We start from the raw sequence: 72089 nt of genomic DNA, 5'->3' as shown, positions 1-72089 counted from the left end.
TTTACTTTATGTACATGTGATTGCTAATCGGTGGAATATAATAAGAAAAAGAAGTAAACTGTTATAAGCATATAACATACCATAACTTAACATAAGGCAACTAAATATTGAAACCGAATTTACTTTCACCAAGTTACAAAGTTTCTTAACAACTTATAAGGAGTGGAATAAACACTAGAGATAAAGAACAAAATCAAACATATTGACATGCTTATTTACTAAGGAAACGTAAAAGGGAAAACCTGTTATCTTTTTTATGGTATTTTATTGTTTTTTCTTGGGCAATTGGATCTATTATAAAGAAATTTGTCTCTAAGAAATCATTCTGATTCTTCTCACTAATCTCAATGGATACAATTGATCTCGATCTACCTTCATCATTGCTTGATCTTGACCCTCTAGCACACAACTATTCATCTTTTGTATACCTTTACCTGCCTTGCAAATCCCTTGATCCTACTCCTTGGTCTTTGTGCACTAGCAACCTCCTAAATCCTTGCACAAATAGTGCAAACCTGGCTCCTATTTTGTAGTGCAAATCCTCCTATTCGCTTGCGCACTTGTGTTCTATGCACAATCTCCTAAATCATAGCACACTTGGGGTTTGTGCACAATCTCCTAAATTATAGTGCACTTGAAATCTCCTATTTATTAGGGAATAAGCTCTCAAAGCTGCACACTCCATAATCAAAGATTTATCTCACAAACTTGTGAACTCTCTTATCTCACAAATTTTGTGTAGAAGACTTATGATTTATTGTGCCTTTGTCCTCCTCTTTATAGACCCAATTCAAGCATGCAAGGGGCCTAGCTTAATTTAGAAACTCAAGTTCTAATTTATGAGTTAACTGAGAGTCCATTTGATTCTCTCTCCAATCAACACTTGGAGTATTAATTTGTTCTCCCTTCAATTAAGAATGAAGACTAGCTCACTCTATAACTGAACTTCTAACTACCACCTTCTTCTCTAGTCAAATTGATGAAGACTCCACTTAACGGAAGCTACAACTCTATGCATGCCATCTTGATAATTATTCCGGCAAAATGGAATGAAACTCATAAAATCACACTCATATTGAGATAAATAAAAATAGAGGTATTCATTGGCTAAGAGGCATGCTTGAAGACCTTTACCCACTACATTTTCAACATGTTGCCACGTTCCCCAGTCTCTTGGCGAGGTGGGATGGTAGAAACACACCCCCCCTTTTGCTCGGAAATCACCCCATACGAGCATGGTGTCTTTCTATATAAGCTTCGATCACATTTCCTCGAGAGAAGAGTCCTAAATCCTTGCACAAATCCTCTTACTTCCTAACACAACCTTGGCTCCTATTTTGTAGTGCAAAGCCTCCTATTCTCTTGTGCAGTTGTGGTCTCCTATTCATTAGGACACAAGATTTGTGCACAATATCCTAAATCCTAGTGCACTTGTGATCTCCTATTTCTTAAGACACAAGCTCTCAAATACGCACACTCCACAATCAAAGATTGATCTCACAATCTCATGATCTATCTTATCTCACCAATTTGAGCATGAAAGGGACCTAACTCAATTTAGAAACTATGGTTCTATTTGACGAGTTAATTGAGAGTCCAATTGATTCTCTCTCCAATCAACACTTGGAGTATTAATTTTTTCTCCCTTCAACCAAGACTGAAGACTAGCTCGCTCTAATTGAACTTGTAGTTGTCACCTCGTTCTGTAGTCAAATTGATAAAGCTCCAACTCTGTGCATGCCATCTTGATGATTATTCCAGTAAACTAGAAATAAACTCATCCTAACTGAATTCTAACTCATGAGCTCACACTCGTACTAAGAGAAAGACAAATTGAGGCCTTTACTAGCTAAGGCACAATCCAAGAGACCTTTACTCATTTCATTTTCAACGTGTTTCCACATCCCCTAGTCTCTTGGCTAGGTGGGATAGAATAAAATGCACCCCCTCTCGCGTTTTGCTCGGAAAGCACCCCATATGAGAGTGGTGTATCTTTTTGTATAAGCTTCCATCACATTTTCTCGGGAGGAGAGTCTAACAAGAGGTTCTACAATAGATGAAATGTTGGGCGAGGAGTCCATACTTCCATAATAAGCCAACATATCAATAACCTTGTTTCCTGTTCTACAAACATGGGAGGGAATATTGATTGGGATGTTAATGATTAGGGAGGAGACCCTATATAATAATTCTTCCAACTACCAAATTTTGGAAATTTCCTGCATTGTTGTTGCATTTTAAAGTTTGCAAAGCATGTTTATGATAAGTTAGGAGTTCCCTTTCATGAAGAGCTTGGAGAAGCCTTGATTTTGCACTATTTATAATCCAATGATGAGTATAGTAAGTTATACAACATTGCTTCTATTAAGGCTAAGTGTGCAAGAATAGGAAGAGTGGAAGACCATGGTGGTTTCCAAAAATGTTGCCATATCTAATTGGACCTAGATTTTGTTTTGAGGCATCATTGAAATTCAATTTTAGGAAGGAGGGTGGGGGAGAAAAAGTGTTAGGGATTGCAAGATGAGGTAAATGAGTGGCTATAGGGGTAAGGGAAGGGGAGAAGGAACAAGGTGCCAACTATTGAGGAGTCAGGCTTCTTAGCCATGACCCTACCAATATTGGGGAGACTAGGGGAGGGTGATAATGGTTTCTTTTATATTTTTTAGAATGGAATTCCAGAAAGAGTCAAGGAGAATGGAAGATCCCTTGAAGGTTTGCCGATTTTTCTCCTTCCAGATTTCCCAAAGTAGAAAGTCAGGCGAGAGTTTCCAAATACGATTGAGGATTGAGTTGGAGAATACATGATTTCTCCAACTTGTGATTGGTGTTAATAATACTAATATGACCCCTATCAGAGTTAGTGAGGCATTCTTTCAATCGAATCCAGAGGAAATTAGAGAAGGTGTAGTTGTTGAATAAATGTTCATGACTTTCCAAGTTGAGAAGACAAAGAGGGCATATGCAAGGTCCTTGGTAGTTGTGTTTTTAGATGTTGACCCACATTAGGGTCTTGTTTTGAACTAGGAGCCATAAAAAAAAATGTTTTAGCCATGTGTTTTAATGCCAAATTTTAATCCATAACTCATCATTTGGTATTTCTTGATGCCCCACTTCTAGATGATAGGCTTCACATATGGAAAATGAACCTTTTGAAAAATAGCCCCATCGAAGTTTGTTTGGCTGGGAGGAATAGGGAATTAATCTTTGTTGGAGATTACTCTATAATTGTTGCAACAATTTTCCCTCTGGCTTGGGCTACCAATATTTTGATGGTATACATTGTCTCCATTGTTGACTAATGTCTGAGTAGATCCAATAATAAATAAGTTTTGTTAATCCTTGGGTAGTCATCTTCATACACATCTTGTCCAGTTATTGTTGATCTCAGATTTTAGGGAGATGTTGCCATGAGTCATCGCAGAACAAAGTAGTACAACCATCCTTGACTTCCCATAAGCAACGTTGTTAAATTTAGGTGCATTCCCTTTTTAGCTAGAGTCCATACAAATGAAACAAAAAGTGGAGAATGCATTCATATAACGTGTTATGGAGGCATGTGAGGAGCATATTTTTTATGCCATGGGAATTTCTAGATATCTAAGCCTCCTTATATCTACATCCACCATGCTTTTTCTCCCAATACTATTGCCATGATAGTGGGATTTTGTAGACACAATCCTCCTTTTAGTTTTGGTCGACAAGGTTTTCCCCAAGCAAATAGGGAACTCTCCAATTTAGCACCTCTCCAAATGGAGCATTGTATTCGATGAAATTCCTATAAGATCAAGGTTGGTGCCATGAGATTAGAACATAAGTAAATTAAGAGGGTGTGGAGCATCGCTTTTAGAAGACCCAACCTCCCAACAACATTAAGGGAATGGAAAGTTGTTGGGTCCCTATAATACTAGTGATTACCCCATTACTATTGTAGTTATACCCCTTATTAATATTGTTGTGCCCCTATTGCCCCCATATTGTTATTACTGTCCCCCATAGAATCCCTCTATTGTTATTTTTGTGGCTTTATATTATTATTGTTAGGTCGGTTGGATTATATTGTGACTCCTTAGACTCCTATATATAGAAAGGAGGTTTTGTCATTTGTATCATCCAAGAATTGTTCATTTATGTAATGTAAAGGAGGTTTCCCCCTCGAAGAGGCTGAATTCTAAGGCGTTGATCTATCTTTCCTGTCTTTCCTTGAGCTGGTTTCATAACATTTGGTATCAGAGCTTTGGATTCTAGGGTTTCGCTGCTAAAAAACAGGTCATCGTGGCATTTTCGCTATAACTTTTTTACTGTGACGTTTCAGAAGTTGCAGAAAAAACCCATTTGAGAAGAAATCGCTTGAACCTTGGATCCAAATTTCAGAGCTTTTCGCGCAATATTTGCGGAGATATGATCTGAGGAAGTTGGTATTTTTGCAGACCCCTGAATTACATTCAAAACAGGTGACCTGGGGAAAATCATCATAACTTTCTCTCTGGGGATCGGATTGAAATTTCGTAAGAAGGTTCAGAAAGAGGACGGATTGTAGTTTCTTGTATGCATGTTTCAGATCCAAAGGTCGAAACAGTGACTCGTGGCACGTCGTACAAGTTCGCTCTACTGAACTAGTCTATAAGCAAGTCACTGTGGGAGATTTCACATAACTCTTCCTTGGAGAATCCAATTTGGGTCAGACTTGTGGCATTGGAAAGAGGACACAGAGGGCTACTGCAGCTCACAAATTCAGAACTAAATGATTGGAAAGTACAGAGATACATCAGAGGCAATATCGAGCTCCTACAAAGTGAAAAAAGGTGTATAGATTTTCTTAAATTTTTGCTTAAGCTTGGTTTGAAAATTTATTTTAAAGGAATTCAAAGGGCATAGTAGAGCATTATTATCAGTAACTGATGCCCCGAGGAACTAAAATGCAAACACCTAGTAAGGAACCTGAAATCTCTAGCATGACTCATGAAGAAGAGGAAGAAATGCAACATGATATATCAAAATTACAAGACCAAGTGCAACAATTGTCCCTTGCACAAAAAGGAACAAAATCTAAGATGGATGGTTTAAAGAAAGATGTAGAAGCTAAGATGTATGATTTAAAGAAAGATATAGAAGCTAAGATGGACTGTTTAAAGAAAGGCGTAGAAGCTAAGATGATTGACGTGGAAGCTAAGATGGATGATTTGAAGATAGATTTGAAGACAGACATGGACGAATTGAAGATAAATATGAATAAGTTTCTACAAGAAATGGTCACTAAGGGTGAAAGGGTACTAAAGGAAACTCATGATGAGAACAAAAGAAATGTTAATCATGATTCCATAGACGCTAATTTTGGATCGAAGACTCACCATATTCCAAAAATCGATATGAGGAAGTTTGATGGCAAGGATCCTGCCACATGGATATTACAGATGGAGCAATTCTTCGATCTCAATAATGTGCAAAACACACAAAAGGTACGTATGGAAACTTTATATTTGGAACCAAATCAGTTTGTATGGTATCAATGGCTTTTCTCTCGTAAACCATTTATCACTTGGGCAATTTTTACGGAAGAATTGATAGCACATTATGAGGATACAAAAAGCAACACTTTTTTTAGCCAATTGATAAGTCTCAAACAAAAGGGTTCAATAATGGAGCACATTGAGGAGTTCCAAAAATTGAACATAAGGGTAAAAGATATTCCAGAGGAGCATAGGATTGATGTGTTCATAGGGTCTTTAAAGGATAATATCCAACATGATGTTCGCCTTTGGGAACCTGATTCATTAGAGAAGGCATTCAGGTTAGCAAGAAAAATGGAAAGCAAAATTATGGCAACCAGGAAGCATACCACTCACAACTATAAAGACGGAAGTGTTGTTGCCCTAGTCTTCCACAACCTATAAGGTTGACACCACAACAATTGGAAGAAAAAAGAGCAAAAGGGCTTTGTTACAGTTGTGATAGCAAATACACTAAAGGTCATAAGTGTGCTGAGAAGAAATTATTCTACATAGATTGTGAAGAGGAAGAAGAAAAGGAGCAAGAAAGGTCAAAAGAAGAGGATATACTCCAGGAACAAAGCCTAGATGAAGAACAAATAAATCCGACCATATCTTGTAATGCATTGGCAGGAATTACCACTCCTCAAACCATCAAGATAGAAGGACAAATCAAGAAGAAAAAGGTAATAGTGTTGATTGATTCAGGAAGCACCCACAATTTTATTCATTGTAAGGTAGCAAAAGAATTGAATTGCTTCCTATATCCAGCACCAGAGTGTCAAGTGATGATTGCAAATGGAGGAACAATAAATTGCTCTGGAAAGTGCCATAATATCAAGCTATCCATGGGAGAATATGTATTGACTAGCCCAATGCTTTCCATTCCAATGGGAGGTGCTGATGTTGTACTAGGAGTCCAATGGCTACAATCCTTGGGTACAATAGCTTTTAATTTTCAAGAACTTTTCATCAAATTTTCTACGGAAGGAAAGGAAGTTGAATTAAGGGGTATTGCAGGGAAACCAGGAAAGATAATCAGCTCTAATGGTATGACAAAGCTTCTAAAAAAGGAGCAAAGAGGTGTAATTGCACAATTATGTTCGCTAGATGTTTCCACATCGGAATCATCTATTTCTCCAGATCTCCAAAAAGTTCTAGACAATCATTCCAAGGTATTTGAGACTCCCAAAGGTCTCCCACCTATGCATGATCATGATCATGCTATTCATCTGATTCCAGGAAGTGTTCCTCCAAACATCAGGTCGTACAAATATCCCTATGTCCAAAAGAGTGAAATTGAACGTATGGTTGCAGAAATGCTAGAGGCTGGTATAATTCAACCGAGTCAAAGTTCTTTCTTTGCTCCAATAGTATTGGTGCACAAGAAGGATGGATCATGGCGCATGTGTCCAGATTATAGGGAGCTCAACAAGCTCACTATTAAAGATAAGTTCCCCATTCCTGTCATTGATGAATTACTGGATGAATTGCATGGATCAATTTACTTCACCAAGTTGGATCTTCGTTCAGGATATCATCAAATCAGAATGAAGACTGAAGACATTCCGAAAAAAACATTTAGAACTCATGAGGGTCATTATGAATTTTTGGTCATGCCTTTTGGCCTTACCAATGCACCTTCAACATTTCAAGGTTTGATGAATTCAATTTTCAAACCATTCCTTAGAAAATTTGTGTTAGTATTTTTTGATGATATACTAATCTACAGCAAGTCTTGGAAGGATCATGTTGAACATGTTGACAAGGTGCTACAACTATTGAAGGAGAAACAATTATATGCAAAAAGATCCAAATGTTTCTTTGGAGTCCAAGAGGTGGAATATTTGGGTCATATTGTATCTCATGAAGGAGTTAAGGTAGACCCTAGAAAAATTAAAGCCATTAAGGAATGGAAAATCCCCACATCCATAAAGCATCTGCGAGGATTTCTCGGGTTGACAGGGTATTATCGCAAGTTTGTTAAGAATTATGGGAGAATAGCAGCACCTCTAACAACATTATTGAAGAAAGATGCATTTTCATGGACTCCGGAAGCAACAAAGGCCTTTGAACATCTTAAAGAGGCAATGTGCCAAGCACTGGTCTTAGCTACACCGGACTTCACAAAAAACTTTATTGTGGAATGTGATGCTTCAGGAAATGGAATTGGTGTTGTTCTAATGCAAGATGAAAGACCCATTGCTTTTGAAAGTCGTCCAATCAAGGGAAAGTTTTTAAGAAAGCTATTTATGAGAAGGAAATGTTGGCAATACTCCATGCACTTAAGAAATGGCGACCCTACCTAATGGGAGACACTTCAAGGTAAAAACGGATCATGATAGCCTTAAATACTTTTTAGAACAAAGATTATCCTCTGAAGAGCAACAAAAGTGGGTCACAAAGATGTTGGGTTATGACTTTGAAATCATCTACAAAAAAGGGAAGCAAAATGTGGTGGCAGATGCACTCTCAAGAAAGGATGAGGATGTGGAAGCATTGTTGTGCGCCATTTCTATTATCCAACCAGATTGGATAAACGAAGCAAGGGAGGAATGGAAGAATGACGAAGAAGTGTGGGCACTTATTCGAAAGTTACAACAAGATTCCAGTACAACTAGTACATTTAGCTGGAAAAATGATTCTTTATGGTACAAAGATCGCTTATACCTCTGTAAGAATTCCCAGCTAAAACAAAAGATTCTTATGGAATTGCACACTTCTCCCTTAGGAGGGCACTCAGGATTTTAAAAAACTTACCACAGGGTTAAGAAGGAAGTTTTTTGGGATGGCCTTAAATCAGATATTCAAAATTTTGTGGCTGAATGTTTGGTTTGCCAACAAAATAAAGTTGAAACAATTAAGACACCGGGTCTATTACAACCTTTATCCATTCCAAGCCAACGTTGGGAGGAGGTTTCAATGGATTTTATCACAGGTTTACCCAAGTCTGAGGGAAAGAGTGTCATCATGTTGGTAGTTGACAGACTTACCAAGTATGCACACTTTTGTGCATTATCACATCCATTTAAAGCCAGTACAGTTTCTACTGCATTTATGGAAACAATTCAAAAGCTACATGGAAACCCAAAGATTATTGTAAGTGACAGAGATCCCATTTTCACTGGAAATTTTTGGACAGAATTATTTTCTTGTCTTGGTACTCAGTTAGCTCATAGCTCATCTTATCATCCTCAATCTGATGGGCAAACTGAGATAGTAAACAAATGTTTGGAAGGATATCTTCGTTGCTTTGTATCTGATAAACAGACACAATGGGTCAAATGGTTGCCTCTGGCTGAATGGTGGTATAACACTTCCTTCCATACAGCAACAAAAATGACCCCATTTATGGCACTTTATGGGTATCAACCACCATCCATCACATCATATTTAAGAGAAAATTCTAAGGTTCAGGCAGTGGAACATCACATCGAACATCAACAACAAGTCCTCCAACTCTTAAAGGATAACCTCGTGTTGGCACAGAATAGAATGAAACAACAGGCAGATCAACATCGCAGTGAAAAAAGTTTTGATGTAGGTGATTGGGTATTCCTACGGCTACAACCATATAAGCAAATGTCCCTCAAGCAAGCTAAGAAGGATAATAAATTATCACCAAAGTATTATGGTCCGTACAAGGTGTTGCAAAAGATTGGTACTATGGCATACAAATTGGAGCTTCCTGCAGCTTCTCGATTGCACCCAGTTTTCCATGTTTCATGTTTAAAGAAGGTTATAGGCGACAAGCTCCAAGTTTAAACAATATTGCCAGAACTTGACGAGGAAGGAAAAATTATATTGGAACCGGAAGCAGTCACAGAAACAAGAACTCGACAGCTACGAAATCGTTCAATTTCAGAGTATCTTATCAAGTGGAAGAACTTATCCGCTGAAGATTCCACATGGGAGGATGAGAATTTTATGCAGAAGTATCCAGAACTACTCAAGCGTTGAGGACAACACTTTTTTGAAGGAGAGGGGCATGTTGGGTCCCTATAATACTAGTGATTACCCCATTACTATTGTAGTTATACCCCTTATTAATATTGTTGTGCCCCTATTTCCCCCATATTGTTATTACTGTGCCCCATAGAATCCCTCTATTGTTATTTTTGTGGCTTTATATTATTATTGTTAGGTCGGCTGGATTATATTGTGACTCCTTAGACTCCTATATATAGAAACGAGGTTTTGTCATTTGTATCATCCAAGAATTGTTCATTTATGTAATGTAAAGGAGGTTGACCCCTCGAAGACGTTGAATTCTAAGGCGTTGATCTATCTTTTCTATCTTCTCTTGAGCTGGTTTCATAACAAAAGCCTAACCTACCAGTTTGTTATTGAGTTTGGACAACAGTCCCTTCCATAAGCACCATTTGAGGGAGCTATCAACTAATGGAACACCGAGGTACTTTGAGGGGAGTTTGCTTATCTAGAACCCTAGGATTCTTATGATATGCCTCTAAACAAAGAGAGGAGTGTTAAAAAAAATACTTGAGACTTGGTCTTATTGATTTCCATACCTGAAGGTTGACAAAACTCCTCCAGAATTTGAATGAACTTTCTTTCCTCATGAATGGTGGGAGTTCCCATGTCCATGATATCAATATGCAAACTCCTCTCTACTACTTACCACCCTCGCACTTCATTATGGACCATTCTCACTCTTCTCACCACTTTCGCACTTCATTATAGACCATTCTCGCTCTTCTGTCAATTCAAACACCTCCTATGTTGACAGTCGTTGTAATTCACCTCTTGTCACTTGCTCACTTCTCTACAATTGCATCTCTCAGTTCTTTTAATTTATATATGCTTCCTTCATTCCAATTTGGCACGTTTTCAAATGGATCCTAGATCTATGCCACTTCCCGTGCTTAGAAAATAATTTTAGAAATCCCTTTGGTCCAACCTCATTCAAATATTTAACCTGGAAGCACTTACGTAAGTGGTCTTCCTTATTAGTTAAGCTCCCTTCCATCCAACTTTGAAACCTTGGGATTTTGGAATTGGATTAACCATCAAATTTTAAATTTTCTAGGAGTTGAGGAAATATCTAGGAAACCTTTAAGTATAAACATCCTTGCAAAACCAAGTTTTATTTGGACTTGTGACAAGAACCTTCTTTTGTTAAGAGTCAATCATCTTTCTATTCCCCGAGACCATTAAACGATGGATATTATGCTATCAAACATTCAGGAGGAAACACCCCTGGATATGCCATTCAACACCCAGGTGCTAAGCCAACAAGCACCTAGAACCATGCAATGTGACCAAGGGATTTCCATATTGTGTCCCCAGGCTATCGCGAAATCTTAAACACCCATTTATAAACCATCACTCTAGGGTTCCAAGTGCCAGTGGCACTAAGCCTTCATGTGCTACACGCTAGCCCCTTTTGACCAAGCCCTGTGATTATGAGCCAACATTATCTGGTGATTGAGTGTTCTTTTGTAAAACACCACCACAGGATTGTAAGGTGTTGTGGGCCAGATGGCGCCAAAATTTCCATCGTCTATCAATAACTTATTTTGTCTCTCAGGCTTTTCAAATGACATATCCCAAAATATTAGGTGATCTAATAGAAAAATACTCCTCCAAGATTCTAGGGCTTTGGGGCCCAATTATCCTACCACCTCATTCTTTCAATAACTAATCATAGTTCAACAAGTGACAAGCGCTAACAAGATCTCTACCACATGACATGCTTCCCTTGCATCGCGTGTCACTCACCTTTACATTGTTGGTAGGTCCAAAAATGCCAAATTTGGGTGAGACATGTCCACCTCTACCACATCACTTGCTCCACCTAACACACCCACATCACTATTACTTTGTTGTCCAATTGGCATAACCCAGATGTTGGGCTATCAAGAAAAATTTTAAACTTTTGCATGCCTTATGTTCCAAGGACCTGATGGGGACTTTATCCCTTAGGCACTGTGTGCCAAAGGCTTGACCAAGAGCCAACCATCATAGATATTAGAGAAATGTATTGAATTTTGCACATCCAATGTTCTAGGGGCACTTAGCTCTTGAGCACTAGTTATTAAGTGTCTTGTGATTGGGAACCTGACCTTCTTTTGTTAAGATTCAGTAATATTTCTATCCCCCGAGACCATTAGCCGATGGATATTGGGCTATCAAACATTCGGGAGGAAACACCTATGGATATGCCATTCAACACCCAAGTGCTAAGCCAACAAGCGCCTAGAACCATGCAATGTGACCAAGGGATTTCCATATTTTGTCTCCAGGCTATCGAGAAATCTTAAACACCCATTTCTAAACCATCACTCTAAGATTCCAGGGGCCAGTGGCACTAAGCCCTCATGTGCTACATGCTAGCCCCTTGTGACCAAGTCATGTGATTATGAGCCAACGTTATCTAGTGATTGAGTGTTCTCTTGTAAAACAACAACTCAGGATTGTAAGGCGTTGTGGGCCCGATGATGCCAAAATTTCTATTGACTATCAGTAATCTATTTTGTCTCTCACGCTTGTCAAATGACAGATCCCAGATTATCAGGTGATCTAATAGAAAAACACTCCTCCAAGATTCTAGGGCTCCGGGGCCCAATTATCCTACCACCTCATTCTTTCAATAGCCGATCATAGTTCGACAAGTGACAAGTGTTGACAAGATCTCTACCACATGACATGCTTCCCTTGCACCATGTGTCATTCACCTTTACACTGTTGGTAGGTCCAAAAATGCCAAATTCGGGTGAGACATATCCATCTCTACCACATCACTTGCTCCACCTGACACACCCACATCACTACTACATTATTGTCGAATTGGCATATCCCCCGATGTTGGACTTTTGCACGCCTGATGTTCTAAGGGCCTAATGGGCACTTTATCCCTTAGGCATTGTGTGACCAGAGGTTTGACCAAGAGCCCATGATCTTAGATATTAGAGAAATGTATTGAATTTTGCACATCCAATGTTCTAGGGGCACTAGTTATTAAGTGTCTGGTGACCGGGAGCTTGACCAGGGGAATTGCCATATTAGATATCGATAAAATCCATGAGTGTTGGAATTGAAAACCATCTAATGGTCAAGCATCCAATAGATGAACTGACACTTGATGATAAAATTTCCTTTCATTAATAGATGGAGAGTCTATCACATTTGGCTCCACTAGTGCCATACCACCCTATTATGGTTTTGTATTGTGTTAAGCAGTTTTCGGGGGCAAGCAACATATCCTTTCATTGAATGTCATGTACCTTCAATAGCTTTATTTTCTGGCGTCATTTATTTGGTTAAGCATCTAGTAGGTTGGGACCCCACGAAATAAATAAGGGCTATCGATCTCATCCAAGTTGTGTTAAAGCATTAATCCACTGATCCAAATTGTTTTGCTAACTATTGATCTAAGGATTTGCATTGTGCATCCAAATGTGTTCCTCCTAGTATTGACATCAATGGCAACTCATTCTAATCACTACCCATGGCATTGACTAATCCAAGTTGTTTTGCACTAATCTAACTGTGCTCCCCCTGGCATTGACATCAATGACAACAAATTTTCTAACATTCCAACTATTTGAGGGGAAGATGCTAGTAAGATGAATCTATGTTATTTAATTCAAGAATCTACATGAGAATGTCTGTAGAAATCTTGGAGCTTCATCGCTCCCTTTTGTACCAAGTCTCGGATGTAGTGGTACTTGATCTTAATGTGCTTCAATTTGTCATGGGAAACTAGATTCTGAAAGCTTCACACAACTTTGATTTTCACAATGTTTCACGGTCATCTCCAATACCCGATCAAACAATCCTACCAACATCTTCTAAAAACACATTGCTTCACAACTCGCCAAACTAGTTGCAATATACTCAACCTTTGTAGTGTTGAGTGCAACAAATGTATGCTTCTTGCTCATTCAAGATATCATAGAAGAACCCAAACTCAAGAAACATCCTAATGTGCTTTTCCCCGTCTTTGACACTTCCTGCCCAATTAAAATATGAGTATACCTATAGTTGTACTTCATCATTTGAGACAAATCACAATCCATAACTAATTGTATCACACATATATCTCAACACATGCTTTGTCGCAATCCAATGTGCATGCCTAGGTTACATGGTGAATTGGCTTAGTGATCACTGCAAAGCAAATATAAGTATGGTATTAACCAAATACATTAAGGATTTGATCAAATGTTGATAAGTAGAGGGATCCAGCAAATCTGAGTCAGAGCCTCTCACCTTCTTTAGATTGGTTGCCATGGGAGTGGCCATGGACTTGCAATCCATCATCCCAAATCACCGAAGGATCTTGACAATAATATACTTCCATTGACCAAGAAAAATCTCATCCAACTTCTCCCATACTTCCAATCCCAATAAGTAATGCATCAAACCTAGATTCTTCATCTCAAACTCAGAGGTCAAATCCCTCTAACACTAAAGAAGAGCTTCCCATGATATTTTTGAATGCTTCCTTTATTACGTAAGCAAATTCTCTTGCCACTTGTTGTTCCCTCTGTCATGTGGGCAAGTCCTTCTACTCCCATCAGAAATAAATCATTGACATATAATAGCAAGATCACAAGCTCACTTTTAACAACCTCATAGTAAAGATTGGGATTAACATCACTCTTGGTGAAACCAAAACTCATTAGGTATCCATCAATCCGAGAATACCAAGCCCAAGGTGCCTGCTTGAATCCATACAAATCCTTCTTCAGACTGCAGACATGAGGCTCCTTCTCATGTATCTCAAAGCTTGGTGTTGCTCTATGTACACTTCTTCCTCAATCACTCCCTTAAAGAAAGTGATTTTTACATCCATTTGATGCAATTTCTAGCCCATAATAAAAGCAACAAAAATAACAATTCTAATAGAAGTGTACCAAGCAATTGGAGCAAATGTCTCTTCATAGTCCGCTCCCTCTTTCTGGGATAACCCTCTTATCACGAATCTCACTTTGTACTTCTCTATGATGTCATCTACCACATGCTTGATCTTGTAGATCCACTTGGAAGTCACCATTAACTTCCCCTCAAGTCTCAATATTCTTCCATCATGGCGTCCTTCCAAAGTTGAATGGCTAGGAATCAATGATGTGACTCATCAGTGGTACATCTCTTGAGTACTTCTTATGTCGTTTTCTTTTCATGAAAGTGCCTCGAGGAGCAACATGCCCCTTTACGTCCTGCAATGTACTTTGAAGCCATGTTGATCCCTTCTTGGATTCTGGAACACAACCCTAAGTGGGTCCACTAGTTCAATGGGTCCTTGATGATATAAAGGATTTTCCACACATATAAAAAGACCCGAACCCACATCCTTATGAGCCTTCTACTCCTCATCATCACGAGAGACCTTTTAGATCATTAGTAGGTTGCATCCTTCCACTCTACCTCGCTATCTGCTCACTTTGAACTAGAAGCTCTTCCAATCATCTGGCATGGTTCTAGATGTTTGTACAATTTGTCCCTTTTGAACACAAATCACTCTTGCTGAGTTTATGCTCGATCTTCGGAGAATCCTAAGAGATGTCCTTTAAATCTCCTACACTAATTTCTTATGAACTGTTGATATTCAACCCACACATATTCTCCAACCATTTACTCATTGGTGCTATGAGGTTACATCTCTCACATTAAAATTTGTATTTTACTCCATTGGAATTAGCAATATAATCCACCCACATAGTGTTTGACTTTATTCTTTTTCTCTCCATAATTTATGTGATTCTTGCATAAATTTAAGTAGAAGTAAAAAGAAAATATGCAATACATTCTTTAAATTTTGGTACTTAAACATATTTACCAAAGATTACTCCCCACCATAATTTATGCAATTCTTTGCATAAATTTAGGTAGGAGTAAAAGTAAATATGGTGTACATAAAAATTGTAACAAGCTTTAATATCATGTTCATTTTCTAGTGTTTAAGTACACAATTTTCTGCAATTGATAATTACTTTCAATGATATATAATATTACCTTAACACATTCCACAACATCATTAAGTAGACTTAGAAAATTCAACAAATCAAAACATAGACTGTCTCACAAAGACTCCTCGCAAACTTCAACCTCTTCCTCACATTACTTACTTCTCAAGTCGGAGAAAGTGAATAAATATGTGTAATGAGTGAGTAAATGAGCTGTTAAAGTATCCTTTCGTGCCCAACGAAACATGTCTTTTTGCCAATTATTTTTTTTCCTTTTAATTTTTTTTATTTTAACTTGTATAACAACTTCCCAAAAAATAAATCAACACATATTATATATAAAACTAAAACATATTTCAAATATTTTTAATAAAATTAATTGAAATAATATTATTTAAAATTTCAAATGGTTTTATAGTTTAAGAATTGAGATAGTTCATTCATTCAAAAAAACACATGCACCTTTCAAAATTTAAAAGTACGCTATGAGATTTGGATTTTAGATATTTGATAATCCAAAAAGGGTTAATACTTCAATGATTATCAACTTATTATTCTATACACTCAACTATTGACATGTTATTTGGGGATATATTTTTATTGAATATCACATTATGCTATTATTGCCTGAAACAATATTTTGGTTTTGGGCTTTTGCTAGCGATGGTTCCTGGTTCATGCCTGCCTAACGATTTGAACGCAATTGTTCGTCCATATGAAAATAATGTTAAAAAGGTGTGTATTAAAATTGTTGAAGTACTGTTACTTGACCTTGTGTTTAGTAGTTTTGACCTATGACTTACAATTTGCTATTTTTATAATAACTTAGAGAAATTGACAAAGAACATGAACCAGTCAAAACAAAGAACTACTTATCACTGATCAAAATTGTTCGACTGGTAAAGCGAGAACCGCATAGTAAATAGTGGTCGTTAGAGAGGGAGAACGAACCAGATCTTCTGTGGTGCAATGATCTGAGAAAAATCTTACGCAACTCTACATAGCACAAACAAAATGTATCATGTAGTTGATAGTTAGCCATACCTTTTCAGACTTTTCAAGGAAAGAATACCGGTAATGGAACATTTCCATTATGTAAATTTTGGCTTTGACAGCCCTGGGATACAGAGGATAAATTCTGTCATTGTCACCTAGGCTTCATCTCTTGCCTCTAGTGCTCCATTATTATTATTTTTTTAACAATCAATGGAATTTAAGCATGCAATCATGCGAAACAATGCTCAAAACTAATAAGCTATTCTACAATATAGGATTATATCAAACAATAATTAAATCATATTGAAACATCGATTTCCACCACTCAATCAAGCACCAGCAATTTCCATCACTCAATCAAGCACCACCATTGCAGAGAATTTAGAAGTACACACTAATCAGGAGCAGCAACAACAATGGCCCTTACATCATCCATTGCCCCTGCATGTCTCTCGTTTTAGTTGAATGAGAGATGCTCTCAAGCTGGATTCCTCAACCTGTTGCCAAAGTTAGTTAATTATGTCATATTCATTGCTACCCAAAATGATACCGCAAGAAATTATGAAACATTGTCCCATTACCTCCAGTGCCCCAGTTGTAGCTAATAAATCCTTGCATTCATCCAGTAATGCTCTCTCTTGTGCAACTGCTGCTGCAAGCTCTGAGACCAAAATGCTCATATCCTCTATCTGAAACAACATATCATACCTATCTGGTTATGGAATCAATTTGATAAGATACTTACCATACACAGTGAGAATTGTTATCATGGCCATGGATAATTCCATAGCTTTTGCAGGATATATACACATGGAAATAGAGATACTATTTCAAAATTGTTATAATGGCCCTAATTGATTCCACAAGCTTTGGCACATGCATAATAATGGCTATAATTTATTCCAAAGCTTTTGCGAGATATATACATATGTATATATTTACGTATATGCATAAGCACATGCATAATTATGTTTCCCCTTGCTTGCATCACTACGTCTGTGTTTTATTATGTGTCAGTTTGCAAGCATGCTTGTAAATGCACAAGTCCAATATATTTAATTTTCAAGCCCTTCACTCTGTTTGTATCCATATACACGGTAAAATAGCATGCAATAATATAACATGGCACTGCAATAATATGAAGATGGATCAAAATGGTAAATGGAAATGAATGAAAAACATATATCAGTTTGGATGATTGTAACATGTCTAACATGTCTGTACAAAAGTCTATATATATGTATCTATAGACATACACTCATTCATTATGTGTATACATAGAATGTGTTCATTGCTGATTACAAGCTTTACACTGGGAAATTCCTGCTTGTTATGGGCATCCTTAGGTTGTAGATTTGATTTATTAGATAGTGTAGTTACAAAGCCAATGAAAAAACTTATGCTTGTTATGGAGATTCTTAGCTACTAAATTGTAGATTTAAGTTGTTAAAGGACTCAGCTACAAAGTCAAAATTGAATTTGTGACTAGGCTCCAGGATGATCTGAATTTACAATTGAGTTAAGCCTAAGGCGATCAGCACAAAATCACTAAGCAAGTTCACAGTTGACAGTTCACATATTCATTGTGTTCTCACATAGGATTTGTTCAATCGCATGGTACAAATTTATAATGGAAACACTCTTTCCTGTTACAAGATCACTTAGTAAGTTGACATAATCATTGTGCAGACACATAGGTTCTGTTCATCGCACAGTACAAATTTATAACGGAAACAATTCTGCTTGTTACAAGATCACTGAGTGACCTTACCTCAGAGCAGAGCCCTGTAATACATTTCAGGAACTTTATGATTAGAAAAAAATCAACTTGGTCCCTTAGCTGACATACATACTCATGTGTATGTGTTTGTATACTTGTACGATCTCCACTATTAGTAATGTGCAGGAAAGCTATTCGTTTTTAGCCAAAAATATACTTTTGGAGAATGGAGATACGTAACATTTTATTGATTATCATTTACTTGTGAAACCGTTATTTTTTAAGTGTGTGCCATTCATATTGCATGTTGATGAGAAGCACCGAATTTTTAGATTTTCTTGGATTATAAATATAAAAAAGGCGCCATTTTATGAAGTTGAGGATGTCTGAAGGTGCATTGCGTATAAATTTGAATTTCATAAACTATAAATTTTGCAAGTTTAACACGTGCGTACGGGAAAATATGAGTTCCAAACCATAATCTCATCCTGAAAAGTTGACTCCTCGATGTTCTCTAAACTACAGTCAAATGCTACTGTAAAAATCATAGGCGGGCAATTAAGGGTAGATTTCATTTCTTGACTATGTTTTAACTATGCTTTCTATTGGTCAACCAAGGACCAAACACTATGGAGAAATAACTCACACAAATTAAAGAGAGAGACAACAAACTTTATATAGTAAAACAACAAACTTTATGGTGTAAAACCTTTAAGGAGGGAAACATCTACAAAACAAGTTGTAAAATTGTCTAGGCAAAATGATATATCTGGTAGATCATTCTATTCTCCATTATATGACATCACAGTGATGTTTGGTCATTATCGGCAAATGGCCCTTCCTAATCTCTTAAGAGAGATTGTGGACAAATGAGGTGAAAAGTCATAGATCAAATTTCATGAATACCTACCTAGAATAGGACCTTGGAGATAATCTATGGACAATATGGAATTAGATAAGTACAATAGTACATTAAAGACATACATGACTAGTATATTAACCTAAGTTCTACACAACCTCCTAGTATGTTGACATCCCCCTTAAGAACAACTTGGGATAGGAAGAAGGATTTACAAAGTGATAGAAGGGGGAGGAGGCATGCCCATCCTTCTCTTATTGACAACTTCCTTCACATCTAACATAGATAAAAAATGTAGAAGAATGTCCTATCAAGGGATGCTTGTACATTAATGTTGAATTGGATACTGAACAAGCTAGAAGAAAAGTTGTGTAGAAGATGGTAATGTTGAGATGAAATTGATTTGACAAAAAAACTGCAAATGTCAAAGATTAAGAGTGCTCCAACCAACCAAAAATCAATACTCCAAACAACACATGCTAAGATGGTGTCCCATTACAAAAGATACACAACTGAAGGCAGAGAAAAGAGGTTTACATCAACACTACAAAAAAAAAACTAAAGATATTGAGGCTTGAAAGATTAAGGCAGATGCTCTAAAAGTAAAAAAGATTACAATGATCCACAAGAATGCTTCAGCAACTAAAGAATACTAGAGAATAACAAGATGATCTAAAGAGTGTATCAAAACAAAAGAGCGTGTCGAAACTCCTCCAAAATGACATGGTCACAAGTGTAGAACTAGCAAAGCCATCAAGATGATGTCGGGAAAACCAAGAACAATGGTGTAAATAATTTTAACAAAAAACTTTACAAAACCAAAGTTATATATCCCTTTAACAATGGGCAACAATGATAAACTATGAGTATGATATTCATATCTAAGGTAAACAAAAAGGCATATTTTGATGAAACAAAAGATAAATTTGACCAAAAACACAACCTTAGATATTATGGAATAATGATAAACTATGAGTATGATATTCATATCTAAGGTAAACAAAAAGGCATATTTTGATGAAACAAAAGATAAATTTGACCAAAAACACAACCTTAGATATTATGGAATGATCAAAATTCCTCTATGATACATGATTTTTTCCAAAAATGAACATGAGCGATAGGGTCTGATTTTAGAATTGAAAGAAGGTTCCTAAAGCTCTTTAATACTCAAGATGTCTATTACCAAGCCTACTCATGCTAGTGAACATATAAATTCAACATACACTCAGAAAAGCCTCTATAACTATTACGAGCTACCCCAATCTTTGAACAAAAAAGGAGTTCAACTCATTGGAAATCATGGATGACCAACTAAGGAGTGAACACCATAAAGAAATAACTCACACACATCCAAATAAAGATCTTGGACCATTATTAAGGTGAAAAGTCATAGAACAAGTGTTACGAATACCAAGAATAAGGGACTATCAAATAATTTAAGTACAAACCACATCATTAGGCACACATGGCGAGTAAATTAGACCTACATGGTCTTAACCAAGCCGTTAATGTCTAATATCTTAATAACTACCTATTAGGAGAAAGTGACATCTTTATTAACCTCTACTAGATCAATTGAAGTACGGCCTTACGATATAACCATATCAAATTTGGGAATACTATTTAAAAATAGCACCTAAAGCTCTTCACATGTGTTAACAACTACATCATTCTTACATTATGCACACCCTTAAAAAGTAAGGGGTGTAAGGAGTTGGTCTTTATTCATTCACAAATGTTATGACTGCTAAGAAAATAAGGGACCATCAAATAACTTACAAATGCATCACACTAAACCCAGGTTGATCTTAACCAACCTCTAATGTATAATATCATAATGACTACCAAATTAGCATCCTTATTAACCACTAACCACTACTAGATCAAGTGAAATACAAAGATATAAAAACACTCAATGAGACAACCATATTGAATTTAGGAATATATTTAAAAATAACACCTAAAGCTCTTTGCATGTCGCAAACTACATCATTCTTACATTGTGCATGCCCTTGGAAAGAAAAAAGTGGGGCATGGTCAAGCACATAGCACATTCCACTCCTATTTTATAAAATGATGGGGAGACAACTAGGGGAATAGTTTTCCCTGAGTTTTGGGAGAAACTCATGGAAACATTTCCCCAAATTGGAAAATGTTTTTAGGGTTTCCCAATAACCCATGAAGATAAAACAAAGATGAGCTATAAAGCTTTGAGTAGTCTATGACCTTGGTAATTAATAATCATATTAAATTTTTAAAATAGAAAAAAAAATAAAAATAAAAAAATAAGGAAGAATGATAAAAAAACTAAGATAAAAAATTAATAATAAAATAAATAATAATATCACTTTTATTTAAATTTTTAGTATTACTATTTATTGTTTCACAATTTTTGAGAATATTCCCATCTAAAATTCATAAACCATTTAAAATTCAAAATTAACAAAATTATAATATTTTTATCACAACAATAAATTTACATAAAATAAATTATTATTATTAAAAATTTTCCATTCTTATTTTTATATTTTTACCATTAACTTGCGTTCATTGTAACACACTACAATTGCACGTGCTAAAACGTATCATACTCTACAATAATTACACATAGATTCATGTATAGGTCTGAGAATAGGTGTGTGTGATTTTTATCAGCTGTGTGTGTCTAAATCTATGTGAATCTGCGCGGAAATGCTTGCTCTGTGGTGTAATTTATATCAAAGAATGAGTACGATTGTATGTTTGATTTTTAAGTTTTAAAATATCAAACAATTACGCTGTAAGGCGTTTATATGTTGGCCCATTCATTGTTCGTAGGTTCCTTCGCCACATTTGTTAATTGTATGATATCTACAATCAGCGATTTTGTATGTGGTAGCAGCGATTACTGCGTCTGGTCGACTTGCTGGCATTTAACCTCCAAGATTGTGTGGTTGAGGTTCGCCCATTCATTGTTCGTAGGTTCCTTCGCCACGTTTGTTGATTGTATCATATCTACAATCAGCGATTTTGTATGTGGTAGCAGCCCTTACTGCGTCTGGTCGACTTGGTGGCATTCAACCTTCAAGATTGTGTGGTTGAGGTTCGCCATTCATTGTTAATAGGTTCCTTCGCCACATTTGTTAATTGTTAATCAGCGATTCTGTATGTGGTAGCAGTGATTACTGCGTCTGGTCGACTTGGTGGCATTTAACTTTCAAGATGGTGTGGTTGTGCTAATATTCATGGGCACAAAACATTATTTTGCAGTATGATTTCTCCAATTTTATGGGCGACGGTCCACTCTTGGTTTTTGTTGAGGGTTACCCAAATCAAGTATCAGGTTTGAGAATCCTAACCAGGTTCTTAAGCTTATTTGTTTGGAAATAATAATTCCGACCACCACTTTAAACACATTCACAATTATCATATTTGCCCAGTCAAGCATTACACGGTTGTGATACACATCAGAGGTTAAAGCATTCTATGAAGTTTATTAATTAGATATGGGAAACATTCATTTCGCGAAGGTTGCCCACATTCCACAACTTCTGCAAGTTTAGAAAATCATTTACTATATAAAATCTTTCTTTGTCGTAATTAATGTCAAATTCGTATATTAGGATAAATATGCAAGTAAAAGTCATTTGTAATTTTGGGCATGTTGAGCAAGTTAGGGAGTCAGAGAGTGTGTGAAATAGTGAAGAGAAAATCGTGGAGGAAATATTGGTGGGCGCGTAAACACATAATTTATTTATGTTTTGACATATAATGTAAAATGTGGTCAGTTGTCTTATGGTTTTAATTTTACATGAGTAAATTTCCCCAATCTCTTTTATTTTATTATGTTTTGCCGTTAATGAACTCTGTGTTTTTAATTAAGTCCCTGTGTGATATGCTCGCAGCAATCTAAGATTTACCTTTCCGCAACTAAAGTTGACCTTGCCTACTTTGCCGCAACGGATTTCTCAGTTCCTTTGCCCTCGTAAAAATTTTCCAACATGGTATCGTAGTGGGTTAAACTTTGTTAGTGTAAAAGCAAGCGTTTTTACTAGCAGCCGAAATTTGTTTTTGAGGGTAGAATTTTTGAAGCGTATATACCAGCGGGTAGAAAGTTTTTTTTTACACTCAGAAATTGAAACATCAAGCACAAGCTTGACTAATCATCAAATACCTCAATTTAATGGCAAAAATCATGATTATTGGGCTATTACAATGAAGGCCCTATTTTCGTCTCAAGACATTTGGGATTTGGTGGAGAATGGTTTTTAAGAACCAGCGGATAGAGCAACATACAATGCCTTGTCTCAAGTATGTTGAAATTTGGTACCGGAGGACAGGTGGTTCCCTAAGGCTTTGATCTTTGGCCTAGGGAAAAGTGTCCAAAAGAATTTAATTTTTCTCCTAAAGTAACTTTATAATTTTTATAAAGTTAAATCTAATTTGAAAAGTGACTTTAAGTGATAAAGTTACTAAGTCTAATTTTAAAGTGACTTTATAAAGTCAATGAAAAATTAGAAAGGAAAAGTGACTTTGGAAATAAATGACTAAGTGGGTCTTTATTAAAGTGGGGTGAATTAAAAAATAGAAAGTGAGATTTAAATGAGCATTTAATCTCAGCCATTGATCTAAATCTATTTCAGCCATTGGATTTAGGGATCACCCAAAAGTCATTTAGGGTTGGGTTAAGGGAGGAAAAGGTGGAAAAAGATCATTCATTCTTTCATGAGCAGATTGGGAGAAGGAGAGCAAGAGAGCAAGGGAGATTTCTGGACAAGGAGGAGAAAGAGGCAGCAGTTTGGCACACACACCAAGGCAGCACTTCAGCAAATCCGAACAGCATAAAGAACAAGCAGAAAAAGGCAGTTTTGTGAGCAAAATAGTGAAAAAAAATATTTTTCAGCACGAATATCGAGGAGGCGATTTTCTGCACTTTTTCCGAGGGCTGTCCGTACAAGTCCGTACGGCCGTCCGTACAGTCCGTACATCCGTACGTCCGTACAGTCCGTACATCCGTACGGTCCGTACAGCTCTTCCAGCATTTTTCAGATTGTCGTTTGGGCTGAAAACAGATAAGTTTTGCTTGCTGGAAAATTTCTGTTTTGCTGATTTTTTGCTGAAAAATTTTCTCTGTAAAAGGCATTTTCCAGAAATAAAGAAGAGCTCTCAAACCGGTTTTCCCCAAGAGTTGTAGGGGGTTTTTCCAGGGTCAAGTTGACCAAAAATCACTGAGTTTAAATGTGTTTTAATGGCTGTTTTAATTGCTGATTTTTTATTTCTGCAATTTCCAGCACTCTGAAAAAATTTCCAGAATTTGTGTTTTCAGCAATATTTATTTTTTCAGTCTGTTAAATGTATGGCTATGGGAATGGGCATTTAACTATATGGGAGAAATAAGGTGAAACTGAAAACCGGGGTGGGAAACAGAAAATTTTTACATGGTATCAGAGCTTGAGTGCTGAAGGGCAGTTTGGGACAGCAAAAGAGAAAAAATACAGCTGCTGATTTTTTCACTCAGAAAATTCCAGCAAGCTGATTTTTCATAAACAGCAGTTTTATCTTTACCACAGCAGTGCTATTTTTCAGTTTTAGGACAGCAAGATGTCATTGGGATTGAGGGTGGAGGATAGGTTGGATGGACATACAAATTACAGCGTTTGGAAGGAGAGAATGCAGAGTATCTTTGAGGAGGCAGAAGTCTGGGATATCATGGTGCATACAGCACAGCACCCTGTTGTTGTGCCTACTGATGCTACTCAGTTGGCAGCTTATAATAGAAAGAACAACAAGGGTAAGAGGTTGATTCTAGACGGAATCAAAGACCATTGCATTCCTCATGTGAGAGGAAAGAGCAATGCCCATGAGATGTGGACAGCATTGTCCAATCTCTACCAGAGTACCAATGAGAACCGGAAGATGGTCCTGAAGGAGAAGCTGAAGAACATTAAGATGGGGAATGATAGTGCAGCTGGATATCTCACAAAGATTACCAATGTGAGAGATGAGTTGGCAGCGATTGGAGAGGCCATTCCATCCACTGAGTTGGTGCGTATTGCAGTGAATGGCCTCCCCCGTTCATGGTTGAACTTTGCTGATGGGGTTTGTGCACGTGAGACCCTTCCCACATGGGAGAGGTTTTGGGATGATTGTATACAGACAGAGATCAGGAAAGGACAGCTTGGGGCAGCCAAGCCAGTTGAGCAGGATGAGGACGTAGCACTGGTGGCAGGAGGCAAGAAAGGCAAAGGGAAGAAGCAGGCTTCCACAAGCGGTGGTGGAGGCAAAGGCAAAGGTAAAGGTAAACAGGGTAACTCACAAAAGGACTATTCCAAAGTGAAGTGTTGGAATTGTCAGAAGATGGGACACTATGCAGTTGTGTGTCCGGAGAAGAAGAAGAAGAAGGGGAAGACCCAGGATGTGGCAACGTCAGCTGAGATTGAGGACTTTGCAGGTCGTTTTGACCGGGAGTTTGCGTTCACTACATGTGAGTCCTCTAGTGCAGGATCACCTGCCACACAGGTTCAGAGGGAGCATGCTTTTCCCTCGATTAGCGGAGCATCTACAGGTATCTGGTATGTGGACAGTGGGGCTTCACGTCACATGACAGGAGTCCGGGAGTACTTCTCAGAGCTTTCAGAGAGTGGCACTGATATTGAGGTAGTACTCGGTGATGACAGAGTTGTTAGAGCAGTCGGGGTGGGGACAGTGACATTTCAGAGGGAGTCCAAACCTCCCTTGAAGGTGTCAGAGGTTCTTTATGTGCCAGGGATGAGGAAGAACCTCATATCTGTCTCAGCGTTGGAGGACAGAGGATATGAGGTACTGTTCAGGGAAGGACAGGTGTTGATGTATCCCAGGGGCTCTCCAGCTGATTCAGCTAGAGTGATAGGTGTACGCCATGCAAAGGTGTACAAGTTTGCATTCCAGCCCCCTTTGGCATTGAGCTGTAGTACCGACAGCAGAGCTAGCAGTTCTGAGCTATGTGAGATTTGGCACCGCAGGATGGGGCACATGTCTCATGGAGCCTTGAGGACATTGCGGGAGATCACTACAGGTGTGCCAGATTTCAGTACTGATCACCATGATACTTGCAGAGGTTGTGCGATGGGCAAGTTTGCCAAATCCCCTTTTCCCAGCAGTGACAGCAGAGCGACGGGGATACTTGATTTGATTCATTCCGATGTGAGCGGTCGGATGTCTCATGTTTCCTTGAGTGGATATGAGTACTATGTCTTATTCATTGATGATCACTCCAGGAGGACCTGGATTTATTTCTTGAAGACCAAGAGTGAGGTCTTCAAGTGGTTTCAGGAGTTCAGAGCTCTTGTGGAGACTCAGACAGGTCGAAAGATCAAGTCCCTGAGGTCGGACAATGGAGGAGAGTACACCCTTGGAGAGTTTGTTGACTATTGTGCAGAGGCAGGCATTAGGAGGGAGTTCACTGTTCCTTACAACCCCCAGCAGAACGGGGTTGCGGAGAGGAAGAACAGATCCATCATAGGGGCTGCCAAAGCCATGTTATATGATCAGGGGTTGCCATTGTTCTTGTGGGCAGAGGCCTGCAACACAGCTGTTTACTTGCAGAACAGGAGTCCGCATCGTGCCTTGGGGCACATGACTCCGAAGGAGGCTTTCTTTGGGAAGAAGCCTGATCTTGGTCATCTTCATATCCTTGGATGCATTACATACTCCTATATACCCAAGGAGGAGAGGACCAAACTAGAGCCCACCGCAGAGAAGGGTATCTTTGTGGGCTACAGTGAGACCTCAAAGGCCTTTCGGATTTACATTCCTGCACAGAGGAAAGTTGTTGTCAGACGGGATGTGAAGTTCGAGGAGGACAGGGCCTTTAGGAGGTCACGGGAGTTAGAGTATCTGGATCAGCCAGACCCTCAGCAGCAGTTGAGTCAGTCGCAGGGATCCAGTGGGCAGGGATCAGGAGGATCCGGAGGTACATCTATGAGGATGTCAGGTCCATCAGTGAGCAGTGGCTCGCCGAGCCAGAGGGGTGGTGCTCCGGGCAGCATACAGAGCAGTTCACAGAGCAGTTCACTAGGGAGTCCACTGATGGACAGTTCACACGGTACCTCAGCTTCTACAGGTTCAGGTGCAGGCAGGAGGACAGCAGACAGACAGTCAGGAGTTCAGGCTACTGATGGGGATGAGGAGGAGGAGTTTCATTCTCCTATGGGAGAAGCATGCTCAGGGAAGAGGAAGCCCAAGTGGCTTCAGGACACCTTGAGAGATGCCACATCTGTTGCTGAGCCGAAGAGGCCGGTCAGAGAGAGTAGACCACCTGAGAGATTTTGTAGCTATATGGCGATGGTTACCAGCATCCTTGACTCTGAGCCTTCTAGCTATGAGGAGGCAGCTAGCCAGCAGGTCTGGAGAGAGGCCATGCAGGAGGAGTATTCTTCTATCATGAAGAATGATGTTTGGGAGGTGGTGCCGAGGCCTGAGGGCAAATCCGTGGTTACTTCCAGATGGCTTTACAAGGTAAAGCATGCTGCAGATGGCAGCATTGAGAAATTCAAAGCAAGGTTTGTGGCTAGAGGGTTCTCCCAGGTAGAGGGAGTTGATTATGAGGAGACCTTCGCTCCCGTGGCTCGATATACTTCGATCCGCTCCATTATATCGATAGCAGCAGAGATGGGTTGGAAGATCCACCAGATGGATGTGAAGACCGCATTTCTCAATGGCTTCATACAGGAGGAGGTGTACATTGAGCAGCCACAGGGCTTTGAGGTGCATGGGAAGGAGTCCCATGTGTGCAGATTGAAGAAGGCCCTTTATGGCCTGAAGCAAGCTCCCAGAGCTTGGTACTCCAGGATAGATGCATACTTGCAGGGGATGGGTTTCACAAAGAGTGAGGCAGATCCGAACCTTTACTTTATTGTGATTGGTGAGGAGCCTCTCATTCTGGTGCTGTATGTGGATGACTTGATCATTACAGGTGCAGAGAGACTCATAGAGCACTGTAAGAGAGATCTTGCAGCGGAGTTTGAGATGAAGGACATCGGCTTGATGCATTACTTTTTGGGTTTGGAGGTGTGGCAGGAGGAGGGGCATTTCTTCCTGGGGCAGGGGAAGTATATTGTGGACATCCTTAGCAGATTCCACATGGAGGATTGTAGACCCATGTCGACACCGATGATCACCAACTGGAAGAAGCTTCATGCTTCGGTTTCCGAGTTGGTGGATCCCACATTGTACAGGCAGCTGATTGGTTCCTTGATGTATTTGGTCAACACCAGACCAGATATCTGTTTTGCAGTCAACACGATGAGTCAGTTTATGTGTGAGCCTAGGAAGGTTCACTGGGTGGCTGCAAAACACATTTTGCGGTACTTGCAGGGGACAGTGGATTATGGTCTGGACTACAGGCAGGGAGATGGAGTGAGATTGGCAGGATACACTGATTCTGATTGGGCAGGTTGTGCTTCTGATAGGAAGAGCACTTCAGGGTGTTGTTTTGGGTTGGGTTCAGCAGTAGTGTCATGGTTCAGCCGGAAGCAGCAGTCAGTAGCACTGAGTTCAGCGGAAGCAGAGTATATGGCAGCCAGTCTAGCTAGTTGTGAGGCCATCTGGCTTCGCAAGATGTTGTTTGGCTTATTTGGTCAGCCGTTGAGACCTTCAGTGATTTACTGTGATAATCAGAGTTGCATTAAACTCACGGAGAATCCAGTATTTCATGACAGGTCAAAGCATATCGGGATCAGATATCATTTCATCAGAGACCATGTTCAGAAGGGAGCTGTAAAGCTTGAGTATATTTCCACTGATGAGCAGGTTGCAGATATTCTTACCAAAGCCTTACCACGGGGCAAGCATGTCTACTTCAGAGACAAGATGGGTGTGGTGAGGAACACCTTCCTCGGTAAGAGGGAGTGTTGAAATTTGGTACCGGAGGACAGGTGGTTCCCTAAGGCTTTGATCTTTGGCCTAGGGAAAAGTGTCCAAAAGAATTTAATTTTTCTCCTAAAGTAACTTTATAATTTTTATAAAGTTAAATCTAATTTGAAAAGTGACTTTAAGTGATAAAGTTACTAAGTCTAATTTTAAAGTGACTTTATAAAGTCAATGAAAAATTAGAAAGGAAAAGTGACTTTGGAAATAAATGACTAAGTGGGTCTTTATTAAAGTGGGGTGAATTAAAAAATAGAAAGTGAGATTTAAATGAGCATTTAATCTCAGCCATTGATCTAAATCTATTTCAGCCATTGGATTTAGGGATCACCCAAAAGTCATTTAGGGTTGGGTTAAGGGAGGAAAAGGTGGAAAAAGATCATTCATTCTTTCATGAGCAGATTGGGAGAAGGAGAGCAAGAGAGCAAGGGAGATTTCTGGACAAGGAGGAGAAAGAGGCAGCAGTTTGGCACACACACCAAGGCAGCACTTCAGCAAATCCGAACAGCATAAAGAACAAGCAGAAAAAGGCAGTTTTGTGAGCAAAATAGTGAAAAAAAATATTTTTCAGCACGAATATCGAGGAGGCGATTTTCTGCACTTTTTCCGAGGGCTGTCCGTACAAGTCCGTACGGCCGTCCGTACAGTCCGTACATCCGTACGTCCGTACAGTCCGTACATCCGTACGGTCCGTACAGCTCTTCCAGCATTTTTCAGATTGTCGTTTGGGCTGAAAACAGATAAGTTTTGCTTGCTGGAAAATTTCTGTTTTGCTGATTTTTTGCTGAAAAATTTTCTCTGTAAAAGGCATTTTCCAGAAATAAAGAAGAGCTCTCAAACTGGTTTTCCCCAAGAGTTGTAGGGGGTTTTTCCAGGGTCAAGTTGACCAAAAATCACTGAGTTTAAATGTGTTTTAATGGCTGTTTTAATTGCTGATTTTTTATTTCTGCAATTTCCAGCACTCTGAAAAAATTTCCAGAATTTGTGTTTTCAGCAATATTTATTTTTTCAGTCTGTTAAATGTATGGCTATGGGAATGGGCATTTAACTATATGGGAGAAATAAGGTGAAACTGAAAACCGGGGTGGGAAACAGAAAATTTTTACAAAGTAGTTGTCTCAAGTAGAAAGAGGTCTGTTGAGGGACAATAGAAAGAAAGATTCAAAATCCCTGTTCTATATTTTCCAAGTAGTTCATGAAAGTATTTTCCCAAGGGTTGCAACAACAACAAAGTCCAGGTAAGCATGGGACACCCTCCAAACAGCCTACCAAGGAATGGTAAAAGTGAAGACAGCAAAGCTACAAATGCTAAGGGGAGATTTTGAAACACTTTGTATGAAAGTGTCTGATAATATAGACTCGTTTTTTACACATGTAAGTGGGTTGGTTACTCAAATCAGGTCTCATGGTAAGACACTTGAGGAAAGAGGAATAGTTGAGAAAGTTTTGAGAAGTTTGCCAGCAAGGGTTGAGGCCATTGTTGTGGCCATAGAAGAAACAAAGAATCTCTCACAGTTCTCAGTGGATGAACTTAATGCATCATTGATTTCTCATGAACATAGACTGAATAGAGCAGCAAGCTCCTCATTGGAACATGCCTTCAAGGCACAAGTAACATTTGGTCAAGGTCGAGGCAGAGGAAGATCATATACTAAAGGAAGAGGAAGAAGTCCACACAAAGATGGAAGAAGCAGCGCTTCAAGCTCAAATGGAAAAGGAAGCAATCAAAATCCGAGTCAAGGCCCAAACCAGAATCAAGCACAAGGTCAGAGGTATGATAAATCTCAAGTTCAATGTCATGATTGTAAGAAGTATGATCATTATGCAAATGAATGTCGAAAGAAACGATATGACGTTAGCAACAAGCCAAGTGTAAATTTCACAAAAGAAAATCAGAACCATGATAACATGTTTTTAGCCCAAGAAAAACAAAGTGATATATGGTATCTAGATTTAAGGTGTAGCAACCACATGTCAGGAAACATAGAAATGTTTTCCAATCTAGATGAAAATGTGAAATCTGAAGTGACATTAGGGACTGATAGCAAAGTCTCTATCATGGGAAAAGGAAGAGTTAATATCCTAACAAAGAAGGGGGAGAAGAAGTACATCTCAAATATTTACTTTGTCCCCCGTCTGAAGCATAACCTCATAAGCATTGGACAGCTCATGCAAAAGGGCTACAATGTCTTTTTCAAAAATGATGAGTGCACAATTTTGGATAGCCCTCCAAACAGACAGCTGATTGCAAAGGTCTAGATGACAAACAATAGAATGTTTCCCCTAAAGATAAGATCAGATTTGAAAAAATAAGGTGCACAAGCACAACTATCAATGAATTCACAAGAGGATGGAAGAAAAGATGTAGCTGTCACACAAGTGAACTATCAAGCAGAGGTCAAAGATGAAAATTGGTTATGGCATTTGAGATTTGGACATTTCAACTTTGTAGGTTTGAATTTGCTGCATAGGAAAGGCATGGTGAAGGGTTTGCCACTCATAGAAAAAACGGACAGCCAATGTGAAGGATGTATCTTGGGCAAGCAACATAGAGAGACATTTCCAACAGGAAAGTCAGTGAGGGCAAAGGCATCTTTGGAGATTGCCCACTCAGATTTATGTGGACCAATGCAGACACCATCAATTGGTGGCAGCCACTATGTATTGACATTCATAGATGACTATACTAGGAAGACATGGGTATATCTCCTAAAACAGAAAAGTGAAGTGTTTGAGCACTTTCGCCAATACAAGGCTCTTATTGAGAAGCAAAGTGGACACTACATCAAAGTCCTCACGACTAACAGAGGTGGCAAATATATCTCAAATGATTTCCTTCAATTTTGCAAGGAGCATGGAATTCACAAGCAATTTACAAGATATACACCTCAGCCAAATAGTGTAACAGAAAGGAAGAATATGACCATTATGGAGATGGCAAGGAGTATGTTGAAGGCAAAGCATTTGCCAAATGATTATTGGGCTGAAGTTGTCGCATGTGCATCGTATATCTTGAATAGATGTCCAACCAAAAGCGTCTAGAACATAGTTCCTGAAGAGGCATCGAGTGGAAGAAAGTATAGTGTCATTCACATGAGAGTTTTTGCTTGTGTGGCATATGCACATGTCCCCAATGAGTTGAGGAAAAAGTTGGACATCAAGGGGGAGAAATGTATATTTGTTGGATACAATGATGAATCCAAGGCATACAAAGCTCTACATTCAATCAACCAAGAAAGTCATAATCAGCGGAGATGTGCAGTTCATAGAAGACGAAGCATGGGATGGAAGTTTAGAGAATATAGTCAATGTGAAAGCATGTATACCAAGCAATTCCTCAACAGTGACTCCCTCTACTCCTATTCAAGCACAACAAAGCAAGCAGCAAGGAACACCATCAACAAATAATAGAACATAGTCACACAGTCAAGCAAGTGTTTCTCCAAGCACGCTGCAAAGCGCAACACCAAGTGGCATATCAAGCCTATATTCAGCAAGCATAAGAAGACCAAAATTCATAAATTTGAATGAAATATATGAGCAAGATGAAGTTGATAGCAACACTGGCCTGAATTCATTATTTTCTTTGTTTTGTCATGTAGATGACCCAATCCACTTTGAAGATGCAGTCAAAGAAGAAAAATGGGTTGCGGCAATGGAGGAAGAAATAGAAACAATAGAAAGGAATGACACATGGGAATTAGTGGACTTGCCGCAAGGAAAACAAGTCATTGGAGTGAAGTGAGTCTATAAGACCAAGAGCAATGTCGACAGTAAGATTGAAAGGCACAAAGCAAAGTTAGTTGTCAAAGGATACAAGCAGCAACATGGAAGAGACTATGAGGAGACGTTCGCACCAGTCGCGAAGACGGTGCGTACAGTTGTGGCGATTGCCACGCAACATAAATGGAAAGTGTATCAAATGGATGTAAAGTCAGTGTTCTTGAATGGAGTGTTGAAAGAGGAAGTGTATGTTGTGCAACCGCCTGGTTATGAGGTAGAAGGCCAAGAAGACAAAGTTTATCGATTGAGAAAAGCTCTTTATGGGCTAAAGCAAGCACCGCATGCATGGTACGACAGGATAGATGCCAACTTGTTGGACAATGGTTTCGACAAATGTGACGGCGAGCCTGCTCTCTACATCAAAGAGAATAATGGTAAGATTCTCATCATTGTCTTATATGTAGATGATTTAATTTTTACACGCAGTGATGATTTTCTCATTGTTGTTTTCAAACAAGTCTTGAAAAATGAATTTGAAATGACTGACTTGGGGTTGTTAAGATATTTTTGGGCATAGAAGTGAAGCAGACAGAAAATGGCATTTTTATTTCTCAAGCAAAGTATGTAGCTGGAGAGGTTTAATATGCAAAACAACAAGCCTGCACCAACTCCAACTATCATGGGGTTGATGTTGAGAAAAGAAGATTGCAGCAGCAATGTCAATCCGACATTATACAAAAGTATGATAGGCAGCTTGATGTCTTTGACTAGGCCGGATATAATGTATGCAATGAGTTTGGTGACGAGGTTCATGGAAACACCCAAGGAGACACATTGGCAAGCAACAAAAAGAATTCTAAGATATGTTAATGGGATAAAACAATATGGTGTTTTGTACACCGCAACAGATGATTTTAAGCTGGTTGGTTACACCAATAGTGATTAAGCAGGAAATGTCGATGATAGAAAGAGCACATCAAGATATATTTTTCATTTGGGCTCTGGAGCCATTTCATGGGCCTCCAAAAAGTAGCGAATAGTGTCATTGTCAACAGCAGAAGCTGAATATGTCGCCGCAACAGCGACAGCATGTCAGGCAGTTTGGATGAGACAAATGTTGAGGAATCTTTACCGCGACCAAGAGGGAGCGACAACTATTTTCTGCGATAACACATCCGCAATTGCATTGTCAAAGAATTTGGTCTTTCACAAGAGGACCAAGCATATTGATGCTAAATATCATTTTATTAGAGAGTTGATTAACAATGATGAAATTGTGTTGCAGCACTGCAGGTCACAGGAACAATTTGCTGATATTTTCACAAAGCCATTGGCATGTGAAAATTTTGTTTATCTCAGAGATTGTCTGGGAATTGTCAATGGCGGTAGTTGTGATTAAGGGGGAGTGTTGGAAATAATAATCCCAACCACTGCCTTAAACACACTGACAACCATCATGTTTGCCTAGTCAACCACTATACGGTTGTGATTTTGTTTGCACGCAGAATGACAAAAGTCAAAACAAAAGTTCAGAGCATACCATTCCACAACACATCACAGAGGTTAAAGCATTTAATGAGGTTTATTAAATAGATATGGGCAAACATTCATTCCGCCACTGTTGCCCACACTCCACAACACCTTCAAGTTCAGAAAATCATTTACTATGTAGAATCGCCCATGTTGCGTATTAAATATTTTCTCTACCATGTAATTAATGTCAAATTCGTATGTTGGGATAAATATGCAAGTAAAAGTCATTTGTAATGTTGGGCATGTTGGGAAAGTTAATGAGCGAGAGTCTGTGAAATAGTAAGGAGAAAATCATGGAGGAAATATTGGTGGGCGCGTGAAAACAATTTTTACGGAATTTTATAGAAATTTACTCTGCAACCCAATATTAAATAAATCACAATAGGTTTGTTGTGCTTTTAACTTAGAGCTGCAACCTCCATTTATCAAGCGAATGTAATTTCTTTATGTTTTGACATATAATATAAAATGTGGTCAGTTGCGTTATGATTTTATGTAAGTTATGATTTTAATTTTACATAATCGAATTTCTACAACCTCTTTTATTTTACTCTATTTTGCCGTGAATGAACTCTTTGTTTTTAATTAAGTCTATGCGTGGTTGATATCCTCGCCGCAACCTAAAATTCACCTTTACCTTTTCACAACTGCACTTGACCTTGCCTACTTTGCCGCAACCGATTTCTTAGTTCCTTTGCCCCACTAAAATTTTTCCAACAGTATTTTGCACGACCACTTTCTCGTATTTTACAGACAACTAAGCCAATCAGATATAGCGGGGACTTAATTCTATGTATTGTAATTCTTCAATTTCCTTAGCTTAACAAAATAAGTGTCCTGGAATGCTACCTTCTTATCAATATAAGAACAATAAACAAAACTAAGTTATTCAGAAAAACTGGTCACTTCAACCAGGTTGGTAATAAATATGTCAATTTGAACATAATGCAATGAAAGCAATCTGCATAACGCCAACAGCGAAGCAAAAGGGTGTTGAGTTAAAAGGATAAAACCTTCAAGGGGCTAATTGCAAAAATTCAAGGAAAATAACATCACAAAGAATCTACTCTATCAGGTTTTTCCAGCTATCATTTCTTAACGGCTAAAGCGAGGCATTGAATCTCTACCAATCAAGAGTAAGAAAAATGGGATAGTTTGCCTAACCTTGGGAAGCAGACTACATATAGAGGAGCTAATTGGCCCCATTACATTCACTGCTGAATTGAGAGCTTCCTTCACCTCTCGGATGTCCGCCTGTGCATTAACTCGACTCATTAAAATGCTTCCTTCACATATTTCAATAACTAGACCATGTTAACAATCATCAAGAAAGAATACAAGAGAACCATTTACTGCAATTCAGGTTTTCAATAGATAAAACGCCTATAATAGGCTTCCTAACAATTCAAATTTGACCATATCTTCACTGTATTGCATGATCTGTTATGTTCCAGATTGCTTCCGAGACACAATCTGTGTAACAAGTGTGTAACAAAATAGTCTACAAGGAAAAGTAACCCAAAGTCTATACCTTTACTCCATCAGTGATCGGAACTCGGACTGTGGCTGCCTCTAAATCTTTAATGGCACCTGAAAGGGCGTCGCGATGATCTTGTTCTAGCAATGCCCAGTCTTCTAGATAAGGCTTCTGAAATTATACACATACCATCCATATCAATAAGTTCTCAAGCAAATCTGAAATAGACAACCAACTCATTCCTCAATTGCCTATATCCAATTTTTTCAGATTCTCAATTGCCTATATCCAAATTTCTCAGAATTGACTTTTGTAAATAATTTAGATATAAATCTTAATCTTCTCATGAGGAGACTGTGTTCCATCAATTTTCCAAAATTTTGGGCATCAAAACCACTCTCATTTGATTTATTGATTCGTTATTTTTTAATAATTATTAAACAGATTTCGGCTGTTATTTATTCAACTAGAAAGTATCAATGTCGGCTCTGCTCAGGGTTGAATTTCAAAACAAATTTGTTTATCAAATCAGGCGGTTTTCACACCTCTCCTACTAGTTTTCAAAGCTTCCATAAAAGATTTTAACAGTTTTACAATATTTTTTAACTGTATTTAACAGACAGATCACCCCATGACTAAAAGGCAAATCACCCCGAACAATCTGCCCTTCAAATTCTATCCCTGGCTCTGCTGATTTAAGTGTTGAAGTCAAATCTTACTGTGTGACTAAAGCAATTGAATTTGAGATATATATTGGGAAATGTGCCTTGTCTTGCGCATACCGTTGGGAGAACAGTGGGACCAAGCAGGGTGTATATTTGGTTCACAAGCACACATTTCGTTTCAAACAGAAAGCATCCAAACATCATGTTTCCCTCTTCTTTTTCTATTCTCTTCTGTAGGCCTTTTCAATGTTCATAATCAGGTAGAGCAACAGCTAGACAACTGAACAATAATAGAGCCACGCAGAATGTTACATGAGATCGACTTCATTGGGTTCAACTTAAAAATTAGAAGAACACCTGACCTATTTACACCTAAGCAAAACATTAGCCAGTTCAATTTGTGCTGTTTAATTTACAAACGAAAATTACATCATGGAAGTTGTTTAATTACTGAATTTTTACCAATTATACATTGAACAAAAGCTTGAGAAGGGTTTCTCTTATGCTATCTGAGATGAATCTTATAATGTGGTTCTTTATAACCATCTATATGTTTGTTGTGATGCTACATAAAACTTCTCAATAACGTGATGACCTTATTTGCAGACTTCCATTGGATACTTCCAGACTTTTTTATTTTAATCAAATTATGATACTGTATCATTTTTTCTTTTTCTTGAAAATACAGGTATCTGTTCGCCATGTACTAATCTGACAGGATCCAACAATACCTTTCTCTAATGATCTTCCCACAGGTCTAACTGTAGTCGCTCAAAATTTGAAATGCCATCTAATTTTTATTAGCAAAAGAGATCACAATCTATCTTCTTAAGGGTGTATGCCTGCAAAGAATTTTAGGACAGCATATTGCACTTGACATTAACTCATTAAGTAAAAAATAATTCAATATTTTGATCTACTAAATTTTATTGTCAATTGAATAGACTAGAACAAAAAATGAGTGTTCAGGTCTGAGTGTACTTAGTTAATACGGATATAATATTGAGGAAGGAGTCATATTTGGTCAAAGATATTTATTCCACGTGAAGTGCTTTTTGACATGAACTTTGTAAGAAATATATATATAAAAAATATCCTTTAACAACAGCCAAAGCCAGAACCTCCCAGATATTACTTAGAAGTTAGAACAGCTTTTCTATCAAAGGGCATAAATGCTTACAGCCTTTCGGTTATGTTTATTTTTGAATAACATCGAAGTCGTAAAATTCAACATAGAGTTGTGTAGGAATTATTTTGCTTTTGTCTTCTTTCCATTGATGTTACTGCAGACTAATGTTAATTTAAATCTATAAAGTTTTACAGAATTGTTTGGGTTTTGTTCATAAATCCACTTTATAGTCCAAGACATCTATCTTTAAGGGTTCACAAAATTTGGGCTTTGAATTCTTTATAAAATTATCATTTTTTTAGCTTAATCATTCAAGATAATCTTAATTAACATAATTTTTTTGTTATTTTACTTTGAATTTTGTGGTTTTCATAATACTTCAAATTTCAGAACACAAGAAACATCAATGAACTACCGTGTGAGCCTCTAAAAATACCATTTTAAAAGAAATAATAAAAAATATATTTAATTCCCCTAAATATCCAATCATTGAACTCTTATATCAAGACTCAAAAGAAAGATATCAAAATATGGAATTCCAGAATTTTTATGAAGAAAATGTTTAAGAAACCAATAGAATATACTGAGTTAAAACTTAATATAGGTTAGAAAGCTCACTTGTTCTGAAAGAACAGACCTCAACTTGTTTGCATGCATTGCCTTGTGCAGCTCTATGCGCTTCAGTATAACTGAGTCTTGCAGTTCTGAAATTTTTGTCCATGCACCATAAAGCATTTTCTGTTCCAAAGATTAAAGCTCAAGCTTCAGTTCATTAAGGGGCTAGTGTCTGTAACATAAGCATGAAAGGAACAATTTCAAGAATATTAATACTAATAAAATAAATAATACTGAAAGGAAAATATCATCTGACCGGAGTTTGAATTCACTAAAGTCAAAATTCGGTTCCGTTTGAATTCACTAAAGTCAAAATTCGGTTCCTTTACTTCATTTCTCTGCAATAGCAGAAAACCCCCATTTTCTACAATCATGAAGGCCTTTCTCCCTCAAACCCCAGAGGAAGGGTCCTCTTCCAGATGAAGTAGACTTTTAGGATATGCAGCACAGGAAGAAGGGGTTTGGATTTCTTGCTGCTTGTAGACATTTGGGATATGCAACACAGGAAGAAGGGGTTTGCATTTCTTGCTGCTTGCATGGTCAATGGAAAAGGGAAAGCCCAGTTGACAGAGTAGAAGTCGGATACACATGTGGATACTATCTAGGATGTTGTGGCTTAAGTTTGAAGGTTCAATTTTTACTCCTGACAGACCATATCTTCTCTGTGCAGACTTGACCTTATATATTTCCAGACAAAATTATATCAATGTTCACAGATAGGTCAATAGAGTTAGGAAGAACAACCTTTGATAATACATTGATTCAGAATCTCACTCATTTCAATGATGCAAAGTCGCTTCCAAATGTCAAAACGTTCAATTTTTACTCATGGCAGCACATATGTTACCTGTATAGACTTGGCCTCATGTATTTCCACCTAAAAAAAGTATAATGATGTCTAGGTCAATAGAGTGGGTAAGAACTCAAAGAATACCCTTTCCCAATAGCAGAGTACCTTGAAGGATGTCTCTCACTCCAATAATTTTCAATGATACAGGGTACAAATTTACAATACATTATGTTTCCCAATTACTCACTGATGATAAAAAGAGGCCTGATTTTTTCATATAGGTTTTATCTAAAATAGTGTAATCCTACACTAAAATAACTTTTTAGCCCTTCTACATCTTCATAGCGTTGTCACAGTTATGCTTCCTTTAAATCTTGTAGGTCACTTCAATTTTTAAAGCTTCCATTTGTATATTAAAAAAATGGTTATTAAATGTTTAAAATTCTAAAAGATCCTTTTTACTAACTATTTTATTCTCTTACACTGAACATTTCCTTAAGCTTTCTAACTGTTTTTGCTTAATTCTTCTGAAATGAAGTTTACAGACTTATCTGAGTCTAGCATTAGCAATCCGACATTTTAATTCCCCCTCTTCCAATGTATTTGGTTCATTATAAAATAACGATATTTTTTTTAGAGTGAAACTACACTCTAATTATCACAAAATAGAAATGTGGCTTAAATTTGTTGGAAAAAAATCCATAATAATGAAAATGTAATTAATGATACTTCAACTACTCCCAAATCGCTAAAAGAAACTTAACTCAGTCAGTTGTTTAATCTATCAGCTTCCGTCTAATCATGTCTTCCAGTTGACCTAACACTTTGAGGCACAAATTATTTATTTAAAATGACTTTTTTTTAAATATTTATTTTTTTAAAATATTTATCTAGAGTAAAATTTAAAATGAGGGTTGGAATTGTAGAAGTTCATTGAAATTGCATAATTTGAATGTTTTAAAAATATTTTGAATACATTAAATTGATTTTATATTTAAAAATGTAATTTAAATAAAGCAAAATTATAATTTCATTAACAATTACATAGTCCAATTTTAATGATAATTACTAGGAAAAATTAAAAAAAAATTATAGAAAAAATTAAAAACATAAAATGTTTAACCTTGCCTAGCCTGCAGAAATCTATATCTTAATATTGTTTTCTAGATTATTGGTTGTGATGAGCCACTTAATTACTACATTTGCTACATTTGCTGCCTTGCCCAGCATGCAGAGATCTGAATCTTAATAATTACTACATTTGCTGCCTTGCCCAGCATGCAGAGATCTGAATCTTAATAATGTTTTCTAGATTATTGGTTTTAATGAGCAACTTAATTACTACATTTGCTGAATGTCCTCTAGATTATGGGTTTTGACCAGCAACCTTTTGTTGTAGTATTTCATTTCAAGCTCATTGTGTATTCCCAAACTATGGAGCTTGTGCTTTTATATTGAGATTTTAAACTCAAAGCTTGCTTCCTCTTTACCACCTGGCATGGAAGTGGCTGTGGCTTGTTCAGGTCTTGGAAAAATGGTTGATTAATCAGAGGCAACCTATCCATCAGCTCTATATTTTCTTTATTTTGTAGCCAAGTGTAACTCAATTACTCTCCCAGTTTCTGGGCTTAATTTAAGGAATTCGGTCTATAACATTTGCTCCAGTGTGCCTGGAATTACTGTAAATGGTCCCAGTATTACAATAATCCTGAGGGAGATGTACAGGCAATAAGTTTTACCCAAGTGGATGGATAGTCCTCTAAAGGGATTAGATTAACAGCTGTATATTTTCTATATTTGTATCAGAGTATATAAATCAACCACTCCTACTTTTGGGGCTTATTTTGAGGAATTTGGCCAAATGCCCCTGGTATTATTGTAAATGGTCCCATTAGTAAGATAATCCAAAGGGAGATGTACCAGGAATGAGTTTTGCCCACGTGGATAGATTGAAAGGATTAGATCAACAGCTAAATATTTTATATATATATATATATATTTTTTAACCAGAAAAGTCAATCGCTTTCCCAGTTTTTGGGAACATTTGTCTAAATGTGCCCAGCAATAAGATAATCCAGAGGAGATGTTCAACAAATAAGCCATGTCCACGTGAATGATAGACTCTAAAGGGATTGGATTAACACGATAATAAATGTGATTATTTGATTAGGAAGAATTTGAAGCTTCAGAGCAGCAAATTAATATTAATATTAATATATATATATATTTTTGTTTGATTTGGTGTTTGTTTTAAATAGGGTTGGAATTGTTGTTTTTTTTTAATCGGGTTGGACTACAGAGGCATGTTGTAATTTATTTGTTATATATTTTGAAAGGTTTTGTAGTTAATTGGAATTATTGAGTTATGATTTTTTCAAATTTGAATATATATTTCAGGGTTTTTTAAAATGTTAATTTATTTGCTATATTTTGAAAGGTTTTGTAGTTAATTGGAATTATTAAGTTAGGAATTTTTCAAATTTGAATATTTTAGGGTTTTTTAAAATGTTAAATTTAGTAGAAAAATTATTTTAAACAACAAATATCAAGATTTGAACAATTTTCTTTTCGCCTAATTTTAACTAAAAACTATATAAACCAAATATTATCTAAACTAAAAATATTTAAATAACACAATTAATCAATAAACCTTTTTTTAATACGAAATATTAAGTAATCAACCTAACCCAACCCACTAACAATTCAAAAATCTATTCTCTACCGTCGCTGTCAGATAAGAAAAATAGGAAAATGCAAGAGATTACTTTAAATAAGTGTCACTGTGAAAAATACAGATTGCTAATAGAGTTGTAGTTTAGTTTTAATTAAAAACAATTTAAAAATTAAAATAAATTTTATAAAAATGAAAAATCAATTGCATTTATTCCATTCCTACATACCAAGGCTTACAGAAACAGACCTCAGCAGCAAGTCTCTGTGCATTCATGACGGCCTCTGCTTTAGCATTAACAAATCGCCACTGCAAATGGCGGTTATGAAGCAAGCGAAAAAGGTGAACATCTTCTGGGCTAGCCCCCTTCTTTCCCTTCCTCCCGTCAGCACCAAAGTTGAGCAGAGATCCTGCCCCACTGCTGCGGATGATCTGAGAAGTTGCTGTAGTGGGTGGCAGTGGATGTCCCCTGGCCCTCGTTGGACTTGGTAGACATTTTAATGGAGGAGATGATGTGGGGATTATCTTTACAGGGGACATTGATGTCTGGGGCCCTGGAAAGGGTGGAGGCAGAGATTGGTTTGCAGAACCCACCCAAGGGGATGATGACGATCTTGATACCCTCCCTGACCCTAAGCCTCCTGCTGGTCTCACTCTTGCTGATATGGCGGACGAGAATTCAGCCTCTGGCATTAAAGACCGGGCATCTAATGATCCCCTGGTTCTGTTAGTTGTCTCCTGGCAGAATCTGCCCGGAACAATACTACCTTGGCCCCCACCTTCTTGACTACTCCCAGCTGCATCCCTTGCCTGAGAAGTGCATTCCGAAGACAAATTCTCTATGCTGGGTGCTTGTCTTGCGGCACCTGAATCTATTAATGCATCGCCCAAGGATCCAGAAACAGAAACAGGTCTGCTAGCGGGATTAGGTCTAAGAGTGGTCCTTGACCGGCTTTGCCCTACCCTAACGGGCTTCTCAGTGACAGTATTCACGCTCCTGATCAAAGGGTTTCCTTGGGATTTCCCAGTGTTGGGCCTTGATTGCAGATTCTCAATAGGTCTTGCATTCTCAGACTGATCACCACTTTCTCCTGGTAATGGTGCCACTACAATCCCCTTCTTCTCCTGGGCTCCTTGGCCTGTTTTATGAAGAGTGTTTACCGCTGCAGTTGGCCTCAGTGGATGCTCGTTGTTGAATTTCTCATCCTGCAATGAAACTGCTATACTCCGGAGTGTCTCTGAACTGGGTCCCAGAGTCCTTCTAGAACCCTCTGAAATGGATGCTCTGGGATCAAACCTATTGCTAGGATGTGGAGATGGCTGTCTCCTCTGGCCAGGTTGAGGACTTGTCTGTGTAGGTTTTTGAGATTGGCTCTTTGTAACAGAGGAAACAACACCAGAAACAGAAGATGAAGAAGAAATGGATGTAGACATGAACCTGGAAGTTATTTCTCTAACACGCTTTTTGGCAGCACCATTTTTCTTATCGGCCAATCCCGGGGGAAGTCTTGCAGGATTTTCATCCGATGTCTTCTGCTGGGGCACTTCACTGGATGCCATAATGAGTATAAGAGGGTATCTTCAACATAAAATTCCCTAAACAAGCCCTCAAATCATGCTCTACTATGAAGTCCTTGATTTCTTTGAGTAGCTAAATCCCCATAACTGGAATTTTGTCAATACCCAAATCCTTCCCTCAACAAAACTCACCCACAAACGCTCCTAAACAAGAAGTAGAACAACGGCATATGAATTCTTAGCATACCCAGTGAATCATTTTTCTGCTGTCCACACTGCCTAGTAGGATATAAGAAGGAAAGAAAGTCTATGAATTCTATATCTGGCCAAGAAGAAAGTCTATCAATATACCCCTAATGCATACAATTTTATAACAATGGGACTGACCCAGAGTATACACAGAACCCAGCTTGTACAAAAGCCCAGAATCCCTTGCGGCCCAATCATTCTCACCATGAAGAATGAAATTCTCAAGAATCAGAATAACTCAAATGAAACACTGCCAAAATGGATTGAGAATAACCTCCTGGACCCAATACAGGCTGTTATAAAAAAATCCGCATAACGATCATTTTATCTCAACCCTTTTTCTGGTAATATTTAAAAGAAAGGAATATATATGTAAAATTATACATACGTCTTGCAAATTTACCATGAGGATCCTTCTTTTTCCTTTGACTGTAAGTTGGAACGAAGCATTTTTATCTGTTTGCGTTGAATAAATTTCTATATGATGGCGTGGGGTCCTGGCAAGCTTTCCGCCATGAAAATAGAACAGAGTGAGGATTGATGGAAAGCAGCACATCTCTTCTTTTTATTTAGGGTGAAATTCAGAAGCGGCTCAAGACTTCCGCAGGAAAGAGAGATTGTCAAGCAATGACATTACATTTTCCCTCTTTGCTTGCGATCATGGGGTCAAATGGGCCATGGCGGCCGCACGAGGAAAGGAAATCCCACATGTAACGGCTATTTCTTGTTAGAAAATTTCAAATTCCATCAGGTCGCTTGGGATTTAAACCTTAACGGTCGGCCCTGAGCCCACACGGAGGGAAGGGAGCCACATTTTCAGTGGCGTGCTGGATAGGCATGTGTCTAAATCCATATCAAAGATTTTTATTTATATTTGGTGTCAACCCTCGTATAGAGTTGTGGAATTTAAAGTGCAAAATCTCTGGCCGTTATAAGTTTTGGAACGTATATTTATTTTAATTTCTTGGTTCAATTCTCAATTTAAGGTGCAAAAACTCTACAGTATCAGTTTACTTATTATAAGTTTTGGATGGTTTCCGGTTATATATAATTTTCTTTTATATTTTTTAAAGGATTTTGGTTGTGAATTTTTTACAATTTAGGTATTTAAAAACATTTTACAGGGTTGAATTTATATATTAGTCAAAAATATATTTAAATGTAAACATATTATAATTTAATCAAAATTTGTTTCATGAAATTTCCAACCACCGAAAATAATCCCAATTAACAAATAACATATTGTTATCATCATCATCACTTTAAATTTAATTAAATTTATTTTACATTGTATTTTCAGGTTGCTATTCTAATTTTAAAGTATTTAAAATAAAATTGATGATGATGATGATTTGATACATAATATGAATAGAAAATTTATGATGTGGTTATTTGGTGTGTTCAATGTTATAATGCTTTTAAACATAGTGTTGGTAAAAAAATTATTTTTATTATTACTTGAAAAGATGCAATCAAATTTATAATTTAGAGTGGACGATATTTATTAATCATAATTTGATATGTTTAGTTCGTGAGCATAATGATTTGAAAAAAGTGTTTAAGGGTTAATTTTGGTTATGAACTCTTCATAATTCAAGTGTGCAGGGACATTTTTAGAGTGTTGAATTTATATATTAATCAGAAACAAAGTTTAAAATATTATAATTTAATTAAAATTCAACATGGTATTGGTAAAAAACTCATTTTTATTATTACCTGAAAAGATGCAATCAAATTTATAATTTAGAGTGGATGACATTTATTAATAATGATTTGATGGGTTTAGTTCATGAACATAATGATTTGAAAAGTGTTATGTTTATGAATGTAATAATCTTAATATCTCTAACACGAACAACTATTTTAAAGTTAATAATTATAATAATATAATAATACAAATTTCAATAATAATAATAATTCCTTTCTCTCTTTTAATAATAAGGTTATTAATTTATCTAAGTTTTCTTTTGATCTTCTAGTTTATCGTCTTTTTGAGAAAGGGTTAAATTTTGCCCTTGCCCCAAGAAAGATCCTGGTTGAAGAGATTATCTGCTCCATTGAATACAACATCAAGGAGTTGTCTGATCACATTAAGGATGTCATTAGGCAAGATTGTTTCGTTATTTTAAGGATAGCGAAGTCGCCTAAGAGTAATATTGACAAATCGAAATTTGAAGCCCTTAAAGCTTTGAATAATAAACCTAACATTGTGGTCCTTAACGTTGATAAAGGAGGGGCGGTTGTGATTTTAGATAGAGAGGATTATTGAAGAAAAATGTTGGAGCTATAGAAAGCTAGACAAGAACCCCCTTAAGAAGGTTTCAAAAGTTGTTGCCTTGGCGATCAAATCTAATAAATCTGTGAGCTCCATTAGTCACAAGCTTATTGAAAGCAACCCTCTCACTCCTAGAATCTATGGGATTCTTAAGATTCACAAGGAAGGGGTCCCCCTTAGACCCATTGTCAATACCATTGGTGGGCCTACATATCTCCTTGCTAAATATTTAGATTGTAAGTTTAAACCTTTGGCTGGTATGTCTAGTTCTTTTGTTAAGGATTCTTTCTCTTTCGTGAGTGAGTTAAAAGAGGTTAAATATGAACCTCGTGATTTTATGGTTAGTTTTGATATTGTTTCTCTTTACACCATGTTGAAAATAGCAACAAGAAATGCTAAATATAGAAGTGTTAAAATAGCATTTCGGGATACATTCCAATTTTAGTTAGTCCTTGAACTAAAATTGAGAATTCAAATTCAAATTTGATCTTAGCAACTATTTGAAAAATAATTAATTAATTCATCTTGAGTTAATTAGTTGGAGAAAATCAAACATGAAGTTTATGTGAAGACATGTAATAGTTTTCCCTTTGATTGAGGAAGTTATCCCTTGATTAAGGAGATCAAGATGAGTTGTACTTTGAGTTGTAATTAGTTAGCTCAGTTAACTGAGTTAAGTCCAGTTAGATTAGTCCCAACAATTTGTGGAACTGATTGTGAGTTCAGTTAGTTAATGCATGCATGCATGTAACTACTGTACTTCAAATAACTGAATATTCTCTCATAAATAACTCATGCATGTCAGTTCAGTCAGAGACCTAGTTGAGATCAGATGATGGGATAGTGTACTATCAGTTGCAAAAATATTCCATTGACGATATTTCTTGCATGCAGAAGGAATTCATTCCTTGGAGATTGCGCAGTTACTTCTAAATTTGGTGGGTTGTGTGAAAGGTGAATTCAAACAGGTGGCAACCAGAGGACCCAGGAGAAAGTGCGCAAGGAAATAGGAGGCTTGGAGGACTAAGGGAAGGCATATGTTGTGTTTATTCAGTCTATGAGCAGCATTGAGGGATTGTACTGAGAGTTGGATAGCTTGTGAGCTAAAAATTTGTGTAATCCGGAGATATTTCCACTTGTATGATAATACAGATAGCGGGGTTTTTAGCTGAGACTTTCCCCAGAGTATTCTTGTCTGTTCATGTGTGATTGATTTCTCATTCTCTGTTGTTGTTGATGATGATGATGATGGTGGTTAAAGTCCACTGAAACCAAACATTGGTCTATTGGACCTAAAGAAACAAATTATTTATTTTGATTTAAGATTTTATTCGTATGCTCAAAAAGCTTGGAGAGAAGCCTCCCGAGCTCACTGTAATTTTGACATTGTAAAAGGCTAGGAAAGTCAGTATTGTAACAAAGATTGTGAAACTGAGATCTAATGTGGTTGTACGCGGGGCACTCTAAGAGGAAGTGGTTTTCATCCTCGATGTTCCTATTCTCACATATATGACAGATCCTTTCCATCCATGGCGTTTTAGGAACTGCCCAACGACCTATTTCACTATGGAGCTCATGAGAATTCATTCTAATCTTTGCTATATTAATTTTCTTCTTTGAGCTAGTTAAAATAGAGAGATACTTTTGATCTTCTAGGGTGGGTTGATGACCTTCTTATAATAACTTAATTTTCTTTTTAGCCGCTAAATCTTTCTCACACCACATTTTTTCTTTGAACTTAGAAGTAACAATATCTTTAATGTTATTTATGTTTTGCAATGCATCATTCTCGTTGATCTCCCAATAGTTTAACCAGGCCCTTATGTCCTTATGCCACCCTCGATTGAGCCTTAGGTGGTTTTGGCTGGAATTTAAAGCTAGCTTAGGAAGTCTATGATCGTTTATGTTATTGAGTTTGTGCTTGTACAGCAAAAACCTAATCATAGCTAGGCTCTCAATAGGGGAAATACCTGCTTCTATAAGGAGAATAGGATAGGGTGTATTACTTTTAATTTTCAGGTTATAAGTTGTAAAATGCTTCTATATTTTCTCAATCTTTCTCCATGATTCTCTAGAGATGCTGCAACCCCAAACCTCACAACCATATAAGATAACATGAGTGACTAAAGTTTCAAAGAGGAACTTCTTTTTATCCCACATTACGAGGTTTGTTGTTTTACAATTATTTTCAAGACTAAAATAAGCTTTCCACCCCCCATTAATCCTTTTCTCAATGCTATGGTTCCAGTTGAGCTTGTGATGAATATCAATTCCTAAGTACTTGTAAGAATACACTTTCTCCAAGTTAATATTGTCATACATAAAATTAGCGTAACTATCCTTCTTGGATTTGATAATCATAACTTTTGTTTTGCCAGTGTTGATAGTCATACCCATGGTAGAGCAGAAATCCTTAAGAAGCCTAAGTTGCTTATCAAGATCAAATGGGCACCTTGCCAAAAGAACAATATCGTCAGCGTAGAGAAGAAGGATGACGACTATCCCCGCTAAGATCGTGCCATCACATCTGCTTCCTCTAAAGAGCCTTCCAGCTTATCGATGTAAATGCCAAATAGGGTAGGGGAGAGGGGGCAACCTTGTTTAACTCCGATGTTACACTTAATATCTTTCGACCACCCCTCATTGCTCTTTAGCTTGGCAATTACATTCTCGTATAACCTTATAGCGGCAGGTCTCAACTCAAGAGGAACATTTAGCTCTTCTAATCTATTCCAAAGGTTGTATTTAGGAACCGTATCGAAAGCCTTTCTAAAGTCCACAAAGCAACAAAATAAATTGGATTTATCATTACGACATTCCTCCGTAATGATCCTAAGCATAATGAGGTGGTCTGTTGTTGAGTGATGCCTTCTGAAACCTGCTTGGCTTTAGCTCGCTTACCTTCACTTTCAAGCCATATGCTTAACTTCTTTTCCAAAATACTACCATATAACTTGGCTAAGAGAGGGTTGATCATAATTGTCCGATAATTAGAGGGGTTATTTGTATCCCCACTTTTAAAAATAGGGATAATTAGGTTCTCAGTCCAAGGTTTAGGGAACCCTTGCTTGACTGCTTGATTGAAAAGCTTGCGGATGTGGGGGATGAGGACAGGACCTCCAATTTTTAAGATTTCCACCTGGTAACCTTCAATGTCCTTATCTTTCCCATTGGCGAGGCGATTAACCCCAAACTTAGTGTCTTCTAAAGAGAAAACTTCTTTCGTTGTGAGCAGGGTTTCCAAATTATCCATGGCATTTTGGAGATTCATAAAGCTTTTTAAGATAGGAATTCCAATCGTGAAGAGCAATTTTATTATTATCTTTAGTCTTCCTAGTCAAAATCTGCCGCCAAAATTTCTTAGGAGCTACCTTAGAGAGGTGTAAGAGATTCTCCTGTCTTTGACGAATGTAGTGCCTCTTTTTCCTTTTAGTTAGGGCTTTGTATATTTTTATCTTGTCCATTTTAAGATATTCATCAACAACTTCCTTAATTGCTCTCCTCGCACTTTTACAATCTTTGTCATACCATGGATTGGTTTTGCTATTTCTTTTATATTTGAAACTTCAATTGAGAACTTGTTAATAGAATATGAGAGGGTTGTAGTAAAATTATAATAGAGGTCTTCTATGTTGTCTATACTAGATAAAGGAGGCAAATTAGTTTTTAATTCGTTTAGAAAGAGATCATTTTTATTTCTATCAAATATTAAGTTCTTTTGGCTATAAGTATCATTTTCTGTGGGAACTCTATGCATGACAAATTTGAGAGTAAAGGCCTATGATTAGAGTCAGGTTCGTGGTCGTTTAAGATGTCAAAATTTATTATTTCGTTGTATAATGGGAGATTGGAAATAATGTAGTCTACCACGCTGCTACCAAGTCCATGGATGCAGGTCATCTTGGTAGAGTTGGGCCACTTCTTTAGACCATTGCAAATTATGAGATCCTGAGCACTACAGAGCTTGACTAGCTCCAACCCAAACAAATTTTCTGCGAGGTCTTCAGAGCTCCTTTTGTACCTACTAGCCAAAGTATGGTCTTCGTCTAACCAAAGAGGATTAGGGTTGGAATGATTGCTTAGAATAATATCTTGGTTGTTTGAAGTTCGAGCATTAAAGTCACCTATTAAAAGGATATTACCGTCATTCCTTAGGCTAGAAATATCATTATCTAAACCATTTTAAGGGTTAGTTTTATCTAGATTCTTCTTCTTATAGAAGTTAGAATTGATGTGGGGAAAATAACATATTGCTATGTAGGACTTTTCATTATTAATGTCTCTGATCTCTATCCAACTATATTGGTTGTGAGGGTCGTTTTTATAAATCCTAGCATGGGGGGAGATGTTCTTCTTAATGTAACAAGCTATTCCCCCAATGCCTCTACAAGAGGATCCCTTGTTCCAGGTAGACCATAGCGTAAATCCATCTATGTTAGGGACCTTAGATTCTTCAGCTCCGAAGTTTCAACAAGAAAAATAATATCAACATCATTTGAAATCCAACTTAGCTTGAGGCCTTTGTTCCATGGGAAGCCCCGACAGTTCCAAGAAAGGATCTGGAGCATGTTTAATTTCTATTGATTACTATATTTTTGGTTTCTATCTCAAATAAAGGCTTTTCTGTTTCTAATTATTGCCCATTTTCCTTCCTTTCTAGCTTCTTTTACCTTTTGAACCTCCTTTCTTAATTCTGCTTGATCTTTTGGAATGAGATCTTCATTTATGAATATTCACGTTCCTTTTAGACTTGAGGTTTTACTAAGTATGTCGTACTTATGATCAGTGGAGCTCACCTTTATGTTATATGTGTTTTATTTTATCTTCCTCAAATCGATTAAGCTTCTGCAAGATTGTTTGTAGAAGTAGATCAAGTATTTTGCTTTAGTATATTGCATAATTTGGCGATCTACAATGAGAAATTCTACATGGTATCAGAGCAAAGGTGATCAAAGTGGATAATAGTATACAAAGAAGGGAGAAGTTTGAAGTTTGAATTTCCTGATTATAGAAATCGAATTCTTATCACATCTCAAATTTCACCAATGGAGTTCAACGGTTTGAGACTCGAGTATGCCCTTGATGGCAGCTCGAATTATATAGCCTGGAAGGATTGCATGGAAGCGGTATTAGAGGACAACGGTTTGAAGGACTTCATTGATGAAGAATTCCCCAAGCCAGCAGCTGCTAATGCCCAAGAATTGGCGGAATGGAAGAAATGTGTGGCTAGAGCGAGGAGGATTCTTCTGGAGGGAGTTCGAGACCACATTTTCTCGAGCCTCCATGGGAAGGAGACACCATTTTCAATGTGGAAAACATTAAAGGATCTATATCAGAACAACGACGATCAAAGGAAGATGGCGTTGAAAGACAAGCTTTGGAAAATCAAGTGTGAAAAGGGCAACATGATCTCTACATATCTGAACAAGCTTACCACCTGCAGGGATGAGCTTGGAAGTGTAGGGATCACAACAGTCGATGATGACATGGTGAGTCTTGCTCTCCTCGGTCTTCCTAAGAACTGGCATAGCTACCAAGACTTAGTAAATGGAAGAGAGAAACTGCCATATTGGGAACGACTTTGGTCGGATCCAATTCAAGAGGAAATAAGGAGAAGCACCAGAGATGGATATTCATCAAAGCAATATGATGAAGAAAATCTAGCCTTAGCGAGTAAGGCGAGGAAAGGGAAGGGGAAGGCTTCCCATTCCAAATCGAGTTCTTCCCATGGTGGGAAGAAGATTGACAAATCGAAAGTGAGATGCTAAATATTTAGACCGTAAGTTTAAACCTTTGGTTGGTAAGTCTAGTTCTTTTATTAAGGGTTCTTTCTCTTTCGTGATTGAGTTAAAAGAGGTTAAATTTAAACCTGGTGATTTTATGGTTAGTTTTGATATTATTTCTCTTTACACCAACATCCCTATTAAGGAGGTTCTTGAAGTAATCAATCACATAACTAAGTCTGATACAACCATGTTTGTGGATATTTGCCTTACCTCGATCTTCTTTGGCATTGATGGAGAATTCTATGAGCAAACTTGTGGCGTAGTGATGGGTTCTCCCCTCTCTCCATTTGTTACGAATCTATTTATGGATGATTTTGAATCTAAAGCTTTAGCTTTGTCTCAATTTAAACCGAAAGTATGGAAAATATGTGTTGATGATAATTTCACCTTATGGCCTAATGGTCGAGAGAAATTAGACTTGTTTTTTCAACATCTTAACAATCAATCTAATCCCATCAAATTTACCATGGAATCTGAAGTTGACGGAAGCTTTCCCTCCCTTGATGTTGTCATTTCAAGAAAAATATGACAGTTTTTTCTCTCGCTAGGTTTATCGTAAGAAAACCCACACCAAACAATATTTACATGTAAAATCCCATCATTATCCAGCTCAAAATCTAGGTGTTCTCAACACACTAACAACTAGGGTTTTAAGGGTTTCTGATGAAGACCATCTTGTGGATGAGAAAACCCATCTCCTCAGTGTTTTTAAGAAGAATGGTTATAATAGGTTCCAAGGTATCATGGCTTTTTAAAAGCTAGCCAAGGTCCTCGGACTAAGAAAGAGTCAGTTGAAGTGGCCTCTAGTGTCCAGCTTCCCTTTATCCAAGGGACTACTGACAAGATTTCCAGGGTTCTTAGCAGGCATAAGGTTGTTTCCACCTTTAGACCCTTAAAAACCATTTGTGGCTCTTTAAGATCGATCAAAGACCCTATGGATCCTAAAAACATGAAGGGTGTTTATTTGATTCCATGTTCTTGTGGAACCCCCTACATTGGAGAGACGGGTCGTTCCATATATCAGAGGATTCAAGAGCACGTGGCTGACCTTAGACATTGTAGGACTCACTCCTCTGCTTTAGCGAAACATGTTGAGAAGACTAAACACCATATTTGTTTAGAGGATTCCAAGGTCCTCACTAGGGTTGATCATTTCCATCATTGTAAATTAAGGGAAGCCATCGAAATTGAGAAGAGAAATTATATTCTTAATAGGGATGATGGATGGAAGATTAGCAGTTCTTGGGTCCCTTCCCTTTGTTCCTAATCCCCTTTGTTTTTTCCTCTCCTTGGTTTCCTTCTCTTATCCTAGTTATTCTTTTTTTAGTAATGTATTTTTCCGTACTCCCCTTGTTCATATCTAATTTGATTTTAAATAAATAAATTTATTTTATTTTTTATCATATATATATATATATATATATATATATATATTATCATTTGATTATATATTTTTCATCTCTTACCTCTTTTATTTATTAGTTAATTTTGATTATTGTTGAATTTTCGTATTATATTAAAATTTTGGTTATGAATAAGTATTATTTTTATTATATAGTAATAGTATTTAATTAGATAATTAAAAATAAAAATAGTTTAATAGATAAGATTAGGAATAATTAGAAATTAGATTATTAATTTATTAATTTATAAATTGTTTATTTTAATTAATCCTAGAATCCTATACCGTTCCTTTTTTTAATATTAAAATATTTGACTTAGTGACTGTTGAAAAATCTTACCATTGCATCTATACTATAAATATTTGATGTGTTGGATCTTTCTCTCCATATTTTTCCTGATGATGAACCTCAGTAGAGGTTTGGAACGCGTCGACCCTAAGCTGTCAATGTGATTTTTCCTAAAGATTTTTTCTTAAATTTATTTTTATTATAGCAATATATATATATATATATATATATATATATATATATATATATATATATATATATATATACTTGGCAAGGCTACATCTCATCATGTCCAATATATCACCCCAATTGGGACAAGGAATTGAACCAATGACTTCACATCAAGGAGTGCCTTAACACAGCACCCGATCATTATCTATCCAAGACCTTGGTGATCCAAGTGGCTCCAGATATAAAAGCGGTGAATAGGAATGCAAAAGATTATAGATATAACCATAAATACAAAAATGCAGTAAAAATAACACTTAATTTCATTAATATCATAATACTGAAATATGCTTACAAACAGAATGGAAGTAAACTAGCTTGGGTGATGGTAGCTTATCTTTGAGAAGAGATGTGGTGGTGACATGCCTCTAAACTATGTTACAATAAGGTTTCAAGGCCTATTTATTATTGAGAAACAATGGAAAAACCTAAACGTATAGAAACCTAACCCTAGGAGATGAAGCACCAAAATTGTGGGCCTCGTTTAGGTAAATTGGTAGATCAATTTCCTGGGGTCATAACTTTGGCATACGATATCTATTTGGCTATCATAATACCATGTTTCGAAGATCTTGAAGAGTAGGTTGAAAACAAATGGGGGCCCCACTTGGGTCGTTTTCAGTCTCTCTGTTTTCCCTAAAAACATCATTTAGGGCCTCAAAATGGCTCCGAAAGTTCAGGACCCAAAAAACTGCCAAAAATAGTAAACTATGATATAATTAAGGAGACTGAAAAACTGAAAGAGACAACGTTGGGGGTCCTAGTGGAATAGGAGGGTGGCCACCAATATCCACCTGGATCAATCCTCCTCCCTTATGAAGCAATGGTCGCCATTGCGTTGAGTGTCTCCATGAGATGGGGAAACTTCTATTGAACTTGGTCCCTAGTGAGCCATTTGCCTTGGTGCAGGAGTTGGCAAGCTTTGACAACCAAATATAGTTAGATCTTCTGCTAGCAAGTGTTCTTGATCTGTGTTTCCATGATCCGATCAGTTGTGGCATGTTCCATGTAGTTTGGGTTTAGCTCTGTTCATGTGAGTTCTTCTGCAATGTTGGATGTGTCCAACAATGGTGGAAAGTATGGTCAAAGGCGATCTACATTGAATGCTAGGTGCAAACCAAGGAACAGAGGAATGCTAAGCTCGAAGGCATTGTCCCCTATAACCTTGGTGATGGTGTATGGCCTGTATCGTAGTGGGCGAAGCTTGCAATGGGGTCCAGTGAGGCACTCCTTTTGCAAATGTAGCCAAACTTTGTCGCCCACCTAGAACTTGTGTGACACCCAATGTTGATCATGATGTTGCTTGTACTTATCATTGGCTTTATCCAATATATCATGGACCTACTGGAGAATGTGGTGAATGGGCTCAATGAAGTTGTTAGCCCGATCAACTTTGGACTAGACATGAGATGAATTTGCTTGAGTAGTTGCAAGTGGTATGGCCACATCAATGGGACATAATGGTTGAAGTCCCAACCCTACATGAAAGGGGTTGTGGCTTATTGAGTTGTGGAGAGTCTGTTGTAGTTGTGTTGGACATAGGGGAGGATTTCATCCCATGTGTGTGGATGCTTCGAGTCGTACATGTGCATAACGTGTATGATCATCCTATTGACAACTTCTATTTGGCCATCAGTTTGGGGATGGAAAGTTGTGGACTTAGTGAGTTTGTTGTTCATCATCGACAAGAGACTTGACCAAAATTAACTTAGGAATTTGTTGTCCCGATCAGAGACAATGGATTGTGGGATCCCAAAGTGTACCCACACTCGCTCAAAGAAGAGCTTAGCAGTGGCCTATGTTGTGATACTCTTCTTGTAGGCTGCCATAATGGCCATCTTAGAGAATCTGTCGATGAACATGAAAACGTAGTCATTTTCCTGCTTAGTAGAAGGAAGGCACGACATCTAATCCATGGATATGTATTCCCAAGGTTGACTTAGGAGTAGGAAGAGGAGTATATAGGCCTTGCTTCTTGATGGTTGGTTTGGCAATGGCGCAGGAAGTGCAAGATTTAATGTACCTCCCAACGTCTCGACAAAGGTTCGGCCAATAAAAATACTTCTGCAGTATTGCCACTGTTTTCTCTACTCCAAAATGTCTAGTGACTTGACTGTAGTTCACCTCCCAAATCATCTTGGCACACTCACTTGAAGGAACACATATGTGTCCCAGGTGGCATAACAGTGCATCCTGGAGGTGAAATATTGGAATTTGCTTGCCTCCCAGGATTGTCTAATATGTGCTACCGAATTCTAGATCGCTCTCGTAAAGATGTGGCCACCTCGAAGTCTCGTGCCCACAGGATTCGAGCACGGTGATCAATGCCATGACTGGTGGTCGGCTTAGGCAGTTTGCAACATTATTGGTTCTTCCCTTGTACTTAATGTTCAAATGGAATTGTTGCGGGTATGTGGACCATTTCTGATGGTGATCGTTTTGCAACTTCCCTTGTGTCTGTATGAAATGCAGGGGTTAGTGGTCTGTGTAGATGATTGTTTCTGTCCCAAAAATGTAATGCTTCCATTGATAACATGCCTGCATAATGGAATAAATTCCTTTGTCGTAAGTGGGACACTTTCAGACTGTGCCTGAAAGTGTCTCACTATGGTAAGCCATTGGATACCCCTACTGAGTAAGAACTACACAAATAGTGTAGTTGGAGGCGTCTTTCTCAATCTCAAATGGTTGTTGCAGGTCTCATAATGTGAGCACTAGTGTAGAGCAGAGGTGATGCTTTAACTCAGAAGATGACTTCTGTTGGGTTTCAGACCAAAAAATATTTGCCTTCACTCCACCCTTGGTGACTTGACTTAAAGGCTGGGTGATATGACAGAACCCCAACACAAACCTACGGTAGAAATTGGCAAGACACAGAAAGGTGCAGAGCTCTGTTAGAGTGGTTGGGGGTGGCCAATCCCAAATGAATTGTATATTGGATGGGTCCACATGCACACCCTACTCATCAATGATGCACCACAGATATTGAACGGGGGTCATGCCAAAAGTGCATTTCTCCAAATTGGCACACAGTTTGTGTTGTCACGGGGTTTGAAGGACCTGTCAAATATGGAGGAGGTGCTCTTCCCAACTTTGGATGAAGATAAAGATGTTAACTAAATACTATTGAATAATCTAGGCCAAAGTAGTGTAGCGTGATTCTTCGTTACTTGATAAAAATTTGTGGAGTCTTTTAACTTTTCTTGTTAGCTTATTATTCTTCTTATTATTAGTGCATATGTGTGTACTTCATCAAACTACTACCAAAATATAAAAATATGAAGACAAGATGTTGGCTCTCTGCCAGGGCCAAAACCTATCTACTCTTGAGAGGAAAACCCTTTAGTGAATTTCTTATTGAAGCTTCTATTAATCAATGCCAAACCCTAGACCCCTGACAAAGAGATCCTCCAAGTACAAGTCAAGCCTTTACTCCTTTCTACACCATATACCTTGGCACTTCTTCCGGCACTTTGTCTTCTAGCACTTCATCTTCCAATTAGAGTCCTTTTACCTTAGAGAGATAGCCTCCTTCACTAGGCTTGGGAGTCCTTGTAGGCTTGATCTCTCATCCAAACAATGAATTGTTCACTAGTTTTTGTTATAGCTCAGACATACCCTTACTACACCTCGCATGTGTGACTTTTTCTAGCCCTAGAAACAATCCATTATACTTCGGTCTCCTTCTTTCTTACTTCGCTTGATGTCCTTCGTCCACGCTGGAGTAGGAGGCCTCTATGGGCCTAGTTTTAGCCCCAAACAAACAGAAATATCTAACTGTGATCTTACTGTTGTTATAGATGCAGTTTTTCCTTCATTCCCTCGCACATATGACTGTGTATACCTTAGAAACAGTCCCTTACTCTTCGTTGTTCCTCCTCTTCTCTTTGTTGCCCTAGTAGCCCCTTTACCTTGGCTTCCTTCGACTTTATTGTTATCTTTCTCTTGTGCATTTCAGAGCAGAATTGATGTGTTGTCTTTGGAGTGGAGAACCTCTATAAATAGAGGATTGTCCCTCCATTTAATCCGACTTGACTGACTGCATTTAGGCCGAATTGTCTTCTTAATTGTAGGCCAACTTTGAGAACAGTTTGGTGACTGACTTGTTGAGCAGACTTTGGATAGTTCCCATGGTGTTGTAGCATGCTTGAAGGAGCTTGTTGAAGGTGCAACTTCCTAGGAGTAGACTTGTATTTTCTTAGAAGTTTTCCTTTGACTTTAATATATATCTATACATAGTGTAACATGCCCTTAAGGCCTTCAATATTTTCTCTTGACTATTTGACTCACCTATAGCACTTTGACATGTGCCTAGACCTACTACAATGAGCAAGAAACTCATTGTCATATATTATTAAAATAATATTTCTTTTCTCGAATAAGTACAAATATCATAAGTACATTTATGAAGACCGAACCTAGTTACACTTCCTTCAACACTCCCTCCTAACTAGGGAGGTATTCATACAACATTACAAGGTGTTTGGCGATTATCAATCTTGAAGAATTGACATAAGAGAAATCGGATTTGCAATCCATCTGTTATAGCATCATATTCATTTGTATTGTCATAGTGCAAGGTTGTGACTAACAACTCCATCTCTTTACAAGACCATGAGCTACAATGCTGGCAAGACCAATGATTTTAAGACACCTTCATCATTGTCTCTCAAGGTACATACCCACTCAGGTGTTCACCTAGTATGACCTTCTAGGATTATTCTTATATTGGGTTCCCAACCCTCAAATAATATCGGTCCTCTTACCTACTCTTGTCTTGAATGACCTACACATCCTCAAAGAGTATCAGTTGCCAGATGATTACCTAATCCTACCATTCTTTCTTCCCAAATGAAGACACAAATGTTGTGTCTACATTTCCATTCATGGCCTTCATCTAAACTTACAACTGTTAGTCCTGGTCTAGTGCATGACCCATGAAATGGAAAACACAATTGTCAATCCTTTGTAATAAGGGATGATTCAAAACTCCCTCTTAATCAAGGACCTGTCAGAGATCCCTCTTAACTGGGGACTCTTTCCTTCATTAGCAACTTCTTCTTTATGGGTCCTTCAGTTGTTTGATCTCCTTCCTTTCTTGATGCCATGAATTCTTTGTTCGAACTTCTTTCAGGTAGGGCATCATCCATCGATCACTTTCCTTCTTGGTTTGTCATGTCATTGCTTCGTGGAAGTGAAATTAGGTTTTTATTGTCATCTTGGCTACTCCTTTATCATCTTGTCCATGATTTGGAATAATCTTCTCATGGATGCTTCAATGTACTTGCTACGTTACATGCTTTGACCTAGTAGCCCATCATGACTTTATCTTGATATTGCTTCAACATTGTTTTTTCTTTTGTTGGGTGGCTTCTTCGTCACGACAAATTTGTGGAGTAGAATAAATTATCTACACCTTTTATATATCCAAGGCCTTCATAGGTGTCGAGGGTCCTTTCTTCCTTTATTAGAGTTGCCGTGCCTTCTTTTGGGATATATATTTCAAGGCATTTTGTGAGATAGTGATTCTTGGTGATCATGGTGTTCTTCACATGCTTTATCTCTTTCTTCACTAGCTTCTTCTAAGATAGATAGGTAAACCATCTAATGCTTCTCGTGATAGCATTCTTTTTTTTTTTTTTTTTTTTTTTTTTTTTCTGGACTTGTCAACATTTCTTCTTGCTTCTGAGCCAGCAATATTATGCTCCTTATGTGAACATATTCTTTTGTTGACCTTCATTGCATTGTGGTACATGCCTTCGAGCATGTTCTTGGTGAAAGAGATTATTTCATGCTTGATCATGTTATAGAACTATACCCATGACTTAATAATATACAAATGATAACATGACTTAAACTTTGATGCATACATACCTCATCTTGATTTTCCTTTGATCATCCGTTGGTGTGGACCTTCGTGCTTCATCTTAGCTTGCCTGCATATAAATCTTTTCTTGAAACCCATGAATGGGATTCCCAATGAGACATCTTCTTTGGTCCATGAACCTTCTTTTGAAGATTCAATCATAGGATCTTAAAGATCCTTGCCTGGCAAATGTTTCCTTTATTTTGATGATGTAGGTCTTCTAAGATTCCTATCATGATCAATTTTTCCATCATGTATGATGTCCTATACTAGGTATGCTTCTTCCACATGAATATCTTGAGCTATATTTGCCATGCTCCTAGATATTTCTACTTATGCATTTTTGTTCTTATCATAAATGCTACATCTACATGAGCATCTAGAACTCTATGTACAACATGTTGCTAGATTCTGGAGGATGTTTCTAGCCATGCAATTTTAATTTATTTCTACACACTCTTGTTCTACTCAAAACTTTGAAAGAAGTCTAGAAGTAAAGAGTTTGACCTAGTCATAGTAGAGATCTGGAGGATCTTCCTTCTTTTGCTTCTTTCCTTCTTCTTTTATCTCTTGAGTTATGTGAGCTTCTTCCATCTTCCTTTTTTTGTTTTCCTTTTTAAGCTTAGGACAATTCCTTTTTTAGTTTCCATATTCTTGGAATCCAAAACATTGGACCTTGGACATGTCTTTATTGTTTGTTCTTTGTGGACCAAACTTGCCAAATTTACCCTTTCTTTTGGCCATGGTAGCAAATGTTTGCTCCTTTGATCCCATATCTTCTTTTCCCTTAAGTCTGGTTTCCTCTGTTCTACATAGAGACCACATTTCACTGAGAGTGGTTGCTTCCTTCTTGGCATATATGCTAGATGTGAAGTTTCCCCACTCCTTAGGTAGAGCATTGAGTACTACAGTTGTCATCTCTTTGTCAGAAATGACTTCCCCAAATTCTCTAAGTTGATCTCTTATTTTAGAGATTTCCATGAAGTAGGGAGTTATTCCTTCCATTTTTATCTTCAACTTGTATAATTCATTCCTTAGAGATATTACTTCTCTGGTTGTGGATACTGAGAATAACTCTACTAGCTTATCATAAATTTCTTTTCATGTCTCAAACTTAGAGACATAAGGAATGAGAGAGTCTTTGATTGATTCTATAAGAATCCTTTGAGCTCTTATATCATACTTATTGTACTTGGCGAAGGCTTGAGTCTGTTCCTTAGCAGGGATAGTGATATTCCCTTTGACATGCTCTAGGTGTTCATTCTCCTTGAGTAGTAGATCAGTCCTCTTCTTCCATGCAAGAAATTTATTGGTACCTACCAATTTATTGCTTTCCTTGCAAAAATACATTGATGTATATTCAAAATAGGACATGTACTTACTTGATAGAATTTGAGATGTAACGGATTTGCTTCCTCCTTGAAGGCTCGATGGCTTGTCTTCCCTAGATCTTGACATTCTTCAAGTTGCCTTCTCCGAGCAGACTTGCTTGTTGATGATGTTTGCTTGAAGACTTGTAACTTGATGTAAGTCCTTCTTAAATATGCTCTTCTTTGTACGTTCCTTTATGTAAGGTTATTCTTCTAGTTTTGTTGACCTTCTTGATGGATGATGGATTGTAGACCCTTCTTGTCCTTGAAGTGATTGAGACTTCTAGGCTTGATGCTTCAACTTTGTAGATGCTTCTTCTTAATGAATGTTCTTGAGTTTCCCTTTCTTTGATGTGTCACCTTACCTCTGAGCCCATGATGAAGAATCTAGGGAAAAATAGTGTAGTGTGATTCTTCGTTACTTGATAAAAAAAATTGGAGTATTTTTACTTTTCTTGTTAGCTTATTATTCTTCTTCCTATTATTAGTGCATATGTGTGTACTTCATCAAACTGGTACCAAAACATAAAAATAAGAACAAAAGATGTTGGCTCTCTGCCAGGGCCAAAACCTCTCTACTCTTGAGAGGAAAACCCTTTAGTGAATTTCTCTTATTGAAGCTTCTATTAATCAATTCCAAACCCTAGACCCCTGCCAAAATATCCTCCAAGCACAAGTCAATTCTTTACTTCTTTTTGCACCATATACCTCAGCACTTCTTCTGACACTTTGTCTTCTAGCACTTCATCTTCCAAATAGTCCTTTTACCTTAGAGAGATAGGCTCCTTCGCTAGGCTTGGGAGTCCTTGTAGGCTTGATATTTCATCCAATCAATGAGATATTCACTAGTCATTGTTATGGCTCAGACATACCCTTACTTCACCTCACATGTGTGACTATTTCTAGCCCTAGAAACAATCCATTATACTTTAGTCTCCTTCTTTCCTAATTCGTTTGATGTCCTTCTTCCACACTAGAGTAAGAGGCCTTTACGAGACTAGTTTTAGCCCAAAACAAACAAAAATATCCAACTGTGATATTACTATTGTTATAACCGTAGAATATCCTTCATTCCCTTGAATGCGTGACTATGTATACCCTAGAAACAATCCCTTACTCTTCGTTGTTCCTCCTCTTCTCTTCGCTGCCCTAGTAGCCCCTTTACCTTGGCTTCCTTCGACCTTCTTACTCTCTTTCTCTTACAGATTTCAGAGCACAATTGATGCATTGTCTTTGGAGTGGAAATCCTCTATAAATAGAGGACTTGAATGAATTCAGCCTACAATTAAGAAGACAAGTCTACCTAAATGTAGTCATTCAAGTCGGCTTAAATGGAGGGCAGTTTGGTGGCTGACTTGTTGAGAAGACTTTGTATAGTATCCATGGTGTTGTAGCATGCTTGAAGGAGCTTGTTGAAGGTGCCATTGCCTAGGAGTAGACTTGACTTTGCTTGGAGGTTTCCCTTTGACTTTAGTATATATTTATACATAGTGTAACATGCCCTTTAGGCCTTCAATATTTTCTCTTGACTATTTGAATCACCTATAACACTTTGACATGTGCTAGACCTACTACAATGAGCAAGAAACTCATTGTCATATATTATAAAAATAATATTTCTTTTCTTGAATAAGTACAAATATCAAAATTACATTTATGAATACCGAACCTAGTTACACTTCCTTCAACAAATACACCACCACAAATGCATTGGTGAAGGGTCGCAATATGTTGTTCATCAATCTCATGAAGATTGTAGGGGCATTCATAAACCTGAAAGGCATGACCAACCATTTGAAAAGGCCCTCCTTGGATTTGAAGGTATTCTTCCACACATCAAAGGATTCGATAGGCACCTAGTGATAACCGGACTTCAAGTAAATCTTGTTGAAATATTTGGCCCCCTTGAGATGGTATAAAAGGTCATCAATCAGTGGGATTGGGTACCTATTCTGGACAGTGATCTTGTTCAGCGCTCGATAGTCAATATAAAGTCTCCAAGTCCTGTCCTTATTCTGTACCAATACAATTGGGCTCCCACAAGGTGATGAGCTTGACCTGATGTGCCCTTTCTACAACAACTCCTGAATCTACCTCTTGATCTCATCATTCTCCAGAACAAAGCATCGATAGATCGGTCCATTGGGTAGGGGTGCGCCCGAGGTCAGATCAATGGAGTGTTTGACTTGACAATGCATAGGTACCCTTGTAGATGAGGTGAAAATGTCCCTATACTTCTCCATGACCTTGTCCATCTACTCCTATTGTTTGGAGGAGCCCTGTCTGGAAGCCGTGGTCACAACCTTCTTCTTTCCCTAAGGGAAAATCATAAGGAAAACAAATTTCTTGTTCTAGGAAATGATCTTACTTCATTTATTTGTAGTGATCAAAGAGATGGCAGTAGGTGGGGCTACCTCCGGTATCTTGTACAACTTATTTCCCAGCATAATAATCATAGAGCAAGGTCAAGACTCATATACAACATGTTGTTTCCACAAGTTTGGTTGTCCTAATAATACATCACAAAATTCAAGAGGAGAAACATCACACAGTAACTCATCCGTGAAGGGCTTGATGCTCTAGGGAAGGTGGCACTGCTGGCGGATGTGAAGATCTTGTCCTTGGTGAAGCCATTGATGGTATACAACTACGAATGTGTTGTCGTAGGTAGGCCCAACTGCTTCACGACCTGTACTGAAATGAGGTTATTTTGGCTCCTGCTCTCGACAATGAACTACATCAAAGAAGCTTTCACCCACATCTATGATTCGAAGAGGCGTTCCCTCTCCTCTGGATCTTCAGGCTCATTCTTCTAGATTTTAGTGGTGGCCACTATGGCATTAGGCTCTGCGTCAATGATCTGTTTCCCTTTGTCATTCCCCTTGTCGGGTTCTAACTCAGGGACAGAACATGCGTATGGTTCAGAAGCCTTCAGCTCGACCATAAGTGACTTCTTGGCTTGACACTCACTTGTGTTGTGAGTGGAGATATTATGGAACTCACATCATTTTCTCATGCCCTTCTTTGTATTCATGGTTTTGTTCTTTGATTGTGGCTTCAACGGGTTGTCCTGGTCTTCCCCGCTTTGGATTTGGCCTTTGCTTTATGGTTTGGGAGCGTTTGTTCCTTGCTTCGTATTCACAAATCCAAATTCTCACTTCTTCTATTTAAACTTCTACTCAATATTGACAGTGTTTCGATATGTCGTTCCAAGTGAGGAGATGTCCAGGAACTCCATCTTGTCCTTGATGTACTTATGTAGACAACTGCGGTACTTGAGTAATAAATGCTGTTGAGAATCCTTGATACCAACTTAATGCAGAGGGTATGAAAAATATTTGTGAACTTTGGCACACGTTGGTCCCTTCCCTGTCGTAGCGTGGTCCACTGTATGTATTTATCTTCATAGCTACGAGAATTTTGTCTAAATCTACGTGGACCTTTTCCTTGTACTTAGGATTCAAGCGGTAAGGCCTCTGCTTGACCGACTTCACGTCGGGTTTTAGGGTGATCCTCATCATTCCTAAGTTGGCAACGATCCCTTTTAAGTCTGTAATTTTGGTTGGGAATAAGTCTTGATATTCGTGAAGTAACTCTACGACCTTATCTACTGTGGCATCATCCCAGTATTTTCCAAGCGTTGCATACTTTGGTTCTGCCTTTGTTCCAATGTTTACCTGTTTTGTTTTTAGTGGCGCGACGATGTCAGGGTCCTCAATCAATGGTCCTCGGACTTTGCAACAACCTTCTGTTTTTGGAATGTTAATATTTCGTGGGTCCTCATCATCCTCCTCAACATTTACATTGTAACACTCTAGCGCGCAACCTAGCTGTGTTGCCCATTTTGGCTGAAGCACGTCTATTGGATCTTGGGGTATTTTGAAGATAGCTGCTTTTACTACTTGTAGTGCATCATCAACAATATCCCACCAACGATCTTCAAATGTGAAAGTTAACAAAAATCCCTCGTGAAAAATATTCCATTCGCTCATACCATGGCGGAGCTCTGTCTCAGTATACCAATTCATGGGTATGACATCCAGGGTATAATAGAACAAATGCACCCATTCAGGTTGTGGCTTGTCCCTGTAGGCCTTGGTCCATTTCGTGAGGTGCGTATGTGGATCATCCCGCTCATTATACTTGTATGCTAGCCGCATTTGTCATTTCCCAAATTGTAGGTGCATCATCCTTCTACATATGCACCAATCCTTAAATCTTTTCTGATGTGTACCCCACCACCTTGTGGACGTAGCGCGTAGTGCCAATTTTAGAGTGTCAAAACGCTGCTGTTCCGACACTTTCTTTCAAATTTGTTCAGAAATTCATCGACCGCGGTCAACCCGTCGTACCTAGGCAGATCCCTTATCTCTATTGTCACGCAACACAGTGATCTTACAATCATGTTGCAATTGAGCATGGTTACTTCGTGTAACCAATTCTGCCATCACTTTATTTCTTTGTCTGAATCCGAAGTGCAGTGGCTTTCGCACTCCCACGAAATCCTACCATCTGCTGTTGGATTTACCCAATCCTGCTCTCAAGTGGTTATCTTGTAGATACAGTCGAGATCGTCATCACTATCATCGTCACGCACCGGTTTTGTGTAGTGCGCTCCTTCCCCAAGGTCTAAAGGTACCACTACGTGTAGTGACTTTTTCTCAAAAACCATTTCGCGCTTTTTTAGATTTATTACTCCGTCATATCAGTGGCCCAATCTATTCCTAGTAGCGCGAGATAGGGATTGTTGTCATCGACAATCTCTATTACTTTGAAATCTGTCAACGCGCTAGCACCTTCGATATCTACTGTTATCCCCTACAATCTTCCCATCGGTAGGATCTTCTGCTAGTTGCCATTCGCAATTGAATAGGAGTCCATTGTAGCGCGGGTCTACCCATGCGTTTCCATGTTTGTTTTGGCATTAAATTCACGTTTGATCTGAGATCCAGAATTACTTGATCCATTTCATACTCTCCTATTTGCGCAGTCAATCTCATTTCCCTTCCTATTCGCAATGCATGCTTTCCAAGTTTCCAGACTACGCGCGATTCTCCTGACCTCGCGCACCTAGTGATAAGTTCTTGCAGTCCTTTTATAGCCTTGCTGTGGTGCAACAGTTTCATGCATGTCTCCAAAAAGGTAGTGAGCATTGAAGGATCCATCCCTGGTTCTATTTGATCCTTACTACTTGAAGTGGAGGCCTATGTGAAGCTCTTCTTAGCTTCCATGAATGTCTCCTTTGCGCGCTCCAAATCAAATTTAGGTTCCTTTGTAGGAGCCTTGCGAACCCACACACTTTCTTCTGGCTGCTTACCTTTGTCATCTCTAGTTATGATACCACTTCGAAGCACTATGTTTACATTCGAGTCCTCTTCGCGCAACTCAAACCTCATCATTTGTAGGTTCTGAGTTTGTAGGTTCTGAGTTGGGGGAGGCTGGAGTACTCCTTTGTCGTGCAACCTCGCTATCAGTGTAGGGCAGTCCTCCATCTCATGATCAAATTGGGTATAGTATAAATATGATGCTCTCATCGAATTCGTATAATCGCAGGCATAGTGCCTTGGCCCTCTGCAATTGTAACAAATTAGTTGTTCGTGACCCCTTCCTGGTCCCATTCCACCTCAACCTCGTCCGCGCCCCTGAAATCCAACACGCGCCATCCCTGCATTCGGATCGAGGGCTTGTGTTTTGGTCTACACTCTATAGGTAGGGGTCTAATCCATCATCAGCTCCTAACTTCTGCAAGCGCGCTCATCATGGCCTACCGACCTGTAGAAATTACATAAAAATTGTTGGGACGTCTGCATATACTTCTGCAATAGGTGACAGTTATCTATAGTGTGTTTTCCTCCTATCTGACAAATCGCGCACCATAATGTAGGCATCGCGCTTGGTCCTACTTGTGCCTCTGGTCTTAATGACATCGGCCCTCCTCCTGCCACGTAATTCATGAAAACTGAACAGTGGTCCTTGTCATGATCCTGGCCTTTGCATTTTATGCACCATACCTTCTTGTGCACCTCTGACCGAGTTGTCCTATCTTGTTTCAAACTCTACATTTCTAGACACAAATTTTGCAATTGCATGTGGATTTGTTGGACTCCCAGACCAGGATCTTGTATAGGGGTTTCGTGCAATCTCATTGCAATCTCCAAAGATTCAGCCTAGGTGGATAGCTTTTGTTGTGACAACACCATCCTTAAATGCAGTTTTAGTGACGCTAAAAACCATGTGCGGTGTTGTCCATCCGTCAAGGTCATGTTGGCTTCACGAATCATACTCTTCAGTCTCTGGTCCAGATCCCATGGGGTCTCACCTGGAATCATCACGATTTCCTTAAATCCAATAATCGATTGTGTCTCTGATTTTGGCCTACTAATTTCCTTTTTCAGCGTGGCCTGGATATCTACGATCCCTATGTTTGGAAAATCATTAAAATGCTTAATGTACCACGTTAGTGCGCAATCCTGCAATGTGCTTACCAACTTTTCCTTCTTTATATTGTCATCCACAACTCCTTGTGTTTCCCATACAACCCTTACTACGAACCAAAATGGGTTTGGATCTTCGTTCCCTACTCCTCTGAATATCGATAGTTTGATCGCGCTCGCCATATTGAGCTGTGGTGGTGACGGAGGTGGTGTGGCTGGAGATGGGGGTGACGATGGTGAAACTAGTGGTGGCATAGGTGGGGGTGGTATGCGCGGAATTCGCTGCCTTATCAAACTGATTGTGCTTCTCGAAGAAACTTTCGCGAGATCTTCCTCACTTTCCTGTCACGACGAATTCAAGGGGCTATTTTCTATCTCTATGCTACCTTCGTTTTTGTAGATCCTCCCACTTTTTGTAGTCCCAAACATTAATTTATTTGCATAACCTACTTTTCACACAATAGCATTTTGATCCAAGTGTTCAATCATTTAATGTACTTACCTCGTGGTCCCTTGAGGATGCGACGTTCTGCCTCGTTGTAGCTAACGATCGTATCTACCGCGAACTCGGTGATAAATCCCCCTATAATTCGATTGAGTCAATGGTCCACAACGTGCTCAATCTTATCTTCTAACACTTCTTGTATGCGCACCAATTCCGAAGTCCACACAATCAGTTTGTCGAGCTTACACCTTCCCTGACTGTCTACTAGCTTCGTGATCCACTCGTATAGCTCAGAGGGGAAGGACATAAAGAAAATTTCGTGGATTTCCATATATAAGTAGCGCTCTAACCACTGTTCCTTTGATATTCACAGATTCCTGTTTTCCTGCGCCACGAACTCGTGAATATTCTTGTCCAACCACCCTTCAATTTCTTTCTTTCTTGGATTCCAGTGACATGACATTAGACATCCCTTATGCAGATCCCAGTCCCAGCAACAGAACCATTTGTTGGCTTGTTGGGGCCTGACCCAGGTTCAAAGGTGATTTAGCCAAACAAATCTCGGTACTACTAGCCCTTTTGGCAACAGTCTGTGGAGCGCGGACTCAGGTCTCACCCAAAGTAGTATGGTAGGGTGCTAGAACCGGGTTTCCACACCCTGGAGATGTCTAATGGTATCAAGTGGTCTATGGTTCGACCCTGTGTGCACGTCGCTACGCACGCTTACCCGTACCTCGCAGCCTGAGATGCTGCCTTCGCGCAGCCCTATTTGGGGACCAAACAATATTATTACCCAAGTCCTTACTCGTAACCCGATATTAGGTGATTAACTGAACTTATCTATACCCTTTTAGTTATACTTAACAATGTTCACAACTCATATAAGTGCACGCAGTAAATAAACAGTATAATGGCAAGTAATATCAAACATGTAATAACTCATAATAGATACATAGGATTCAGATAAAACTTCTCTTTATTATTTTCTTCCTTCTATTACAGACTCAACCTTACCCTGCACACTCAGATGCAGGTGTCCACGCACTCATCTACGGACTCTACTAGGTCTCTGCGCACTCAGCTACAGAGCCTCTTCCTACTACTATGACCCAAGACACTTAGACTCTTGCTTTATGCTCTACTATCATATTCTATCCCTTCATTCCTTAGTTACTTTACAACTTAGAGTCTCGCTCTATTTATACAATCCCATGGTCTACGGACCATGGGTAGGCCAACACTACATTCAAAACTTAGGGCGGACAACCCTATGACTCTAACATACAATTCGCACTCCACGCCCACAATTCGTGGAGTTTTAACAATATTACTCAAAACTTGGGATTTGAGCCCCAAAACATGTTGTGGGGGTATTCCATGCACAACAATAATAGATAATATTAACATTGTTGACCGGGCATTCCAAATTTCAAGGCAAACAATTATCGAGTCCTTCACAATAGAATACTTGAAGAGAATGTATCATATACCAGATCCACATAAGGTGTATGATAAAGCCTTCCTCGATCATTTTGTAGCCGAGAATGAGGAACCATCAAACCCAATTAAGCAATGGAGGTCCAATTCAAAGAAGCACAAATATGAGAAATCTAGTATATATTCTATATCATCTCTCGTTACTCCCTAATCTTATATCATAGCTATGATGTGTAGATTGTTTGGATATGTCGATACAACCAAGTTCTCTATTGAGTGGGTTCCCGTAATTGATGCAAAAATAAATTATTTTATAATGGATTAGGGCACTATCTTGTCTAACAACCTTGCCTTACAAATTCAGGAATATAGACAACACCGATATGTCACCTCTAGAACAGTCCCACCATTTTTTATGAGTGCCTACATTATGGATGCAGTCTGTTTCACTACCAGTTTCCCAACTATGGGGTGGAAATGGACTATTCAAGATCCTACCCCCATTCATATATATCAAAAAATCCTATGGGAATCCAATTTCCACACCCATTTCTACAAAATCTGCCAAGGAGTTATGCTACCCATCCACCAAGTTGTTTTTGACAAGAGGGCCCCAAGATTATCTGATGAGGCCAAGATTGATTTTATACCAATAGGTAGGTGGTTTGGGGAAGAATTGTTTACTTATGTCCGAGTCTTTGGAAGCATAGCACCTCCCCATGTTCTCCCATGGTATGTACCAGATAAACTGCTTGCTAGAGAAATTGCTTACCAAACTGTAGGGGATGGGATAAACAAGACCCTAAAAGAATATAAAAAGTCTCTTTGGCCTTCCTTTCCTCTCCAATGTGGTGTTTATGGATTACATTACTTCAAGCATGTTGTGCTTGAAATCGATCACATTACATGTTTAAATCTTTCTACCATTCCTGGCAGATAGTTTGACCCTAATAAGGTTGCACAGAAGTTCACTGCCCAAGTGAAAATAAGACAATTTATCTATGAGGATGATGATTTTGATGACTTCTTTGAGTCAACTAAGTTGTTTTCACAAGTGAAAGATTTGGCTACTCTGAGATTGGAACAAAAAAACCTAGCTCAATTCCACCAATACAGGAGGAAGAGGCTACAAAACGTCCCTTTAGATCTATTAGAGATCTATCAGCCAAATGTTCAAAAGGAACAAAGCTCAATCCAAAGCTCAGAGAAGGGCTTGGAACATAGTTTTGAACATAATTCAGAGGAAAAATCGGCACAACATTCAAAACATGATTCAAAGCAAGGTTCAAATCATAAATCATACCACAACTCAGAGAAGAGCCCAAAGCAGAATCCAGAAAAGGACACTGAGAAGGAATCTGAAAAAATCTCAAAGGAGAAAGAAGTGGAATATGTTTCCACTAAAGTTCATACATATGAATCCCTTTTAAAAAATCAATTGGTTGAGGCATGGAAACAATTTTACCAACAACTAAGAGGACAACAAGGGGAGAAAGATGTTGAAATGGAAACAACATTCAACACACCCCAAAACATTGGAAAAATCTCGCTCACTGGAAGGGCTAGTGACAAAGCAGTCACCACATAAGAGGTTGAGATCATCCCGGCCTTCCCTTCAATTGAAGTTGTTCTCAGAGTGGAGGAAATTCCTGCTGTTGATGTCTTTTACAATCCTAAGTATCGGGTTGTTGTAAAAAGAAAGAGGAAAAGGAGGAAAATAGAAGCATCATCAAAAATAATTCCTGATAATGAACCTATGGATGTAGTATGGAAGGTAACAGCCATGGATCCTTAAGAAATTTTGACAAAGCTATCATAGTTTGCAGGTGCTTATGCATCTACTACTATTGACAAAGTAGTGGAAGTCAAACAATTGGTAAGGGAGAAAGAAGAAAGAATACAACAACTAGAGCAACAGTTGGCAGAAGAGAGACAGAGTGTCGACCATCAAATGAAGGCACAAATGGCCCAATTACAGCAGAGCTTTGACCAATTGAAGCTCCAGTATCAAGCAGAAACAAGTGCCAAAGATATTCAAATACAACAACTGCAGTTTTCTATGGATCAGTTGAAAGATAATCCTAAGGTTGAGGATTTTATAAAAGAAGCATTAGAACTCAATTCTTTATTATCAAAGCAACATGTGACATTCTGTCAGAGCTATATGTCATCAATCCAATGTGCAAGACAAGTGATTCACTGATGAATCAAGCATCTAATTTGAGGATCACTTTTAATGAGATTGATGATAATATTTTAGGATACATAACATGGCAGGATACTCTAAAGGGCAGAGAAACATATCTTCCCAGGATAGAAGAATCACATAAAGACATCCTCTTTACCGATTGGGATATTTAGCTAAAGTAGGCAGAAAGAGAAGTTTCAAGAGCGACTGATGCTACAAATAATATCATTGAAACCATCAATGATAATTTGCACAATGCTAATTTGATATAGGAATGCCCACCTGGGAGTCTCCCCAATATCAGAGCCCTAGAAACACAATGGAAATAAACTTCCAGAGTGTTAGTGTCAGTCAATTTTTCCTTCCACCAGTGATCAAATGTTCTCTTTCATAATGTCCATTAGAGTTTAACGTCAAGTTTTTTTCATTTCACTAGGTCTTCCATTCATAAAACTTCGGTCACTGGTCAGTGTCTCTAGGTTGTCAAATACTCCTTTAAAAATTGCCATGTTTTGGTCACTATTATTATGCAATTAGATGTACCATCCCTGAAAAAGTTTTATGGTCATCTTCATCTCATTATAGTGGTTTTCATCTAATCTCACTATCATCCATTAGGTCACTAGGGTTTCAGTCATTAAAATTCTCATTTCATTCATAAATGGCATGTAAAGGAAAAGTGTTACAAAATGGTTCAAAAAGTTTCATTTCAAAGAATATTTTGTAATAAGTTTGAATAGTACCAAAGCCGCTTTCAAAAGGATCACAAGTACATGATTTTCTAATCAACAAAAAGAAAGGTATATGGTGGGCTACCCCACTATAATCAAAGCAAGTCGCCTCTCAAAGCTACAAAATATCATTTCTCTCTCATTTCCTCACTCATCACATTGTCAAAGGAGCTCTCATCCGTCATCCATCATTTCCAAATAGTTTAAAGCCATACTTTTTCAAAAATCATGTTTTTCCTCAGTCGTTGTGCATAGAAAGTTGCCGTTATGTTTCTGGGTGCACAGGTGAACTACGTTGCATAGGAGTCAGAGTCCTCCAAAATCATTTGTTTACCATTGCAATTCATTTTTCAAGGTTTCTCTTCTATCATGTCATCCTCCAGTTTTCAC

The 72089-nt window shown here is 38.1% G+C and overlaps 1 protein-coding gene across 1 annotated transcript; it reads right to left on the bottom strand.

The window, feature by feature from the left end:
- Positions 1-16442: 16442 nt before the first annotated feature.
- Positions 16443-43975, bottom strand: LOC149173794 (QWRF motif-containing protein 2-like). Its single transcript, XM_089424741.1, has 6 exons — positions 41731-43975; positions 38024-38143; positions 35666-35782; positions 35299-35388; positions 16993-17100; positions 16443-16908 (listed from the first exon to the last, which is right to left on the bottom strand). The coding sequence occupies exons 1-6, from the start codon at positions 43039-43041 to the stop codon at positions 16840-16842; spliced, it is 1815 nt and encodes a 604-aa protein (XP_089280867.1). The 5' UTR covers positions 43042-43975; the 3' UTR covers positions 16443-16839.
- Positions 43976-72089: the final 28114 nt, after the last annotated feature.

This window comes from Pinus tabuliformis, chromosome 4_2, assembly GCF_031772625.1.
Source record: "Pinus tabuliformis cultivar Carrire ecotype Pingquan chromosome 4_2, CPIR1, whole genome shotgun sequence".
Classification (NCBI taxonomy): Eukaryota; Viridiplantae; Streptophyta; class Pinopsida; order Pinales; family Pinaceae; genus Pinus; species Pinus tabuliformis.
Note: the sequence above shows the minus strand (reverse complement) of the source record. Positions and strands in the feature narration are given on the sequence as shown.

Coding starts and splice junctions, on each gene's coding strand:
- LOC149173794 (XM_089424741.1), bottom strand. CDS start 43,041: ATGGCATCCAGTGAAGTGCCCCAGCAGAAGACATCGGATGAAAATCCT. Junction 38,144..41,730: donor CACAGAGACTTGCTGCTGAG/GTCTGTTTCTGT, acceptor TCTTTGGAACAG/AAAATGCTTTATGGTGCATG. Junction 17,101..35,298: donor TATGTAGTCTGCTTCCCAAG/GTTAGGCAAACT, acceptor ATGTTGTTTCAG/ATAGAGGATATGAGCATTTT.